This window comes from Mercenaria mercenaria, chromosome 1 (assembly GCF_021730395.1).
Source record: "Mercenaria mercenaria strain notata chromosome 1, MADL_Memer_1, whole genome shotgun sequence".
In the NCBI taxonomy this organism is placed as follows: domain Eukaryota; kingdom Metazoa; phylum Mollusca; class Bivalvia; order Venerida; family Veneridae; genus Mercenaria; species Mercenaria mercenaria.
The window spans coordinates 55,590,609-55,652,500 of record NC_069361.1 but is presented as its reverse complement, the minus strand read 5'-3'; the positions used below and the strand labels follow the sequence as shown (position 1 = coordinate 55,652,500).

At 36.3% G+C, this 61,892-nt stretch overlaps 1 protein-coding gene across 1 annotated transcript; it reads left to right on the top strand.

Moving 5' to 3' along the window:
- The first annotated feature begins 25,796 nt into the window (after positions 1 to 25,796).
- Positions 25,797 to 59,773, top strand: LOC123536882 (uncharacterized). Its single transcript, XM_045320377.2, has 10 exons — positions 25,797 to 26,015; positions 30,589 to 30,671; positions 31,742 to 31,838; positions 33,636 to 34,004; positions 34,688 to 34,889; positions 39,220 to 39,466; positions 47,377 to 47,468; positions 49,134 to 49,263; positions 53,548 to 53,647; positions 55,946 to 59,773. The coding sequence occupies exons 1-10, from the start codon at positions 25,887 to 25,889 to the stop codon at positions 58,481 to 58,483; spliced, it is 3,987 nt and encodes a 1,328-aa protein (XP_045176312.2). The 5' UTR covers positions 25,797 to 25,886; the 3' UTR covers positions 58,484 to 59,773.
- The last annotated feature ends 2,119 nt before the right edge of the window (positions 59,774 to 61,892 follow it).

The following is a 61,892-nucleotide window of genomic DNA, read 5'->3' as shown; positions in this document are numbered from 1 at the left end:
TATTACACTGTCTGCAAGATTTTAACAGATTTCGAGGTTCCCAATAGGAAATTTATGCAATGCTTTAGTGGAGAACACCGTCGCATAGAAATATACCAATACTGTAATAGCTATTATTATGGTTTTAATTCATCATATTGCATTATGATCTCTGATACTGATAATTAATAGATAACAAGTCCCTGAGGCTAAGATTATTCAGGTCTATAATAAATGAGTCTGTAATTAACACTTGGCTTATTCAGGTCTATATTAATTTACTATATGCTGGCTTATTCAGGTCAATGATATACATAAGATCTGTAATTCAGGAATATCCTTTTCAGGTCAGTGATATAGATCTGTAATTGAGCATGACTTATTCATGTCAACGATAACAATTCGTAATTCAGGTAATTAACATGTACTATTCAGGCCAATGATAAAGATCTGTAATGCAGCTCAATGATACAGATCTGTAATTAAAAGGCCAATGATAAATATCTGTAATGCAGCTCAATGATGCAGATTTGTAATTAAATATAAATCATTAAAGCCAATGATAAAGATCTGTAATGCAGCTCAATGATACAGATCTGTAATTAAATATAAATCATTAAAAACAATGATAAAGATCTGTAATGCAGCTCAATGATACAGATCTGTAATTAAATATACGGTAAATCATTAAAGCCAATAATAAAGACCTGTAATGCAGCTCAATGATACAGATCTGTAATTAAATATAAATCATTAAAGCAAATGATCTGTAATTAAATACTGTGAAATCATTAATATTCGTGGGGGATTAATTTTCGTGGATTTCGAGGTTGAGTCAATCCACGAAATCTAATCCCAACGAACAAGTAAAATTCCCATTCATTTTGTGTTCAAAACTTGAAATCCACGAATTCATATCCCCATGAAATTGCTGTTTTGACCAAAACAACGAAATTTCATGCCCACGAAATTAAATGATTTTACAGTATAAATCATTAAAGCAAATGATAAAGATCTGTAATGCAGCTCAATGATATAAATCTGTAATTAAATATAATTCATTAAGGCCAATGATATAGATCTGTTACCAAATGTAAGGATTATAAGCAATGCTTATTCAGGTCGGGTTTATGGCCTATCTATGTCAGTGTAATAGATCTGCATTTAGGTATAATATTGCATATTCTGGTCTATGAATTAGGCATGATTTATTCAGGTCAATGATAAAGATCTGTTAAACTGAGGCCTGGCTTATTCCGACAATGATATAAGATATAAATCTTTAATTAGGCATAGCTTATTCAGTCAATGAAACAGATAAATCTTTAATCAGGCATGGCTTATTCAGTCAATGAAACAGATAAATCTTTAATTAGGCATGGCTTATTCAGTCAATGATAAAGATAAATCTTTAATCAGGCATGGCTTATTCAGTCAATGAAATAGATAAATCTTTAATCAGGCATGACTTATTCAGTCAGTGAAATAGATAAATCTTTAATCAACCATGGCTTATTCAGTCAATGAAATAGATAAATCTTTAATCAGGCATGGTTTATTCAGTCAATGAAATAGATAAATCTTTAATCAGGCATGGCTCATTCAGTCAATGATATTAGTCCTGGCTCATTCAGGTCAATGATACAGATAAATCTTTAATTAGACCTGGCTATCCAGTCAATGATAAATCTATAATTAGGCCTGACTTTTTCAGTCAATGATATAGATAAATCTTTAATCAGGCATGGCTTATTTGGTCAGTGATATAGATAAATCTTTAATCAGGCATGGCTTATTCAGTCAATGATATACATAAAGCTAAATTAATCAGGCATGGTTTATTCAGTCAATGATATTGATAAATCTATAATTAGCCATGACTTATTCAGTCAATGATATAGATAAATCTTTAATCAGGCATGACTTATTCAGTCAATGATATAGATAAATCTTTAATATGGCATGGCTCTTTCAGTCTAACAGTCCAATCCACCCCTTGTCCTTTGATATTTTTGCAAAGTCACAAACTGAAATTGTCAGGTAAATGGCTTCCATGAATTGTAACAAATTTTTTACCTGCTAAATCAAATTGATTCTTTACCCTATAAGTGGGTAAAATGGGAAAATATAGCATGAATAAATTCCTACAGAAATCCTTGTTTAGTTCCCTCTAATGCAAAGGGAAAGGCTCATAAACGGTGATAATGAAACCTATTAGTATCCATATAAGCTAAACAATAATAATAAATATGACCTCAGCTGTTAATACTGGGAACAAACATGATAGTAACTACTGATAATGAATATGACCTGCTCACAGTTGTTGGAAGACTTGTGATGATAATGAATATTTTATTAACTGCATACCACTATATAGTGGTTATCTCTAGGGATTTTTAGCAGGCAATTCTAAAGAGGCCCTGGCCTTTCAAACTGGGAATTTGCATGCGATAATTGCTAGGGGTGGGTATTATATTATTATATTAAGAAACAAGAGCTCCGCAAAGCATGGGGGAGGGGGAACAGGGTGTGTGTGTGTACAGTGGTGGTGACAGGATATTAAAGGGAAAGAAAGTAAATGATTTGTTTTTCTTCCTTTTTTTTCTTTGGCTTATGTGTGTGGGGGGGGTGGTGGGGAGGAGGGGGGTGTAATGTAGATTGTTGCAGTCAACACATCATCTCATCACTCACCACCTAACTATATTCTAAGTTTCATGTCAAAACATTTAATATCTTTTAAGTTACTGGTATGCACTGACCAAGTTTGATGAAGATCCATCCACTGGTTCATGAGAACTTGCTTTAAGGAGTTTCTATCTTTAGCTCTAGTTGCCCATTAAAGGGGCAAAGTGCCTCCATCTGAACAAATTTTGGAGAGGACCTTCTAATGATGTTACAGACCAAGTTTGATGAAGACCCATCAAGCAGTGTGTGAGAAGAAATTGTTTAAAAGAGTTTCATGTTTAGACCTTGTGCCCCCCCCCCCCCCCCACACCCCACAATTGGGAGAGGACATTATGCTACAGACCAATTCAGTTTGATGAAAATCTATCAAAGGGGTTCATAAGAAGAAGTTGTTTAAAGGTTTATCTAATTTGAGCTCTAGTGGCCCCCTGAAAGGACCAAATGCCCTCATTTGAATACTACTGAGACAGCTAGGACCTTGCCAGGATGCTACTAACCAATTTTTGTCTATATTCTGACTGTTTCAGAGAAGATGCTTAATATGTCAACTGTGGAGGATAAATTCCGGACCATCCAGCTACACTAATAACTTTCCCTGAACCTTTGGTGCAGGTGAGCTTAAATGGTTACAAGGAAAGATGTGTGCATCACATTTTAATCAGATGGCCTGTAGCCAAACAGATAAAAGAAACCAAGTAAAAGAAACATGCATTATCTGAAAAAAAAAAGTCAAAATAATTCTTTTCTGTCTAGGTACAAACAGTGGAAACTAATTAATGAACACACTTATATGCTGTGAAGAAATCCAGGAAATTTCTAATCAAGTTAAGGACTGGACATCAGGTCAGTGACCAAGTCTTGAACTTCTGGAACCATTAGGTACTATTGGTTATTGAACTGTAATCCAAGAATGAAAATAATTTTATGGTTGTCTAAAGAGAATACTCATTTTGTCAGAGATCTGAGCTTAGAAAATTATTTAGTGATTAATGATAGGTTTAACCCCATACCAGTTTTGTAACAGCTGTCAGATAACCTTCCTATTCAAATGTTCCATTCCAGGGTGGTCAATAAGTTTGTCCTACATTAAAAACCTGGACATAGTGGTCACCTGCCTATAGTGGTCACTTTCAGTCAGTCTGTCCATTTGATGACCATTATAGCAAGACTGTTTTTTTTTCATTTTAAAGCTGTTTACTTCAAATATCATTAGGTATATTGCCGTAGAATCCCATACCTACAGTAACCCAATTGTTATCCACAAGTAACCAACAATTTCCTCACATAAACCAGCAGCGGAGAACAATAAAGTATTGACAAAATGTCTTCTTAACTCAAATCATCATGAAGTCGTGTTCATTGCCATTGATAATTTTAACGTCCTCTGAAATTTTTTAGCCTCTCTAAAGTTTGTTTGTTCAATATGGTGTAAATGACATTTTTAACAGCATTTTAGCATTGGTGCATGGTCATTTAACATAACCACAAAACACTGAAACAAGTGTTACTGAATTCTGTATTGGTATTTGTCCTCCACAAGTCTAACTGACAACTTCTGCACAATATCATGTCTCTTGAGGAAGAAAATAAAATGACTTCTGACACATCTCTTCTATCAAATCATCATAGAGAACATTAGTTACACTGTGCCCTGAAGACAAAACATAACCTTGTTCATAGTTTACTGTTCTACCTACTACATAAACTGGGCAAGGACCCAGTCAGTATTCATCACATTTAAAATCTGGACTTAGCGGACAATCCAGGGCTGAGTGCATAACACTGTGCCCCAAGGACAAAACATAAAATTTGTTCATAATTTATTGCTCCACCTACTACACAAACTCAGCAAGGACCTGGTGAGTATCCATCTTGTTTAAAGTCTGAGAAATAGACTTTAAGTTTAGTAAGAGAGGAATATCTAGGGCTGAGTGCGACATTGTTGTAACTGTACATATGAGCCGTGCCATGGGAAAACCAACATAGTGGGTGTGCGACCAGCATGGATCCAGACCAGCCTGCGCATCCGCGCAGTCTGGTCAGGATCCATACTGTTCGCTAATGATCTCTCTAATTCCAATAGACAATGAAAGTGAACAGCATGGATCCTGACCAGACTGCGCGGATGCGCAGGCTGGTCTGGATCCATGCTGGTCACAAAGCCACTATGTTGGTTTTCCCATGGCACGGCTCATATGTAAAGAACAAAATACAACAGCTTCGCACTCAGTCCTAGAAATACTGAATATGGGCTTCCGTGGCCAAGTGGTTAAGGTCGCTGACTTCAAATCACTTGCCCCTCATCGATGTGGGTTCGAGCCTCACTTGGGGCGTTGAATTCTTCATGTGAGGAAGCCATCCAGCTGGCTTACGGAAGGTCAGTGGTTCTACCCAGGTGCCCGCTTGTGATGAAATAATGCACGGAGAGGCACCTGGGGTCTTCCTCCACTATTAAAGCTGGAAAGTCGCCATATGACCTATCATGTGTCGGTGCGACGTTAAATCAAAAAAAAAAAAAAAAAAAAAAAAATACTGAATACGCCATAACTTTGTTCATAGCAAATTTGTACAGATAAAATTTTACTTAACTGTTTGTAGCTGCTGATTACTTGCGCAAAGTTCTTTTACAATATGTTCATACAGGGTGGGGGTGGGGGTTGAAAATACCATTTTTTTAAGTTTCTTTACATATTACAGGTGTGTGAGAACGAGGCTGAAAATGTTTAGATTATTAAAAAGTTATTAATGAGACTGCATTGCCATAAATTATTAATAGCAACCGCGAAATTTTAATCATGCCAAAAACTTAATGCAGAGTTGAAAAAAAGAGAGAAAAACCTTACCGAACTTACTAAAAGTAACAAAAAAAAAACACTTATAACATTGTTATTCAGCGCGATTACTTTGAAGTTTTACTTGCATAATAGAACGTTTTCCTCTATATTTCATTCATTCATGTTTCTCCGACTGTCATTGGACAAGCTTTACAGACATGTTATCAAGGCCTCGTCTTCTAATTGCATGCTAATTTGTTTGTTTAATATAACCTTGGCGTATTTTTGTCTTGACATATTTCACATCTTTTTCTTTGTGTCAAATTAAAATCTTCAAATGGTGACATTTGTTGTTATAAGAATATTCAAGCTAATTTCTATTTTGTGTAAAATGTTATGTATTCATACTTTAAACAAATTAACATGATTGTCGAAACATTGTAAAATTGTAGTAGCTTCACTCGAGATATCATTAGATTTTATCTGGACTTGTAACCTATCATGGCCTCCCTGTTTAAATCTCGCACATCAAATAACATAATTATTAATTCATTTAAATCTTCTCACCTTTTTTTTTTTTTATAAGCTTTATATAAGTTTTGTAATTTGCAGCATTCCCAATGACATATGACTGTGGTCAAATTCAGAATTGTGACCACTGGACACGGATGCCCTCACATTATTAACTGTGCCATCCTCTAAATAGCAAAGTTTTTAGGAAAGATCAACTTTGAAGCAAATTGTATTCAGATAAGGTTGTGCATCTGAGAAACTTTAAATCCATTTCTTCAAAACGTGTATGAGGAGTTGAACATACCAAATTTCTTCACTATGGTCAATTTTGTGAAAAGAAAGGGCCACAATTCTAGAAAAAATAGCCACAGAAAAAGTCCAATATTTATAGTCATCTTCACATGAAGGTCCTTCATCTTAAAATAGTCATAGAAAATATTCCTTCCTTTATGGTCATCTGCACATCTAGATTGTTCATCTTTGAAAATTTGAAGCAAATCAGACTAATAGTGTGGGAGGAGTAATGGACACGGAAGATTTCAGGATGGATGGACATATGTACGGATGGATGAACCTACAGAAGCAATTCTATATGCCCCCCCACCCCACATAAATGTGTGGGGACATAAAAACTGAATTTGTTTTCTGATTACTATGGTTCATACTAAAGAAACTTTGTTTAAATCCCAATGGAAACTGGCAGGTACATGTACCTGAAAATGCTTTCTGACTGGTCAGTTAGAAGAAGTATAAATACACAGAATCGCAACTGGGGATAATCTCACATAGGCACCTATCACCGTGTTAACCGGCGTTATCTTACTGAAGGCTTCAAAGGTCTGCTGACTTGATCACTCGTGATCAAATCAACAGATGCTAATTAAAGTATTTCACTGGCGATACAGCCGTCACATAATCAACTGAATCGGGTCCAATTTTCAAACTTCTCAGACTTCCAATCATAAATTCATTTCTTCCCCGAGTAGAAAATACTATCAAAATTTAAAAAAAACACCATTAACATTATAAACAAATGATCTGATAGTAAGATTTTCACAACACAAATTTTTATCCTTCTGCTCTCTGTTTCATAAACAGGTAACGGCTGACCGAATCGGGTCCAATTTTCAAACGACCACTTTTGATTTCCCAGACTTCCAATCATAATTTCATTCCTTCCCCATGTAGAAAATACTAACAACATTAAAAAAACATCATTATCATTATAAACAAACGATCTGATAGAAAGTTTTCCACGACACAAATTTTCATCCTTCTGCTGTCTGTTTCATACACCAGTAAAACGAGATTTCATTCAGTTCCCACGTGATGTTGGCGAGATATGCTCTATATGCCTTTCAAGTTGCGAATCTAGTTATTTTTATAGCTCTTTGGTTAGAATTCATGAAGTCATGTTAACGTATCAGGTCCACAAATAAGCAAGTTATATATAACAGTGCTATTGAAATATATCAAATATTAATGCCTGGTAAGCTCATATAAATTTGTTATCATTTAAAAGTCCATCTACTGATAAAGAAAATATAAATTACATTCATGACAAAAATATGCTATAGAATTTATATTCTTTTACATTTTAGTTTTCAATGATGAGATTAATCATTTTGCAATCAAAACACATGACTGTAGTGATTTGTATATATCATTATGGTCATCTTATTTACTAATTCTTGTTTAGCAGACACATAGGATCACAAGGCATGGAAAATGTTACAGATCTATTTGTGGATCGGATACCTTGACATCATGATGATTATCAATTTACTAACTATAAACAAGAACTCTTCAAGTTGTCCTCTTTATATTTGTTTTTGCATTACTAACAAATCCCCTATCCAACTATCTAAACATGTACTGTTTATAATATTTCAACATTAACCTGAGATAATTTGTTTCACAAAAGTTCTTAAACTGATCATTCAGCACTGGACGAATAGTTACTTAGTTGAAACTCATTATATTGAATTTCAAGGGATCAAGCATTCTACTGCAGATTATTGAAATTCGACTTAAAATGATATTTGAGCCGTGCCATGGGAAAACCAACAAAGTGGCTTTGCGACCAGCATGGATCCAGACCAGCCTGCGCATCCGCGCAGTCTGGTCAGGATCCATGCTGTTCGCTTTTAAAGCCTACTGGAATTGGAGAAACTGTTAGCGAACAGCATGGATCCTGACCAGACTGCACGGATGCGCAGGCTGCTCTGGATCCATGCTGGTCGCAAAGCCACTATGTTGGTTTTCTCATGGCATGGCTCATTTATGATATTTTGTGCATGAGCTTTTGGGGTGGAAAATGTCTTCCAGATAGTCTGAGTTTTGAGAGAAACTAGTCTGAGATATCCAGTTTCCTGCATCTTTCAGCCATGTTTATTATAATCAGGCCTAAAAAAAAAATATTGTTTTTTTTTCCGGTTTCCCAACCTACCCTAAATTTTTGACCCAACCCTTAATGTTCTTATAGCCTTTGAGAACTTTTTTTCAAACTTTTTAACAAAAAGTTGAAAAACTGCACTTTTTATGCCTTAAACATGGTCAGTAATGTTATAAATCAACTAACTTAGTCTGATGCTCTAAAGGCATTATAAACCCCTTAATTTGAATTCATTTTTTGACACAAAAATAATTTCCAAAAAGTCCCACATAATAAAACAAGAGCTATCGCTATTGGTGACAAATGCCCCCGAAACGTGCCCAAGAATGCTACAGTTGTCTGCGCAAAAAAATCACACATCATTTCGTAACCTTGACCTTGACCCGAGCTACCTGGGTCATAAGTGTGACACACCTTCTCAATATGGTTAACATTTGTGTCAAATTATTTTAAAATCCCTTGATAAATAGCAGAGTTACGGATCAGACAAGAAACACCTTTGACTTCTAAGTGTGACCTTGACCTTGGAGCTAGGGGTCTGGGTCTTGCACAATTTTAAAATCCCTTCATCAATGGCAGAATTATGGACCAGACAAGAAACAGATCCTGTTAACCTTTAACCTCTAAGTGTGGCCTTGACATTAGAGCTAGGGCTATGGATCTTGCGCAAGACACATCTTCTCACAATGGGGAACATTTATGCCAAGTAATTTCAAAAAATCGTTTCATCAATGGCAGAGTTATGGACCGGATACGAAACAGACCCTGTTAACCTTTGACTTCTAAGTGTGCCCTTGACCTTGGAGCTAGGGGTCTGGGTCTTGTGCATAACATGTCGTCTCATTATGGTAAACATTTATGCCAAATTATTTCAAAATATCTTTATGGATTGCAGAGTTATAGACCGGACGCGCAACAGAACCTGTTAACCTTTTTTTTATAAACTTTTTTTTTTCGTCATAAACTTTCTCATATGTTATTTGTTATAATAATAATAATATAATAATAAGACTCTGTGAAAAGGTCCCCAAACTTAAATGCAAAAAAAAAAAGACTTACTCAGTGCTATATCCTGTTACTGAGATGCATAAATAGGTGTTCCACATTAAAACACACACAGCATGGCTTAAGTCCTGAAAGATAAAATAACTGTGAAGATAAATACTGTGAAGAATAATACAAGTAGCAAACATTCTTTTCATTGCAGTTATTGCTGTGTGAATTTAATATCTTATAACACATAATCATGCAATATAGGAAGTATTCTAATGATAAAATATGACCTACTGTATCTTTAAAACTGATGATTGAAACTCACACTTTAAAAATACCAAATTTTCTATCAGCTATGTGTTCTTCTATACAAAACTGGATGTAATAAAGGGAAGTAATAAATATTGAAAGTAAGAAGTTGCTCACTGACCTCGTAAACCTGAGGGAGGCACTAAAATTGATGCTTTTGACAAAATTTGGTGAACACGTATCAAGCAGCTGATACCCTTTAGCCTGATGGCAGCAAGTGACTTAACCTTTGCAACAAGTGCAGACCAAGATCAGCCTGCACCTCCACTAAAGGTTTACAATTTATTAATTTTAGCTCTGAAATCCTTTAAATACCATTGCCCAAACTTGAAGAAGATGCATGCAAAAAATTTTCTGCCTAAGTTTGGTGAAATTTTAAAAGGAAACGTCCTTCAACAGTTTTTTCCTATTTTTAGCTCTGGCAGCCCTTAAACTTCAACAAAACGGAACCATATGGACAAAGTTTTGGGATGTCCATGCAAAGTCTGGTTAACATCCATGAAAAGGTTCATAAGTAACAGTTGTTTAAAGCAAAAATATTGAGAATGGATGCTGGAGCATGATCCACCTATATATGAGCCGCGCCATGAGAAAACCAACATAGTGCATTTGCGACTAGTAGGGATCCAGACCAGCCTGCACATCCGTGCAGTCTGTTCAGGATCTATGCTGTTCACTTTCAAAGCCTATTGCAATTAGACAAACTGTTAGGGAACAGCATGGATCCTGACCAGACTGTGTGGATGCGCATGCTGGTCTGAATCCATCCTGGTCGCAAATGCACTATGTTGGTTTTCTCATGGTGCGGCTCATATATAGATCTGTGATTGTAACCTTCATCACTGGAATTCTAATTTCTATTAATAAAACTCCAGAAGTTTATCTTTTTAGGAAAAAAAACCCTATATCTAAAATAAACATTTTATATATATTACTGTAACAGGATATTTTTTTGTAAAGATAGCCTTCTACAGTCTTACTGAAACCATCCATTTTTGATTGATAAATCATTGTCTCCTGTCTGCAAATACCATTTTTAGTATTCCTGTTGAATACTGGACTTCATATGGGGCTGTCTAAAGCTCCAGTAACCGGACCTCTGGGCTCTTGTCAGGTTACCAAACTCCTATAGTCACTGTCTCAACAGTCTCCTCCCCTATCATGTCTAGATCCTCCCATGATAATTACAAATTATGACATAAGAGTTGCCAGAAAGTATTGCCAAAAAAAGACAGTGATATTATGGAACAAATACACACATTAAATGTAGGTCAAGTTTAGTCAAGGAAATATTAATTCCCCATGGACCATTGCACATGAGGTTTAATAAGGCTAAAAAAATGTGTGGTTCAGGTAACATTGGTAAAAGAATAGGGTAGGTAGTTAGACTTTTCCCCCCAGACGCAAGTGGTTACAGTGGTCACAATTGTGTGATATATGCACATTTAAAACATATCAGCAATATATGCAATTTTTAATGACATTTTGTTAGTACATACATATTGCACCAGGATGGTCTAGTGGTCAAGACAAAATCACTTATGACTGAAACCAAGGTTCAAATTAATCCTTGTCCTGGGAAAAACGCTTCATACTGCAATGCCACTAAATTTGCATTTGTCATGCGGTTTAAATATTAAACCAGAGGCAGAGTTCTGCATGGAATTCAATTATTTCAGCAATTCTGAAAGGGGACTATTCAAGGAACATTCCTATGAAGTTTGATCAAATGGGGATAATAAGCCAGCTACTCGCTAGGTGGCGCTAGTAAAATAAGGGGTAAACAATGCTGACCCAGATTCTTATCTCACTACACTTTGCAATGGATTCTGAGAAGAAATCAAAATATTTTGGATGGAAAGTTATACAATTACAGAGAAAATTAATAAAAAGAGGGGCATCAATCAAAGGCAGAAAGGAAGATTTGTTAACAAGGTATGTTTTTATGTTGTTATAATTAAATAATTCTCAGAAAAATAGTATTAATCCATTTAAACCTTAAACCAGTACATGTAGGCCATGGTGTATATTGCAAGTTTTATTGATGCTATCTTTATTGCATCTCATTATTTGTAGATTTAGTGTTGCTTATACAAAGCAATAATACTGGAGAGTAGCCCTTTGGATAACATTTTACAGGTTAATAACTTATGCTAGCACTATATCTTGTTTGAGGAATTTATGGTGTCTATCTTTTTCGTACTTTCAGACTTGAAGCGTATGACAGAAATCAAGACTTCAGGGATGAACATATATTCTCCTACCAGAACCTCTGGATTCAGACTGGCCCACTGACGGGTTTCATCAAATGCAAGCAGACCATAAGAAAACCGGGGTGGCGCTGTTTATCAAATCGGTCTTTTAAAAAACGTTTCAAAATGAAATTTTGTAAAAAATTTAGTTGCTTACTGAAGTACAACGTAAGTGAAATGAAATAACCGTGGCCAACCTACGTGATCTTTTGGTACTAGTACATGGGGGAAATTCGATCTCAGCGTTCACATAACGGACACATTCGGTCCGCGGCAGAGTATTCTTAAAATACTGAAGCTGTTTAGCAGAGAATATATGTCGTGTAATTCACTTTGACGCATTGTATTTTACAGAATTCCGTCAAAGAATGAGGAAACATCACAAAGTATCTGCCGTGTATACGGTACCGAAGTCACGTGCGTTGGCTTTTAGACTAGTTACGTGCGCGGTGTCAATGCCTCGGCAATTTTATCCTTGCAAGTATTTTCTCGGAAAAACATCAAAATTTAAACAAAGTAACGATCACTCATAACACTGAATAACTGTCTTCATTGTATGGTAACTCGCGGTGACCGGTAACTCATATTTAATGAATGACATGCTTATTTCTTTACTCTATTACGTTTTACAAAATGTGTAATATTGAGAATGCGGTGGGTGGGGTAGTGCCGATATCAGGGTTTTCTTTTCGGACCGATTGAGTTACCAAAATTTCCGGAGCCCTATTAGGATCCACTTCCCTAAATTAGGAAGCAATATGAAAAAACAGCAGTTAAGAAATTTGAAAAGCAAACGGGATATAGTGTCAACAACTGTGGTTATTCATATGTAGAGAAAGACCATATCTGGCTGCAACACCCGACAGAGTGATCAATGAACAAACAATAATTGAGGTTAAACGTCCATATGCTGGGAAAGAAGAAATGATCCAACCTGGGAAATTGTTTCCATACTTGGAGTATACGGACGGAGAAATGGAGCTAAAGAAAACTTCAAACTACTATTATCAGATACAGGGACAGATGTATATAAGTAAAAGCGAGAACTGTTCTACAAAAAGTATCTGCGGAAATAAATAGCTGATCATCTGTGAAATAACATTGATGATGATATATGTAGACATTTACAGTACAATATGATGTTCATTCTATGATAAATAATTGTATGTAGTTGAAATAAATATATAACAGCCCAGCATTAATAGTTCATATTTCTTAGTATTTCTGCGCAAAACAATAATAGTTATGCAAGTTTACCAACAATACACCTGCGGAAATTAGCTATGTTGAAGCACACAAATGTAATCCTTGACTCAAGATTAAGTTTTGTTTTTGGCAAGTCAGATCTTAATATTTTGAAACAATAGCATGTTTACTAGGTTGCCACAGTTTTGTCTTATTCCCAGGATCTGCTATTTTACTGCTACTCTCCATCAATCCTTTTAAATGTTGTTCTTTTGGAAAATGAATTCCTTCATAACCCTTACATTGTGGTACACAACAATACTGAACCATAATCAAATTCAATCCTTTAAATAAATGTGTTTAAGTAATTCATTTGACTATTTTCTAAGATTTTATTTTGTTCTGGGTCAAATATCTAGGAAATTGCAAATTAATTAGTGTTTAAGGTCAAATACCTAGGAAATTACAAATTAATTAGTGTTTATTATGCAGAATCTCTACTACATTCTACAGTAAATCTAAGGTCAGGCAAGATGATGTTTACCCTTTATTTCTCCAGCGCCCTCTGTGGAGATAACCAGAGTTAACTCTGTTCTTATTATCCCCATTGGCCAAGTGATTAGGGGAAGAACATTGCTATCAAAAATTGAAATAAATGCATAAATGCAATAAAATTCAATGCTTGGGGCGGTGAGGGGGTAAAGCTATTGGTAAATATATTGGTAAAAATATGTCGCAGAAATTTTGCAAATGCCACAAATTTTTGTATGAACTGTGATTGTAGAAGGAAACAGTAGTCAAGCTGTTGAGATAGCTCTTTAGCGACGTGGTTGAGTGTTCGACTGCCATACGAGAGGATCTGGGTTCAATGCCAGGCAAGGTCATTGGATTATTCCTCTCAAATTACTACAATGGACGATGAGGATAATTCGATGTATGGGTGTAGGCCACCGGAGGTGGGGGGGGGGGGGGCGGTAACAGGCTAGAAAAAATTGCAAGGATGTGCAGTTGATGCCTGGCTAGAAATTGCAAAGATGGTGCTGTTATGCCTGGCTCAAAATTGTCAGAGAGGGGAGGTGTGTAGTAGTTTACAATAATATATGCCATTTTCAACAGCCTTACTGTTGAGCTAGCTCTTGAGTTCCGAGTGTCATGCAAGAGATCCTGGGTTCAATCCCGGGCAAGGTCAAAAGGTTTATTCCTCTCAAATTTCTACAAACATTTTTTTGCTACCCAAAAATCAGATTCATTTTTTAGATTGAAAAATTAGATTCATTTTTTAGATGGGCAAAGCAGATAAAACCATCTGGTTTCCAACCTGCCAAATGTTTATGCACCTTGCCAAATAATTCCCTGATGATGGACGTATTAATTATGGCTTTCATAAGCCGTTTTTAAGGCCCACGTATTTTTCCACCGCCAGGGCAAAAACAGTGGCAGCTGCCATATTGATTGATCAATATAGGTACTTAGGTAGATGCTTTCTTCAAAGCGTTTCAGTTCGTACTCGATATTTTTCGTTCCAAGCTAATTCATAACCACGAAAAAAATTTCATTCCAAAGATAGATAAAAAGTCCTAGGGTCAGCGTTAAAAAACAGGGTCAGTCGCTGGTTACAGTGCTTTAGGGTATAGCGGATTTTAGGGTATAGAGGATAGATTGGTAAATTTTATATTTAGACTTGAATTATTGTATAACTTTTCATATCATTCTTTTACTGGCATGCAAAGAGACATTCTGACATACATTTTAAATATTTGCTTGTTGTGTTATTTTTCATATGTCATCAAATGTAAAATAAAGCTATCCCCTATAGACTAAATCAGTGCATATGTAAAAAACGTCAGTGAATGAAAGGTATTTGACATAAATTTAAAAAGCTGAATGTTTTTGAAAAGAGAATACATTATTATTCTGATTTATAGTAAAGAAATCTTTCTGCCTGATATACTGAAAAAAAACTTACTATTTTCATTTCTTTGAATTGGAATGGAGGAAAAATTAGTAAGCTATCCGCTATACCCTAAAGCACTGTACCTGAACGACGCATATTTTTTTTAGCCTAAAGTAAAATAACATACAACCTATTAAAATTAATGAACTCTTATATATGCATGTAGCTTTAAACTTTTCTTATTTTTGCAATACTGTCTCTGGATTCAGAATTTTACACCTGCTACAAACCTTCAGCAGTGCAGTCTTTCAGTTTCATATGACAGAATTTTGACATCTTTCTACTACCGCGAAAAGGAAACTGCAGTTTACATACACACGTAATATACAATTTACATTTCTAAGTGTGCAATTAGCATGCTTTTGATAAATTATCAGCTTTATTATGCATAATTACCAGATTAATTTAGTCCAATTTATCTAAAAATTTTGGTCTCAGGGGAGGTAAGCATTTTGTTTACATGAACCGGTGTTTATATAAATTATACCAAGATCAATTTCGTTTGCGAGGCCCTGAATAGGTGCAAATAAATAAAGAAAAAATATTTCTCCTGGCTCTTCGGTATGAAAGAGACAAATCTAGTTACGTTTGAAAAGAAAACAAAAGTTTCTTAGTAAATGTAAAACAGGACAATGATTCAAAGTGGTCTATACATGTACAGCGTTGACAATATCGCAGGAGTAGGAGGACATGGAGAAGGTAGACTACTCTGTCGATCGGGCTTCTGGAGTCCCCGGCGGAGCCATGCAGTCCAGGAACCGGGGCTGTACCGTCGATGCCACACACCGTCAGAGGTATGGCACTTATAAGATAATGAAATAAGTCATGCCGATAAGCCGGACAGGTCTGGTATCTGTTACAACACAGTGTCAAATTTTTTTGCTTCTAGTCTATTGATTTTTTTTTCACACTAATTTCAGTCAAATTAAAACAAAATGTGTTGAGATCTGTTACAGAATAATTTTTAACCTACCTTAGGAGGCTTTAAATAAACTAATTTTATCTGATGTTTTTATTTCTCACTTTCGGTAATTCTAAACTAAACCAGCCTGTCAAATGTGTAAAATTTGACCAGCTGTAAATAAGCATTTTTATAGAGTTGCGAAAATGTTATTCTTCATACATTCTTCATTTCCTCGTGCTTTAAATGAAAGTCGTATCATTGCAGGAAAAAACAAGTTGTTACATTACATACAGCAGAATTTCAAGTTCTTTCAGTCTAAAATCTTTGCTAAAATCACTTCTGTCTGACTACAAAACCAGAGTCGTGAGTTCGAGGCACCTCTCACTGAACTAAAAATTACTAACATTGGAATGAGAGGTCCGTATATGGCACGCTACTGAACAAGGAAAGTTTCTGGTACTGGAGCGCCTACTGTACCTTACAGGCTTACACTCGCACCAATGGCTTCCAGCTCTTGTGTCATGGTTGATATGAACATGGAAAGAAGTACATAAAGTTAGCAAATGCTCCATTCATTCATGGTTTCGCTTATTTTATTTATTTCATTCCTGAAGTAGTGTATTCATGGTAGTAGCCTTTTCAAAGCCAGAGCCGTTTGAGCTGATCGAAGTTGTCGCGGAAAAAACAGTGAAAACCAAAAGGCCTTTCTATAATAAAAAAAGAAACAAATACTAGATTATAATAGCCATTTAACTACTATTTTTCCAATGTGTGTTTTAGAGTGAGGATCACTAAATTCTATAATATGTTTTTTCAAGAGATCTGCACGAGCAGAAACTTGAATGGACGTTTTCGCCCGAAATTTCGAAGACTTTAGTGTAGTTCGCTTTATTTAGGACACAATAAGAAAAAAATCACGCAGCTAATACATGTGATAAAAACAGCAAAACCTGATGTTTTGGACAACTATTTATGAAAATTGGTCTGACACGGTCGTGCATCAAACGATTTATTTAAGAAATAATTTATAGCAAAACAGTGCTTTATCACTATTTATACACGACCGTGCGTAATAATTTCACGAGGGCGCGATATTTAGCGCCATGTACGCATCAAGAAATAGAGCTTTCAAATTTCATGAAATATTTGACCTGGTAACATATTTTAAACGAAATATCAAATTGCACAAATGTGTTGATTAATGTACACACATACTAAGTTAGTTATTCGCTTTACTGAATAATTTGCAATTATTTTCGCCCGAAATGAACTCTACCGCAAGACCAAAGAGCTATAAAAATATACTTCTTTGGCAAGACGTATTACCATTTCCGGTCCTGGCGTGTTTTAACAAAGACCTACTATTGGCGCCATGCTTGCGCTAAGAAACAGTAACTGTTCCATCATATTTGATAAAAAAATTTACAATAAAGAACATATAAGAATCGAAATAATTTATAGCAAAACAGTGCTTTATCACAATTTATACACTCGAGCTGTTATACGTCGTCCGAAATTTTTTTCAATTATTACGCCCGAGGTATAACCGCCCGTCGTGTATATATATAAATAGTGATAAAGCACTGTTTTGCTATAAATTATTTCTTAATTAAAACGTACAGCTGTGTAGTGATAACGCATGTTTTTTCCGTGTTATAACGTCTTCAGAATCCCTCGGTTATCATACGAAATGAGCATGCGCTAACACTATCCTAGCATAAAACGCGTAAAAACTAATAAATGAATATGGTATATTTTACACTATCAAAACATTAGCGGTCACCAATGTGCTACAATGGCTAAAAGTCTTACTGGCTGTATATTCTTTCCTTTTCGAGTGATAAATGCATTTTCTCTTGACAGGAGCTTCGGACAGCAACCTGTTTCACTTCTTCACCTCCATGAAACATTCATTGTTACCTGCGGCCTAGCACATGGGGACTAGGTGATTTCACGTGACTTTTTACCGATATGCGATTGGCTTATCGCATTTATGGAGCGCCGTTTTTGCAATTAAGCTGGCACTCTGTATGATATATAGAGAAATGTTTGTGACCTGAATTCCTCATTCATTATTTCATATAATCTATTCAAACTTTCAGCAATGATCAATATTGATACCTAGTTGTGCATAAGGGTTTTTGTGTTAATTGCTCTTCAATTTCCTGGAGTATGGTCCTGTGTTGTCAACGGCATGAATCACATTTGAGAAAGCTATCGTGAAGTATTTCAATATATATAGTCAAGGAATGTGACCATATGTTATACATGAAAGGGAAATATATTTATTTTTGCTTAAAACAATAACTTTCAGAATTAAGAAATACATATTTCATAGATCTACTTGTAAATCATGTAGAATGGAGTAATATTTCCTACATTAAAGCGTAATGGTATAATAAAAAGAACAAGTACGTTATTCACCCATAAGTTACTTTTTAGGCTGAGTGATCACACATACATCCATAACAATTTCTGGTCTGTCTAACTTCTGGCCGCAGGAAATCTTTCGACTTGTACGTATCTAGATTCAGCAATAATTTAGAACCATGATGATTAGGAAGCACATGTGCGGCTAGGAATATATGGAAAATGTATTCCTGTACACGTCCGGAGAAACTTGAAATTGTATTTGGCAAATCGTGAATTTACAAGCAATTTAAGGCACAGCTCAGTTTTGTATTAAAAGGTAGGGCTTGAGTAAGTAGGGGGCAAATAAAAATGTACAGCCCGCTCTGCAGTGTGTGCACATGTGCAATTATCCTGTGTCCGGATTCGAACTATAGTGTTTCTCCAAATGCACCACTTGTGTTTTACTAGAACTGCCGACCGTTTTATTCAGAGTATGATTTCAGTACAACCAACTTGCAAAACGTAAGTCAATTTGTATCCACAATATATTGTTAAAGGCACTGGCCTCCAGATCGTACGACAACAACCAAAAAAATAGGTATCAAGAAATTAATGGTACATTTCTTAAGAATGCTTTGATACTTAATTACTGACAGACTATATGTTATTGAAACACTGGAGAATTATTTGTTTTCATTAGTTTTTACAATTAAAATCGAAAAGCGTTTGTAACGTAAAAGCATAGCAAAAGTTCCTTCTAGGGCAACATCTATATAAACTTACAGTGATCATCTTGTAAAATTTTGGTTGCAATATCTGTTTTAATTATTGGTCATCAGTGTGTGGAACCCCAGGATTGGACAAAAGGACAAGACCATTCTACCTTACTGACATTCCGTATCCCCCGTTTAAGCGTCCCCGGGTGCGGTACATCAGTTTGCACCAAGGGGGCGTTTATTTCTGTACCAAAATACAAAAAAAAAAAAACACTAAAATTTTGAAAAAGAACTTTGTTGTTTTCTACTGCCCTTAAAATGTCAAGTCCGCTATTTCCAACATAAGTTGTTAAATCCAACAAAGTAAATCCTTTGCCACTTTCAGTTGAGTAAATTGAGTAAATACTGCAATTAAGAAAACACTGGCTGTACACATTGACCCGATTTAAACTCGGTCCATCTCCGCATGTTGCACACCATGCGTGGGTCGCAGTGGGGTTTGTTTTCACATATTGACCATGCATTCGAAGGTAACGACGTATGTTAACCTTTGTGACAAATAAGATGTTTGGCATGTTTCAACAAAGCCATTTTTCCATCCTCGGGTTTAGTTATATGTAACCCGCGAAGCGTGTTGAGCCAGAGAGTCGCCTCAATGTCGTCACATAATGAATCTACTGGAACAAAATAAGATCTTGACAGAGCTACAACATGGTTTTCACAGTGGGCATTCATGTGAAGTCAATTGATAATAACAATGCATGATATTATGAAAAATTTTGATTCTAACATATAGACTGACATGGCAATTTTGGACTTCAGTAAAGCTTTCGATACTGTGCCTCACCGTAAATTACTTTACAAACTCAAGAATTATGGTATAGATGGAAAAAATTAACAACTGGATACAATCTTTTCTAATGAACAGATTACAACAAGTAGTAGTTGAAGGTGAATTCTCAACTCCATGTTCCGTGGACTCGGGTGTGCCACAAGGCACTGTGTTAGGGCCCCTGATCTTCTTGTGCCCCATAAATGATCTGCCAAGTTGTGTCAGATCCACCGTTAGACTATTTGCAGATGACTGTTTATTGTATGGCAAAATTGAAAGTATCCAAGATCAAGTACAACTGCAAGAAGATCTGAAAGCCTTAGAGATCTGGGCTAAAAAGTGGGAAATGCGCTTTAGTGTCTCAAAATGTTACATTATGTCCATCCATCGAAGCAAGACGTCATTTACTTTTAATTATTCATTGGACGGACAATCACATCTTGGAACATGTGAAAGAAAAACCCTTATCTTGGAGTAACAATCACTGATAATTTGAAATGGGATACACACATCAATAAAATATGTATCAGAGTAAACTCAACTATTGGATTTATACGAAGGAATTTGAAAAACTGTGACAAACAATTCAAGGAAACAGCTTATATCTCACTTGTAAGATCAGTGCTGGACTATTCATCAACAGTATGGGATCCATATTTCTCAAAAGATATAACGCGCATAGAAAACATTCAACGTCGTGCAGCACGTTTTGTTCATAATGACTATCGCCGTAAATGTAGTGTTTCCAAAATGATGGACCTACTTGGCTGAAAACCGCTCAAAGAACGAAGACGGGAACAAAGACTCACCCTCCTCTTAAAGATCGTCAACGACCTGGTAGCTATCCCCGCCGATCACTACATCGAGTTAAACCAACGCACATCATGTAATAAACATCAGAAGCAGATTAAGATCAAAGGAGTGCCAGAAACAGACATATTTAAATATTCATTCTTTCAGCGCACATTTATTGACTGGAACAACTTGTCAGAAAGTGCAGTGAATTGTGACTCTATAACCAGTTTCAAAGAGACAATGTCTTGTGACTAAAAGATTTAAGCGCAAACACATTCATGGAATTTTTTTGCTCAGAGACTGAGTTCCTTTCCAGTGTCAGACAGATACAGAATTCTTGCCTACCTAGCGGGGAAAGTAAACATTTATCCGAGCACGCGCCGGGGGATGTCACATAGTACTGGTACCCTTGTGACGTCATAAACTTTATAAAAATGTTAGGAAATACCCAAACCTATTTGTCTCCACGATCTATTTTGAACATGTTAGGCAAGAAAAATTATCTAACATGTCTGCCTGTGTAAGACAGCTGTTTTCGCTACCCTCGGGACAGCATGGATAAAAAACCTCGCTAACGCTCGGTTTTTCATTCCACACTGTCCCTCGGGTAGGGAAAACCCCGTCTTACACAGACAGGCATGTAAGATCCTTATATTAATAATTTTAACGTCAGAGGTTATTTCTTACGTCACGGGGTTTGATTGGCCAGCTTGTAATGACAACAGCTTTCGGAGGTCAGTTGCTCATTCAAGTGTGACTTACAAATTCTAAGTGTTCCTCAAGAGAAGGAACAATTGTAAATATCCATATTTACCTGTCACATTCCTTCGTGGCGGTATTAGTACAGACAGCGGAAAAGTTTATATTGCCGCGGAATTCGATTTCCGACGCGGGCATTTTTTTTTGGTTTGACATTTTTAAGATAATTTATGTATAAGTTAGATAATACATAAAAGTGTGTTACCGGCTGGTATCATCATGCGTGGGGGAATCTCAGGGAACGTAATTTGGGTAGCAAACAGTTTGCTATCAAATTACCTTCCCTGAGAATCTCCCAAGCATGATGATACTCTCCGGTAACACACGCGTATGTATTGTCTAACTGATTTATTGCATGATTGAAAACAGTAAAATGAACACATTTTTTAAATATTTTAATTTAAAATATTTAAAAATATTTCCCCTCTTGAGCCTCCCTTAGAAACATTTCAATGACATGATAAACCCCCAACTGCTATATAAAAGCAAGAAGGTGGCTACGGAAATGTTTTTATAGAAATTATGCATGCTTCACATCAGAGATTCCTATTTCAAAATTTTAAATAAACTGCTGAAAAAAAATGTTATAAAAAGTGCATAAAAACACATAGAAACATACTTTATCAATTGGTGTAATTATTTTTATGCCCCCGAAGGGAGGCATGTAGTTTTTGAACCGTCTGTCGGTCTGTCGGTCTGTCAGTCAGTCTGTCCGCAATTTTCGTGTCCGGTCCACATCTTTGTCATCGATGGATGGATTTTCAAATAACTTGGCATGAATGTGTACCACAGTAAGACGACGTGCCGCGCGCAAGACCCAGGCCCGTAGCTCAAAGGTCAAGGTCACACTTAGACATTAAAGGATAGTGCATTGATGGGCGTGTCCGGTCCATATCTTTGTCATCGATGGATGGATTTTCAAATAACTTGGCATGAATGTGTACCACAGTAAGACGACGTGTCGTGCGCAAGACCCAGGTCCGTAGCTCAAAGGTCAAGGTCACACTTAGACGTTAAAGGATAGTGCATTGATGGGCGTGTCCGGTCCATATCTTTGTCATCGATGGATGGATTTTCAAATAACTTGGCATGAATGTGTACCACAGTAAGACGACGTGTCTCGCGCAAGACCCAGGTCCGTAGCTCAAAGGTCAAGGTCACACTTAGACGTTAAAGGATAGTGTATTGATGGGCGTGTCCGGTCCATATCTTTGTCATCGATGGATGGATTTTCAAATAACTTGGCATGAATGTGTACCACATTAAGACGACGTGTCTCGCGCAAGACCCAGGTCCGTAGCTCAAAGGTCAAGGTCACACTTAGACATTAAAGGTCATTTTTCATGATAGTGCATTGATGGGCGTGTCCGGTCCATATCATTGTCATTCATGCATGGATTTTCAAATGACTACGCATGAATGTGTGACACAGTAAGACGACGTGTCGCGCGCAAGACCCAGCTCCGTAGGTCAAAGGTCCTAAACTCTAACATCGGCCATAACTATTCATTCAAAGTGCCATCGGGGGCATGTGTCATCCTATGGAGACAGCTCTTGTTTAAAACAAAAAGTTGTGAAATAGAGTTTCAAAAATAATTCAAGCTAAGTGCTAATATTTTGAATTTGCCGGGAGGCCCTAATGAGGTCATGAACCCTGGAGAAATAGAGAACGTTAACACTTCCCACCTGGCTAATTTTATCAACAAAAGTTATGTATCAATGGAATTAACACCTAGAGTGTATTGTAAACCTTTGCCAGAAACAGAATTTGAATTTTTAAACAGAACAGAATATCATAATCATTTTTGCCGTTATATTTTTATGTTACTTAAAAAATCAAGTTTTAAATCAAGATGCAAAGAACTTAACTACAGAAATACAGTAATAAATTATTTCAAATAGCTGATCATTTTCAATAACTTACCACAGCAACACTTGCTTATTTGTGTGTATTGCTCTACATCCCAGAAAGAGAAAACTGTGGGCGACACCTGTGTGCAACGGAATTTAGAGCACGGCTAACCGTGGCGATACCAGAATTTAGAAAACACAAAACTTCAAAGGAAAATGCCGCAGTCATGCAATAAATTTAATGTTCATAATGTGACCGAACTTCAATTTTAGAGAAAGGTCATTTTAGCCAAAATCGAGAGATCAGTGCCTTTAATTTGAATGCAGAACTAATACTTTCAATTATTCGTTAGTTTAAACTTTAATCATATTTCATTGTATAAATATACATATTCTATTCACACACATACAACAAGCATACATAAATGCATCAATTTAAATATACAGAAGGTTTGGCTTGAAGTTATTACAGCATAAATCGGGGACCCTCCCGTTCCAAGTATAGCAAAAATGTTCTGCCTGTTAAATAATATACCATACAAAATAGCTGTATACTGATTACTTCGTTGATGAGACCTGGAACAACTGATACGTATTAGACCTTCCTGATGAGACCTATTTCAAATTTATATCGAACGACTATTTAGTCAAACCAAAGAGCTATAATAATAAATATTTTATACTTCTTTAGTCAAACATTCAAATATGTACCGTTTTTAAGTATTTTATCATATCATTTTTTTCTAACGGTTATTTCTAACACACAACTGCCTGAATATCAACGTTAGATGCATAAATGAAATTTCTCAGTTAATGGTCCACCGTCGATACAATAATCAGAAACTATTTGTCGCTCTTTAAACAAAATAAAATTACCGGGCCTCAATTCTATCACGATTTGCATGAAGAATATCTTATACTAACACCGCTTTGACGCGGTAGGCCTAAAGTGCGAAAATAAGGTTATTTTCGCGAAAATAAGATTTTTTTTTACGAAAATAAGCCATATATTTTTTATTTCTTTATTTTTTTGTAATTCTTGTTTTAGTTTCTTAAAGACTATATTAGTATATGCTTCCATGCGAAAAATGAGCGATTTTAGTCTAATAATAAAGAAATAATCATCATTTATATGCAAACCGCGCTGTTTTTACTTACGAAAATAACCGTAATAAATACGAAAATAAGGCATATATTTTATATCAGTTCTTTTATCTAAATTCTTTTTTTTAGTTTCTTAAATACTATATTAGAACATTCCTACATACGAAAAATGAGTGATTTTTTATCAAATAATAAAGAAATAATCATCATTTATATGCTAACAGTGCTGATTTTACTTACGAAAATAATCCGTACTAAATGCGAAAATAATTATTTCCTAATTGTTGGACTAAAATCACTTAATTTTGCTTTATAAGCGTCTAATGATAGTATCTTTATAACGATATAAATTAAAGTTCATTTGGTCATTTGGATAATAAGTAAATAAATTTCGAACTTCATCACATAAACTCCGCATTGAAACAGGAAGGTATGAAAACGTATTAAGAGAAGATAGAGTATGCACTTTTTGCAATATGAGAAAAGTTGAAAGTGAATATCATTTCCTACTTGTCTGTCCATTTTATGGTGAAATAAGAAGAAAAGGTTTAAAACCATATTTTTGTCATTGGTCAAACACTAAAAAATTCGAAAGTCTTATGTCTTCAACTTCTAGTAAAATCTTAAATGATTTAGCAAAATTCATTTACCTGGCAATGGAAAGGAGAAACTCATAATATATTTGATTTACAGTATAGGTATATATAGGATGTATATACCCCTGAACACAGGTTTAATTGTTTGATATTAAAGTGAAAAATATTATATAAGTTTTGTGATAACATTGCGACAAATTGTTTGACTTATTAGTTTATTATCTCCTCTGAAAATAATTATGTACTCTCTGTGTTCCATATTATATTGTGTTTGTATTTGCTATAGGCATTGTATTTACATGCTTTATGCAATAAAATTGAATTGATTGAATTTATTGAAATAAAATCCAGTATAGCTTATTTTCGCACATAAAAAGTTATTTTCGCAAGCGATTTTGACACATGTTGATTAAAATCGCTAATTATTTCCTAATTATTGGCTTAAAATCACTTAATATTGCTTTATAAGTGTCCAATGATCGTATCTATATAATGATATAAATTAAAGTTAATTTAGATGATAAATAAATAAAATATAGCTTATTTTCGCAGATAAAAAGTTATTTTCGCAAGCAATTTTGATGCATGATAATTAAAAATCGCTAATTATTTCCTAACTGTTGGACTAAAATCGTTTAGTTTTGTTTTGTAAGTGTCAAATGATCGTCTCTATATAATGATATAAAATAAATTTTAATTAGATATATAATAAAAAATATATGGCTCATTTTCGTAAAAAAATCTTATTTTCGCGAAAATAACCTTATTTTCGCACTTTAGGCCTACCCCTTTGACGGAAGTGACGCATATGTCAAGTGTATTGACCAATCAAAATAAACGGAGCCGTATTTGAAGCAACAAAGTTGTGGCGGAGCAATTAGCAGAAAATAATGTGATCGCAATACGTATAAACAACTGATTCTCATTTGAAATCAGAAATGAAACACATCAGTTGTGTAGATAACTTCTGTAACTTACAAGCTCTAATTCGCCATGAGCTCCGAGAGCTTGGAGTCAAAGTCCCTAAAGCTAAAAAGTCTAAACGTGGTGGTCCAAAAAGCCAGCAGGTGATTATCTAAAATCTGTCTCAAAACGAATAACTATATAATCCAATTAAAAGTCATCGTCGCACATGAGCAAGATTTCTAACAGAATCATTGCATGAAGAATAAACTTGAGGTTCTTGATGGGGGAAGCCACAACTGCTCCCCCCACCCTGCTGTCCCAATCCAGTTTACCAGTTACTAAATGACTAATGCAGGCATTATTGTCTTGTTCTTTGTTTAAGGTTTTCAAGTGAAATGATTGGATTATACAGTTTTGCACAATTATTCATGTACATTATATAGTCGTGTAACTGGTCTTACTCTTATGTTGTGAAGTTATAATAATAATTTCTTGTTTGGCATCAGATTGTGTTGTAGGGACAGCCGAGGCCATCTGCAAGATGGTCGTGCTGATTATTTTTGTTATTTCCATGAACATGCCTCGGAAGTTATGCTGTTTAACTGTATGACTAAACAAACTGTATATAAAATTAGGTGAACTTTTCTAAAGTTTTTAGCTCAACTATTCGAAGAATAGGGGAGCTATCCTACTCGCCCCAGCGTCGGCATTAGCGTGAGCGTCACACAAAGATTGGATGCATGTGGTAATCAAATGCTGAAAGCACCTGCATGACCCGGAACACTTATCTATTCGATTAAATTTTTGGAACTAATATTTCGAACAAACCATGAAAAAATGGCAGTTCGCGAAACACATTTGATAAAGAAAAAATGCGAGGAAATACCGTAGAAAACCGGTATGTTGGTTGCGTATCGCGTTGCAATACAGTTTTGGCAACATATTGCAATATACCGGTATACTGGTTTATCGTGACACCCCTAGTAACTATGTATTGTAATTATTTCACGGTTGCTGTTTTGTTGTAATATCTAATTAATACAGAGCTCGAGATCAGCTGCGTATTTGCGTATTTACGCAATTAAAATTGCAGAAAACTCAATTGAATTCATACAGTGTGCGTACTGAAATGCAGTTAAAATTCCTAATACCCAATTCGTAAAAAATCACTTGCGTATCGCTTTTTTGTTATTACTAGAACGGGTATGAGACTTTGACGCTAGACAACTGACTGGTTATACGTTACCGCAGAACAAGTGGCTTTTAGAAAAATCATAGGACCATTCAGTCGGCTGATCGGTGTTATTTGGACACTTTGTAAACATTTTTTTATGCCGGTAAAATGTAAAAGAGGTGTCAGAAAAAATATTGTTGCAGCACAAACAAACAAATTAGTGGGATATTTTGCTGTTCAACAATGACAGTTATCTGTTTGTGACGATGTAGTGTCACAGATACTGGACGACATCTTATGGGAGAACGCATGTAGTGGTGAACACATCGTTTGTGATATTGTGGATGAAGTGATCTTCGACTGTATTAAAAGTGAAAAAAAAAAACCAGTATGGAACAAAAGTAGATCTATCTCAGAAAACATTAAATGATGGAGAAAAAATATCTTTGGTACTATGAATTGAAACACACATGTTAACATTGCTTACAGGCATTTAAAAGCAATTTTAAAAAGACTACTGTTTTAATTAATAACATTTTGTTACAATTTTAAATACATTTTTAGCTCGACTATTCGAAGAATAGGGGAGCTATCCTACTCGCCTCGGCGTCGGCGTGAGCGTAGCGTCACACAAATGTTAAAGTTTGCGTACCACCCCAAATATTTTCAAAGTCCATTGAGATATTGCTTTCATATTTTGCATACTTGTTTACGATCATGACCCCAGTCTGTAAAAAGGAGGAGGCAACTCTATCAAACATTGTGACTGAATTATGGCCCCTTTTCGACTTAGAATATGCTTATTGTAATGTTATAGTTTTACTCATTGCTTATATTATACTATCAAGCACTGAGAATAGTCGAGCGCACTGTCCACTGACAGTTTTTGTTGTATTTACCATTGAAGGGTGCCATTAAAGTACTTTTATGTGGTAAGTCAATCCTAGTTAATGATGTATACCATGTATACTGTAAGCGTTCACAACTTAATTTAAGCCACAAGAAAAAAATACTCAATTGTTTGTGCGAGATTGATGAAATACCCAGTTAGTTTTAGCAAATACCCAATTACTTCTGAAAAGGCTGGGTAATAAAATTATTCTTTAATACCCAATTCAGGTTTCCAATACCCAATTCAGACAAAAAGTGATGGGTAAATACCCAATTGCACCAAAAGCTTATCTGGAGCTCTGTTAATATCTATTGATTTTATATCTTAACCTTTAGTCTACTGGCGGCAAGTGTTTTGCCTTTGCAGCCAGTGCAAAGCTGGCGGCAAGTGTTTTGCCTTTGCGGCCAGTGCAAATCAAGTGCAGGCTGATCATCTTGAGCCCTGTTCGCTATTCAGTCAGTAAATATTTAGTGAACACCCCTTTGCATTATAAGGTTACTGGTACTTTAGAAATTTAGCAGGGTAAAGGTTAAACAATGAAGTTTCTATTATGTCCCCCTTCGAAGAAGGAGGGGTATATTGTTTTGCAGATGTCGGTATGTAGACCAATCTGTTTCCGGATGATAACTCAAGAAAGCTTGGGCCTAGGATCATGAAAGTTGATAGGGAGGTTGGTCATAACCAGCAGATGACCCCTATTGATTTTGAGATCAGTAGATCAAAGGTCAAGCCTCAAGGTCACAGTGACCCAGAACAGATAAACGGTTTCCGGATGATAATTCAAGAACTCTTGGGCCTAGGATCATGAAAGTTGATCGGGAGGTTAGTCATGACCAGCAGATGACCCCTATTGATTTTGAGGTCAGTAGGTCGAAGGTCAAGGTCACAGTGACCCGGAACAGTTGAATGATTTCCAGATGATAACTCAAGAACGCTTGGGCCTAGGATCACGAAAGTTGAAAGGGAGGTTTATCATGACCAGCAGATGACCCCTATAGATTTTGAGGTCAGTAGTTCAAAGGTCAAGCTCACAGTGACCCAGAACAGTTAAACCGTTTCTTGACGATAACTTGAGAATGCTTTGGCCTAGGATCGTGAATATTTATTTATTTATTTATTTATTTGGGTTTAACGGCGCACCAACACTGAGCAATGCTTAGGTGAGTTATTATGACCGCTCGATGTCCGTCGTCTGTCTGTCGGTCAACATTTAGCTTGTGTATGCGATAGAGGGTGTATTTTTCAGTTGATCTTCATGAAATTTGGTCAGAATGATTGCCTCGATGAATTCTAGGTTGAGTTTGAATATGAGTTATCTGGGGTCAAAAAGTAGGTCACTAGGTCAAATTGAAGAAAAACCTTGTGTATGCGATAGAGGCTGTATATTTCAATTGATCTTCATGAAATTAAGTCAGAATGATTGCCTTGATGAAATCTAGGTCGAGTTCGAATATGGGTCATCTGTGGTCAAAAACTAGGTCACTAGGTCATATCAAAGAAATAACTTATTAAAACTTAAGAGACCATATTTTTGGTCCAATCCGCGCAGTCTTGTCAAGATCCATGCTGGTCGCTAATGGTTTCTCTAATTACAATAGGCTTTGAAAGCAAACAGCATGGATGCTGACCGGACTGCGCGGATGCGCAGGCTGGTCTGCATCCATGCTGGTTGCAAATGCACTATGTTGGTTTTCTCATGGCCCGGCTCACTTGTTGACTTTTCAGGATGTTTTTTATGCCCCCGAAGGGAGGCATATTAGTTTTCAACTGTCCGTCCGTTCGTTAGTTAGTTCGTCACAACGTTAACTTTTTGCATGAAGGCACTTTACTCGCGAACCACTGCACCCAGGACCTTCAAACTTCACATGCTGATAGTACTTATTGAGTACACCACCCCAACTGACTTTGGGTCACCAGGTCAAAGGTCAAGGTCACAGGGGCCAACGTTAACTTTTTGCATGAAGGCACTTTACTCTCGAACCACTTCACCCAGGACCTTCAAACTTCATGTGCTGATAGTACTTATCGAGTACACCACCCCTACTGACTTTGGGGTCACCAGGTCAAAGGTCAAGGTCACAGGGGCCAACGTTAACTTTTTGCATGAAGGCACTTTACTCGCGAACCACTGCACCCAGGACCTTCAAACTTCACATACTGATAGTACTTATTGAGTACACCACCCCTACTGACTTTGGGGTCACCAGGTCAAAGGTCAAGGTAACGGGCCAACGTTAACCTTTTGCATGAAGGCACTTTACTCGCGAACCACTGCACCCAGGACCTTCAAACTTCACATGCTGATAGTACTTATTGAGTACACCACTCCTACTGACTTTTGGGTCACCAGGTCAAAGGTCAAGGTCACAGGGGCCAATGTTAACTTTTTGCATGAAGGCACTTTACATGCGAACCACTTCACCCAGGACCTTCAAACTTCACATGCTGATAGTACTTATTGAGTACACCACTCCTACTGACTTTGGGGTCACCAGGTCAAAGGTCAAGGTGCTGTGGGGGCATTTGTCACCATTAGTGACAGCTCTTGTTTCTCTTTATTTCATAATCTTTTATTTATTGCGTGTTAAGACTTTTAAACACTGCATAACAGATCTATTACATCTATAAGTGTTTTCATAGATGAAAATCCTTTTCCTTATATTTTCAGGAAGCAAATAAAGGACAGATATTTGGAAATTACCTGGCTCATGTGCATTGTGTACATGTTCCAAACTGTGGCTATGTTGCTAAGTGAGTACAGATCATTATATGTGTTACAGTTATATAGAATGATAAAGAGAATGTTTAGGGAAACTTTAGAAGTAGATTTTTAGCTCATCTGATTTTTTGGAAAAAAATGATGAGTTATTGTCATCACTTGATCGGTGTCGGCGTTACCTGGTTAAGTTTTATGTTTAGGTCAGCTTTTCTCCTAAACTATCAAAGGTATTGCTTTGAAACTTGCAACACTTGTTCACCATCAATAGCTGACCCTGTACAGCAGGAAACATAACTCCATCCTGCTTTTTGCAAGAATTATGGCCCCTTTTGGACTTAGAAAATCATGGGTAGGACAATTTTTCTATTATACAAAAAAATCAGATGAGCATCAGCACCCACAAGGTGGTGCTCTTGTTGTATATAAAATAATGTTGGAATGTGCGAAATCATGCATCAGATAAGGGTGGCTAAAGTGGCCAAATGATTAAGGTTACTGGCTTAGAATCACGTCTTGCCCATGGCCTCACCATGAAGGGGTTGAGTTTCAACAGGAATTTGCTACTTTAATGTAATATGCAGCCTACTGGAAAGCTTATAAATGGTTGTGCCGAACACCAAGGCACATGCTCATGACAGTGACTCATTGACTGATAGTGTTCATAGATGCAACAGTGAACTGTAACCTTCCTCATTAGAGCTGTCTGTATGGCGTAAATGATGGGGATGTTTATTGGCTTCTTCCCTGGTCTCAGAAAATTTATTTCAGATCGTGCAGTTTTTTCTCCAAAAAGTGACTACATCAGATTTTTTAATCCTCCTTTGCCCAAATACCAAGTTATCCCCTCCCCCTACCCAAAATACACTCGCAAATCAAAGCCTAGGCCTTTTTCCCTTATAGTGAAAAAAAATTACCTGCATTTACTTTATAAGATCCTATAGTGTGTAAATACCTAAAAACATACGCCACTAAATACTGGTGGGAAGAGTGTCAGAAAAGTTATAGTTTATGGTACAATGCGGTAGACACTGGTACTACGATTATAAATTTAGTATATTTCAATAATCTTGAATGATTCAGAAAGAATATTTTGATTCTTCAGGTTCCTTGTAGATGCTGCAGAAATTATAGTGGAGAACATTGACAATGAAGGTGTGTTTAGAAAGTCAGGGGCTGTCAGCCGACAGAAGGAAATCAAGGTATGGTATATTATACATAATAGCAGGATTGAGAATCAGAGAACCAAAGGTTTTAACTGGACCCAGACATATTCATAATTGTTTTATATGTTCCAACAGTCAATTGAAAACTTTACAATCATACTTATTCTAGAGGCCTAGTAGAGGATTGTATTTCGTGGTGGATTTAGCTCACAAAATTAAATCCCTACAAACAGAAAAAGTCATTTGCAGTGCTAGCCCTGGCCATCATAAATTAATAGCCACATTTTTTTCCGGGAAAAAATTAATAGACTGATTTGGCACGAGCGTAATTCGCATGCGCTTTCACATTTCAATGAAGCTAGGCTAAGATTCTCCCTAAGCTAATATAAGGGAGAAGTGACAAGATTTTAGGGAAAATGTAAAATAGTTTAATGCCATGACATGCAAGTTGAAAAAGGAACTAAATATGCTTAATATAATGTTACAAATTTTATTATTTCCTGTCTTTGTTTAAGTCTATTGATTTAAAGTAAATAACAAATTCACTCAAAATGTCAGTGGTTCTGTTTGTTTTCTTTTCCTTGTTAACCTTGTGAATTTAATGTGATTAAACTGCAAATTAAAGTGTTGTTTTTTTTTCACTCTTGCAATGATTGCCCAAACCAAGAAAACCCTTTGAATACAAATACAATTTAAAAAAAAAGTTAATTCCATATCAGCAAAAAAAATCAACTCCCAGTGCTTAATGCACTCAAAGTCACAGTCACTTTAAATAACAGGTGTTATGCTGGTTCTGAACTAAATTAAACATGTCAATAGCAGTGACATCACTATGACATCACATGGAATACACGTCTTCTTTGATCTGCTGGTGTCTTCTTTGATCTGTTGATGTCGGCACACATTAAAAAAAAAACAGTTGTCAAACAAGTTAAACCCAGTTTCTTATGGCAGGTGTCAAAAATTTGGGCAATTTAAGTTACGTTATTTAAGTCACAGAAAGTGTCAGTGATAATATTGTTTTTAAAGTCTTGGTTTTGAAAACTACAAGTAAAATTAAGTGGATTTAAGGAAATTACTGAGCCAGTCAAGGTAAGATCTTTCTTAAGGTCAAAAAAAAGAATGTGTAAGCTAAAATCCCTACTGTTAATTAGTGCTTGCCCGTGGAAAAACGGAATGCAAAAACGCACTTGTCCGCCGTCTGAAAGTCTCCAGTCGGACATAGGAATTCCACATCTGAAGGAATTATGTTTAATTAATTTGTTTGTTTGGTAATTAATGGCGATTAAATGATCAAGGATAAAGTGATGATAATTGTTGCTTTAAACTTCCATACATGCGGATCAATTAGTGAAGTATACCTCGTTGGCGATAAACAAATGTGTCACCGTTTAGAAGGGGTAATTATGCCTGTGGGCAAATACACTTCCTGCTACCGACTTCGCACGTTTTTGTCGATAAAACTACGTATGTTCCAACAGTTTACCATGTTTACGGACATATTTTTGCAATATTTTTTTTGTAGCATTTTTATAAATTAATCGCCATTTTCTATCGCCAAGAATTGCGTTTTAATCGACACTTTAATAAAATAATCGCCATTTGGCGATAATGTCGATTGGCAGCGCGAGCACTGCATTTGTATTTCCACTATAGAATTTGAGATCCACAAAGTTTTGTCCTGGAAAATGACAAAATTTTATGCCTGCAAAATGTAATGGTTCCATAGTACAGTTTATTCTTGTCAAAGACGGAAATGTGCATTGACTGAGACTGTCTTTATGTATAGAAACGCTGGGGTCACATTGAAGATGTTTTCTTGTATGCTTTCAGCAACAGTTAGAGAATGGTAAAGGATTTGTTGGAGCCAACGTGCATGATGTAACAGCCCTGGTGAAGCAGTTTTTCCGAGAACTTCCGGAACCTCTGTTCACAAGCACGTACCATGACACATTTGTGCGATGTCACCAGATTGAGGACCAGGAAATCTCTACTCGTGCAATACTATTACTATGTTTGTTACTGCCAGCGGAACATATAAGTACGCTGCAGTTCATCATGAGATTGTTAGCAAAGGTTACACAACATGCGGATAGTAATAAAATGGACAGTACAAATCTGGCTGTAGTTATAGCCCCAAATATAATGCATGTGAACAGCAAAACTGAAACAATGAAATCATGCGAGGAAAAACTACTTCAGGTATTTATACCATATTTTTAGTTATGTCTTGTAAAATCTACTTTATTTGATATATTCTGGTCTCTGCATTACAAATTTACATAAATGTATTTAAGAAACAGTGTGTTTTAAACAATGTTGAAGCAGTTCTTTTGCTCTTTCAAATGCTTTCCCTGGTACTTTCAATTAAAAATTAGCTTGACAGATTTTGGTTTTTTGCTTTGTTAACTGCAAACGTTTGATTGATTGTAGAATCTTTTGGCACAGACATAGATAAAAATTTCATTTAGGGTCCTCTACTAGTAATTGACGGCTCCCTCCATTTCAGTCAGAGGAGAAGACAGATGACTTACAAAGTATTAACCTTTAGCCTGCTAAATTCCTAAAATGGACTGGTCCATCATTCAGTTTGGGCAGTACCATTTAGTATTTGAAGGGGTGTTCACTGAAAATTTACCGACTGAATAGCGAACAGTGCAGACCATGATTAGTCTGCACTGGTCGCAAAGGCAGAATAACTCGCCGCCAGCAGGCTAAAGGTTAATCACCTCTCGGGGGGTGGGGGGGGGGGGGGGGGGGTTGCAGAGAACATTTGCTTTGCCTGGGGCCCGAACATCTTAATTTATAATATTGTGCCTGCTTTATCTAATGAAAATAGCTTAGTACTTCCAGTTGATAAGGTCAGACTGACTTATCTCATGTAGGTTCAGACATCTGTGGTAGAGTTATTGATTCAGCATGCAGAGGAGTTGGGTATGATAGATGAGGAGATGGCAGAGAAGACGGCATTTATGTCAGAAGTTTTCAGTACCGATGACGAGCTAGATGCTAGTGAAGATAATCTTGAAGATACAAAAGAGAACAGAAAGAAAGAGAAAAAGAGGAAGAGAAGTGGGTCTTTTCAAGGTAGGATTAAGAGTTTGTTTCTGGAGCCTGAATCTTATTTGTTGAGTCTCCGGAGAATAGTGAGATAGTAATTATTAAAGGTGCCATAATGTAGTGTTGTTACACAGTTGCACAGTCCAGCCCCAGTTTGACTATTCACTGAGCAGCTGACACCTCAAGCCTTCTAATCTTCATCTCTGTTTTATTCTTAGTAATATGTATATGTAAATCTTTTTAACATCACACCTAAATGAGCTTGCACATGTATCTTTAAAACGTCAGTACCAGACAAGCATCTCCCAGTTATACTCCAGTCAGGGGTGTAACTTTTTTAAGTTATCACATTTTATAACCCATTTGAGTTATTGTGTTTACTTTCATAACTTGTTTCAGTTATCATAAAATATTACAAAGCCCTCCTGTATCAATTCCTCCTTTTGAATGTGACTAATGCAATCATTTCCTGAATCCTTGGCCTTTTATCTTTCCAGCTATGCAGTAAAAAAATTTACGCAAGACTGATAAAGTCTTACGCAAATGGTTTTAAAGCTATAAAACTCTTAACATCCCATTATGCTCATCAGGTCATGATCAGACTAAAAGAGAATTTGATTTGTGAGAACAGCAAAAAGGCTTTTTAGCTCGACTATTCATAGAATAGTGAGCTATTGCACTCGCCCATGCGTCGGCGTCCGCGTCGGCGTCCGCGTCCGTGTCCCGATTTTGGTTAAGGTTTTGTATGTAAGCTGGTATCTCAGTAACCACTTGTGGGAATGGATTGAAACTTCACACACTTATTCACTGTGACAAACTGACTTACATTGCACAGGTTCCATAACTCTATTTTGCTTTTTTACAAAATTATGCCCCTTTTTCGACTTAGAAATTTTTGGTTAAGGTTTTGTATGTAAGCTGGTAACTCAGTAACCACTTGTGGGAATGGATTGAAACTTCACACACTTATTCACTGTGATGAACTGATCTACATTGCACAGGTTTCATAACTCTATTTTGCTTTTTTACAAAATTATGCCCCTTTTTCGACTTAGAAATTTTTGGTTAAGGTTTTGTATGTAAGCTGGTATCTCAGTACTTACTAATGGGAATGGATTGAAACTTCACATACTTGTTCACTATCATGATCTGACATGCACTAAGCAAGTCCCATAACTCTACTCTCTTTTTTTTTTTATAAAATTATGCCCCTTTTTCGACTTAGCAGTTTTTGGTTAAATTTTTGTATGTAATCTGATATCTCAGTATCCACTAATTGGAATGGATTGAAACTTCACACACTTGTTCACTGTCATGATCTAACATGCACTGTGAAGGTCCCATAACTCTACTTGGCATTTTTAGCTCATCTGATTTTTTGAAAAAAAATGATGAGTTATTGTCATCACTTGAGCGGTTGTCGGCGTCGGCGTCGGCGTTGCCTGGTTAAGTTTTATGTTTAGGTCACCTTTTCTCTTAAACTATCAAAGCTATTGCTTTGAAACTTGGAATACTTGTTCACCATCATAAGCTGACCCTGTATAGCAAGAAACATAACTCCATCTTGCTTTTTGCAAGATTTATGGCCCCTTTTGTACTTAGAAAATATCAGATTTCTTGGTTAAGTTTTATGTTTAGGTCAACTTTTCTTCTAAACTATCAAAGCTATTGCTTTGAAACTTGGAATACTTGTTCACCATCATAAGCAGACCCTGTACATCAAGAAACATAACTCCATCTTGCTTTTTGCAAGATTTATTGCCCCTTTTGGACTTAGAAAATCAGTTTTCTTGGTTAAGTTTTATGTTTAGGTCAGCTTTTATCCTAAACTATCGAAGCTATTGCTTTATAACTTGCAACACTTGTTCACCATCATAAGTTGACCCTGTACAGCAAGAAACATAACTCCATCCTGCTTTTTGCAAGATTTATGGCCCCTTTTGGACTTAGAAAATATCAGATTTCTTGGTTAAGTTTTATGTTTAGGTCAACTTTTTCTCTTAAACTATCAAAGCTATTGCTTTGAAACTTGCAACACTTGTTCACCATCATAAGCTGACCCTGTACAGCAAGCAACATAACTCCATCCTGCTTTTTGCAATAATTATTGCCCTTTTTGGACTTAGAAAATAATTTTCTTGGTTGAGTATTATGTTTAAGTCAATTTTTCTCATAAACTATCAAAGCTATTGCTTTAAAACTTGCAACAGTTTTTCACCATCATAAGTGGACACTGAACATCAAGAAACATAATTCTAACCTGCTTTTTGCAAGAATGATGGCCCTTTTTAGACTTAGAAAATCATGGGTAGGACAATATTTCTATTACACAAAAAAAATCAGATGAGCGTCAGCACCTGCAAGGCGGTGCTCTTGTTACAAAATTATGCCCCTTTGACTTAGCAGTTTTTTGTTAAGTTTTTGTATGTAAGCTGGTATCTCAGTATCCACAAATTGGAAAGGATTGAAACTTCACACACTTGTTCACTGTCATGATATGACATGCAGTACAGAGGTTCAATACCTCTACTTTGCATTTTACAAAATTATGCCCCTTTTTCAACTTTTGTATTCATTCAGTTGACAAGGCTGTTGAATAGTCGAGCGTTGCTGTCCTCCGACAGCTCTTGTTTTTTTAATAACTTACCTGGGTTATCTATATTTTATAACTAATACAGGTTATAAAATGCTTGAAAAAGTAACTGAAATAGGTTACATAACTTAAAACAGTTACATCCCTGACTGTACTCCTTAATGATTGTTGGGCAGTACACTTAGATGTAGATGTTAATTTGATGTAAATGCCTTTGGAATGACCGTTGACTGGGCATGTTCACTGAGCTCATTCTCAGTTTCTTTAAAGCTGAATCCTGAATTTAGTATCATTGATATATATTTATTTTTAGCTCAATTGAGCCATAGGCTCATGGTGAGCTTTTGTGACCGCTCAGTGTCCGTCGTGCATTGTGCATCCGTCAACATTTTCTTAAAAAATCTTCTTCTTGAAAACCACTGGGCAGAATTACACCAAACTTCACAGGATTGATCCTTAGGTGGTCCCCTTTCAAAATTGTTCAAAGAAATTAATTTCCATGCAGAACTCTGGTTGCCATGGCAAGCGAAAGGAAAAACTTTAAAAATCTTCTTGTCCAAAACTGCAAGGCGTAGAGCCTTGATATTTGGCATGTGACATCATCTTATGGTCCTCTATCAAGATTATCCAAATAGTGCCCCTGGGGTGAAAAGAGGCCCCGCCCTGGGGTCACAAGTTTTACATAGACTTATAGGAAAACACTAAAAATCTTCTTGTCTAAAACCACATGACCTAGACCTTTGATATTTTGTTTGTAGAATTGCCTTGTGGTCCTCTACCAAAATTGTTCAAGTTATGCCCCTGGGGTGAAAAGAGGCCCTGCCCTGGGGGGTCTCAAGTTTTACATAGACTTATATTGGAAAAACACTTTAAAAATCTTCTTGCCTGAAACTACAAGGCCTAGGCATTTGATATTTGATATGTTGCCTTTCGTTGTGTTTCTCTACCAAAACTGTTCAAATTATGTCCCTGGGGTGAAATGAGGCCCTGCCCTGGGGGTACCAAGTTTAACATAGACTTATATAGGGGAAAAATAATCTTGTCTGGAAGTTCAAGGCCTAGGTCTTTGATATTTGGTTTGTAGCATTGCCTGGTGGATCTGTAACAAGTTTGTCCAAATTATGCCCCTGGGGTGAAAAGAGGCCCCGCTCCGGGGTACACTTGTTATAATTATGGGTTATATTGGAAAAAATACTTCAAAAATTATCAGATCGTATTTCCTAGACTGTTTAATTATAATTACCTGATGACCCCAAGCGATTAGGGATCACTTGACTGTGACCTTGACCTACTGACCTACTTTCTTGTTTTTTAAGATACAGCTTTGAAATTTGGATGATGTGTATAGTTTTGCACACTGATCTTAAAACTGACTTTCAGTTACCATGAATGTGACCTACTGACCTACCTTCTTAATATTTTAGCATCTGTTTGCCATTTGAAACATGTGACTCATATTAATCAGATAAGCGATCCAGGGTCATCATGACCCTCTTGTTTTTTAATAAGAAGTTTATAAAAATGATTTTAAAATAAGAATCTGTGAAGGTATGAAAATCTCAAAAAGTAACCTTTAGCATGAATAGGTGAGGTGCAAGAACACCACTGGAAACACTGAACTATGCTCAATAGTATGCAGAGATTGTTGCTCTGGAGATGTAAATTTCTATAAATTTTTAGTTATTTAGGAAAGTCCTTTTTCCAGAAATATTTTTGCTCTATGAGGTGACATTAACTTTGTAGTGTACAAACATTTTCATTCAGGGTTTGTAAGCAGTATAGCCCAGAGTATCACCAAATGGAGGAAGAGTACTGATGGTAAAACTAACACCAGCGGTCTCAGTCAGGGCAGTAATGTGAGCCATGTGAGTGTCGGAAACACCAGGTCACACCCCGTACAGACAGATGAGGGTCAGGTATATCAATTTACTGCTACTGAGGCTACCCCTGTTGTGAGAAGGAAAAAAGCAGGGCCCGTCACAGAGGGAAAGGCTTTTTCGGCCTCAAAGAAGTAAGTTTTGAATATATATTGTCAGACTTATTCAAAGTTGATTCAAAGTACAGTTGTACACAATAATAGAGAGGTTGAGATATCCTTGTTGTATTACTTGTCGTGTGATAAAATTGTTCTATACTTTGTGTTGCAATTTTAGTACATCATACTATATGCTGTTAATGTAAGTAACATAATGTAGAAATAATAGAATTTATTAATGTTATATAAAGTTAAGGCATAATTTCTGTTGAAATTTCAGTGTTCAAAATTCATTGTCTCAAAATGCTTATTACTTGAAACATAGGATAAAAATCATACACATTTACATGCTTATCTGTACATGTGTGTACATCGTATTAATTTCATTTTGATCTTTTAAGACTAGGTTCTCCAGTTATTGCTTGGTGAATATCCTGTCATCTCTTAAAGGTAAATGCCACAGTTGCCTATATGTATTTAAGGAAAACATTTCCTACGGGCAAAATTTCTTTAAACTTTGTGTACTGACTGAGAATCAAGTTTAAAACGGAAATATGTATTAAAATCATAGGTACCCAGGCTTGATCTTGAATTATCTGCCCTTGAAAATCAGAAAATACTAAAAAATCCAATTTTCAAGGGCAGATAATTCAAGATCAAGGCAAGAGAACTGTGCATTTTTAGCTCACCTGTCACGTAGTGACAGGGTGAACTTTTGTGATCGCCCTTTGTCCGTCGTCCGTCTGTTCACAATTTCTTTGTTAACACGATAGAGACCACATTTTGTATTTGATTTTTTATCAAACTTGCACACAACTTGCTTGGGCATAATATCTCGGTTACTTTCGAAAACTGGCCAGATCCCATCATGAGTTTTAGAGTTATGGCCCCTTAAAGGGCCAAAATTTGCCATTTTTGGCTTGTGAACATGATAGAAACCACAGATTTCAATCAACTTTAATAAAACTTGCACACAACTTGTATGGCATAATATCTTGGTTCCTTTTGAAAACTGGCCTGATCCCATCATGGGTTCCAGAGCTATGGCTTTTGCAGCCATATAGAGACTTCATTTATGGTTTGATTTGATACAAACTTGCAAAATCTCTTCAACAACAATAAATCTTGGATTCCATGATGAATCCGTCAGAACCAATCATAGGTTCCGGAGTTATTTTATATCTGATTACCTCCCCTGATTTTAATCAAAATGGATTTATATCAATAAGTACTTATAGGACTCATTTAAAATTTCATTATTGTCATTAGTTGGACTGAGACAATCAGGGTAGATAACTATGGACTAATTTTATGTCAAATTACCTCCCTTTATTTCAAATTTAAATGAGTATATCTGCATAACTAGTAAAGATACTGATCTGAAATTTCATTTATGCCATCAGATTGACTTGGACAATCAGTGAAGATACATATTGACTGAATGTATGACAAATTACCTCCCTTTACCTTTTTATGTAAATGAATATACCTAGCAGCTTCTAATGAGATTGGTTTGAAAGGTTATTTATTTTTTCCATGGTAAGAAATAGTCGTGTTAGATAACTCTTGATTGAATATTTATCGATATGAATACTTTTCTAATATATTGTTGTAAAAGCTTGTACTCTGTATCTTCTACATGCAGATACCAATGCATGATTACCTCCCCTGATTTTTATAAAAATGGATTCATCTCAGTAAGTATTTAAAGGACTCATTTGAAATTTCATTATTGTCATTAGTTGGAATGAGACAATCAGTGTAGATAATATGAACTAATTTCATATCAAATTACCTCCCTTTGTTTCAAATTAAAATGGGTGTATCTCAGTAACCAATGAAGATACTGATTTGAAATGTCATTTATGCCATCAGATGGACTCAGACAATCAGGGTAGATAACTTTTGACTGAATTTATGACAAATTACATCCCTTTATTTTATGTAAATGAATATACCTCAGCAGCATCTAATGAAATTGGTTTTAAATGTATTTTAAGTCTTCCAGGGTAAGAAATAGTCATGCTAGTACAAAAATGCAGCATTTGAGCCTAGGACCCTCAAACTTGATATGGAGATTGACCCTGACTAGTATGTGACCCATCTATAGGTCAAAAGGGACAGTTACAAGAAATTTTTTATCCTGATATTTAATGTGTATGCCCATGTGATCTATGTCAAAACTTGATCTTATCATTAAGAGCAATGGTACTCAGGTGAGCGATATAGGGCCATCATGGCCCACTTGTTATTTTTATCCCCCAGGCATCTACTGATGCAGGAGGCATATAGTGATTGTCCTGTCTGTTCGTTCGTTTGTTCGTTCGTCCGTCCGTCCGTCCGTACGAGGTTAACCAAATGGGACCATTTCGTCTAGCATCAATACCCCTTACTAGAATGACTTGATACTAATGCAGATGTAACTTGTGACCATTCCTCATCTTCAGACATCACCTGACCTCAGTTTGACCTTGACCTCATTTTGGACTAAGGTTGCTTTATATGGGCAATCTCTTGGTTAACCAAATGGGACCGTTTCGTCTAGCATCAATACTGCTTACAAGAATGAATTGATACTAATACAGATGTAACCTGTGACCATTCCTCATCTTCAAACATCACCTGACCTCAGTTTGACCTTGACCTTGACCTCATATTGGACTTAGGTTGCTTTATATGGGCCATCTCTTGGTTAACCAAATGGGACCGTTTTGTCAAGCATCAATACCACTTACAAGAATGAATTGATACTAATACAGATGTAACCTGTGACCATTCCTCATCTTCAAACATCACCTGACCTCAGTTTGACCTTGACCTCGTTTTGGACTAAGGTTGCTTACATCGACAAGGATGCCACTGGGGGCATCAAGCATTTATTGACGCAGCTCCTTGTTAGTCCCCTACTGGTTGAAAACCAGTTTCGGGGACTATAGGAATGCACTTTTCCGTCATTCCATCCGTCCGTCCGCAATTTTGTGTCCGGTCCATAACTCTGTCATCCATGAAGGGATTTTAATATTACTTGGCACAAATGTTCCCCATGATGAGACGACGTGTCATGCACAAAACCCGAACCCCTAGCTCAAAGGTCAAGGTCACAATTGGAGGTCAAAGGTCAACAGGGCTTTTTTCCTGTCCGGTCCACAACTCTCCCATCCTTGAAGGGATTTTAGTATTACTTGGCACAAATGTTCCCCATGATGAGGTGATGTGTCATGCGCAAATCCCGGACCCCTAGCTCAAAGGTCAAGGTCACAATTGGAGGTCAAAGGTCAACAGGGCTTTTTTCCTGTCTGGTTCATAACTCTCCCATCCATGAAGAGATTTTAATATTACTTGGCACAAATGTTCCCCATGAGGAGACGACGTGTCATGCGCAAAACCTGGACCCCTAGCTTAAAGGTCAAGGTCACAATTGGAGGTCAAAGGTCAACAAGGCTTGTTTCCTGTCCGGTCCATTACTCTCCCATCTATGAAGGGATTTTAATATTACTTGGCACAAATGTACCTCATAATAAGACGATGTGTCATGCACAACTTTCAGATCCCTAGCTCAAAGGTCAATGTCACACTTAGCAGTCAAATGTTAACATAGCATGAACAGGGTCTGTTTCGTGTCCGGTCGATAACTCTGACATTCATTAAGGAATTTTAATATCACTTAGCACAAGTGTTCCCCATGATGAGACGACATGTCATGCGCAAATCCCAGACCCCTAGCTCAAAGGTCAAGGTCACAGTTGGGGGTCAAAGGTCAACAGAGTTTTTTTTCCTGTCCCGTCCATAACTCTGCCATCCATGAAGGGATTTTAATATTACTTGGCACAAATGTTCCCCATGATGAGACAACATGTCATGCGCAAAGCCCAGACCCTTAGCTCAAAGGTCAAGGTCACAATTGGAGGTCAAAGGTCACTAAGGTTTTTTCCCTGTCTGATCCAGAATTCAGTCATCCATCAAGGGATTACAATATTACTTGGCATAAATGTTTCCCATGATGAGACGACGTGTCATGCGCAACACCCAGTACCCTAGCTTAAAGGTCAAGGTCACACTTTGAGATCAAAGGTCAAGAGAATTTTTTTCCTGTCCGGTCTATAACTTTGTCATGCAAAGCAGGATTTAGATATCAGTTGGCACAAATATTCCCCTGGATGAGACAACATGTCATGCGCAAGAACCAGGTCCCTAGGTCTAAGGTCAAGGTCATATTTAGAGGTCAAAGGTCAAATTCAAGAATGACTTTGTACGGAATATTTCTTCTTCATGCATGGAGGGATTTTGATGTAACTTGGACCAAATGTTCACCACCATGAGGCATCCTTGTTTTTAGAATTACGTCCCTTTGTTGTTACTATAAATAGATTTTATTGTAACTTTCTTATTACTGGCGTTAGAGAAAAATCGAGACCACTTTTCTGTGGTACAGCATGCATGTTTCATCCAATTTTTAGGTGTTTTTTGACCTATCTCTACCTGGTAAAGAGTTACTTGTGGACTTATATTATATAGATTTTTTTTTTTTTTTTTTTTTTTTTTTTTTTTTTTTTTTAAAGATTAATTTCCCTTTGTTGTTACTATAAATAACTTACATGATAACATTTTTATAATCAACCAAAAAAATTTAATATGAAAACAACTGTAGGTTTTTATATATATAAATTTTAATCCAAGTGTTTTGTTATAACATATTGTATATATAGCAGGGGTTCCATTTGACCCGGGACCCCGGGTCCGGACCCGGGAGATTTTCAAAAGACGTTCAAACGACCCGGCAGAATACTTGCCTGTGCGTCCTTCGGGACCCGGGGCATTTTCCTTTGATAATCCTTTCTCTTATCATTAATTTCCAGCAGTAAAACTATTTCCACGATAGACACGTGTATTCAAAATAAACACTCGCGGTCATGCCCTCCTGCCTTTCTGCCTATGATCTCTGCTAAATCCCGCCTTTTCTTCTGTAGACATGCTTCGCTGATTTTTTTATCAGCAAGTTACGTCACGGCGAGTGCATAGGTAACAAGAATCAATGAAGTGTTGAAATTAATTGATAAAGCGAATCACGTGTACTGTCAAAAAGGCGCCAATTATTAAATTATCGTAAGCAGCTGATTACCGAGCATGTGAAAAGTGCCCTGCAAGGTTTTTTCATGCCAACTTTAAATCAGACCATTGTTTAGTGATCATATCGTAATTTCAACAAGAAACTTCACAAATTTTGATGAATTTGAAAGCAAAAATGAGTTTAGAATGTCCGTTCACGGGTCTAATTACACCCGATGTCATATGCATATTTCCAAAATTCCTTAATAAAAACTGACTTTCAATGCAGTTTTTAATGACAAGTAGCATCATTTTTTGAGGAACTTTCGCTGATTTATCTTAGTTTGACAAGTAAACAGAGCAAAAAGTACTTTCGATGACATTCTGAAAGTGTACCAGTATCTGGATAGTACATTTTGGATACATTTTTATTTTTTTTATAGAGTGTTCTAGCACTTTTCTGTTATTAAAAATGAAATGAAATATTGAAAAAAACCCTAATCAAAATAATATTAATTTTGATAAATATTAGTTTACAATATGAGACTATAATAATTATTATGACCTGAAACTGACATTTTTATCATGCTGTAACATGATCTTGGGTTTATTGTTTTCTTAGGTAAAGATCTACGTATTACTGTATAAAAAATATAGTCAATTATACGGACATGTTGGGACTCCTGTATTTTGGAAAAGGACCCTTCAAAATTTGGGCCCAAGGGTCCTGGGACTCTTGGGTTTTCGGGTCTAGTGGAACCCCTGTATATAGTACAATATTGTTTATACATCATTGACAGATATCAGTTCATTATGTTATATTGCAGTAGAGAAAATTAGGTGCCTTCCAGTAGGGGACTTTGTATTGCATGGCAATACTTCATTCACTTGTTATTTCTGTTTCAGACTTCATTTGCAGTCAGTACACAAAGTTTAAAGAAATTTGGTCCATGGGAAAGACCAGGACTTTGCGGTATCATTTTGTCATGTTCATAGTTTGCAACAGCCTCTACATTGACATGGGAAAAAAATTTTCTCACAGAAAGAATTTCTTCTTTAAACTTTTTTAACTGATAGTCAGTGATAGAGAATCAAATCAAAAACAGAAATACGAAATAAAACAAACCCAGTGCTAGCCCTGGCCATCATAAATTAATAGCCACATTTTTTTCCGGGAAAAAATTAATAGACTGATTTGGCACGAGCGTAATTCGCATGCGCTTTCACATTTCAATGAAGCTAGGCTAAGATTCTCCCTAAGCTAATATAAGGGAGAAGTGACAAGATTTTAGGGAAAATGTAAAATAGTTTAATGCCATGACATGCAAGTTGAAAAAGGAACTAAATATGCTTAATATAATGTTACAAATTTTATTATTTCCTGTCTTTGTTTAAGTCTATTGATTTAAAGTAAATAACAAATTCACTCAAAATGTCAGTGGTTCTGTTTGTTTTCTTTTCCTTGTTAACCTTGTGAATTTAATGTGATTAAACTGCAAATTAAAGTGTTGTTTTTTTTTCACTCTTGCAATGATTGCCCAAACCAAGAAAACCCTTTGAATACAAATACAATTTAAAAAAAAAGTTAATTCCATATCAGCAAAAAAAATCAACTCCCAGTGCTTAATGCACTCAAAGTCACAGTCACTTTAAATAACAGGTGTTATGCTGGTTCTGAACTAAATTAAACATGTCAATAGCAGTGACATCACTATGACATCACATGGAATACACGTCTTCTTTGATCTGCTGGTGTCTTCTTTGATCTGTTGATGTCGGCACACATTAAAAAAAAAACAGTTGTCAAACAAGTTAAACCCAGTTTCTTATGGCAGGTGTCAAAAATTTGGGCAATTTAAGTTACGTTATTTAAGTCACAGAAAGTGTCAGTGATAATATTGTTTTTAAAGTCTTGGTTTTGAAAACTACAAGTAAAATTAAGTGGATTTAAGGAAATTACTGAGCCAGTCAAGGTAAGATCTTTCTTAAGGTCAAAAAAAAGAATGTGTAAGCTAAAATCCCTACTGTTAATTAGTGCTTGCCCGTGGAAAAACGGAATGCAAAAACGCACTTGTCCGCCGTCTGAAAGTCTCCAGTCGGACATAGGAATTCCACATCTGAAGGAATTATGTTTAATTAATTTGTTTGTTTGGTAATTAATGGCGATTAAATGATCAAGGATAAAGTGATGATAATTGTTGCTTTAAACTTCCATACATGCGGATCAATTAGTGAAGTATACCTCGTTGGCGATAAACAAATGTGTCACCGTTTAGAAGGGGTAATTATGCCTGTGGGCAAATACACTTCCTGCTACCGACTTCGCACGTTTTTGTCGATAAAACTACGTATGTTCCAACAGTTTACCATGTTTACGGACATATTTTTGCAATATTTTTTTTGTAGCATTTTTATAAATTAATCGCCATTTTCTATCGCCAAGAATTGCGTTTTAATCGACACTTTAATAAAATAATCGCCATTTGGCGATAATGTCGATTGGCAGCGCGAGCACTGAAACCATAGGAACCCAGCCTTGGTCATGAATTATCTGCCCTTGAAAGGCGGAAAATACTGAAAAAATCTACTTTCAAGGGCAGATAATTTAATTCAAGATTGAGCCTCGGTACCTATGATTTTTGATACATATTTCCGTTTTAAACTTGATTCTCAGTCGGTACACAAAGTTTAAAGAAATTCTGCCCGTAGGAAAAATTTTGCCCTAAATACATATATGCAACTGTGACATTTACCCTTAAGCTGACGTGTATTTCTTTAAAATTCAGAAAATGTAATACTTTTCATTCAGCCTTTTAGATATTGTGCAAAACAATTATACTTAATTTATAAATAGGGTTTGGTACTTGAAATCAGGATGTTGAATCTTTACATACTTTTAGGAAAGCTATATTGAACCAACTCCCGCAGCAGTCGGCACTAGCCAGTACACCATTCACTCCAGCATCAGGGGTGAAGAGGATGGACATAAATAGTAAGATCCTATTGTATATAATATCTGTAATAGAAGTACTGTGAAATCACTTGTTGGCGAAGAATTCAGTTAATTGTTTGGACCAAAACATCTATTACCTGTTTGTGGCTTTTGAATATAGAATTGTTTTTATATATATTTTTAGCTCACCTGTCACAAAGTGACAAGGTGAGCTTTTGTGATCGCGCGGTGTCCGTCGTCCGTCCGTGCGTCCATCCGTAAACTTTTGCTTGTGACCCCTCTAGAGGTCACATTTTTCATGGGATCTTTATGAAAGTTGGTCAGAATGTTCATCTTGATGATATCTAGGTCAAGTTCGAAACTGGGTCACCTGCCATCAAAAACAAGGTCAGTAGGTCTAAAAATAGAAAAACCTTGTGACCTCTCTAGAGGCCATAAATTTCACAAGATCTTCATGAAAATTGGTCAGAATGTTCACCTAGATGATATCTAGGTCAAGTTCGAAACTGGGTCACGTGCCTTCAAAAACTAGGTCAGTAGGTCTAAAAATAGAAAAACCTTGTGACCTCTCTAGCGGCCATATATTTCGTAAGATCTTCATGAAAATTGGTCAGAATGTTCACCTTGATGATATCTAGGTCAAGTTCGAAAGTGGGTCACATGCCATAAAAAACTAGGTCAGTAGGTCAAATAATAGAAAAACCTTGTGACCTCTTTAAAGGCCATATTTTTCATGGGATCTGTATGAAAGTTGGTCTGAATGTTCGTCTTGATGATATCTAGGTCAAGTTCGGAACTGGGTCAACTGTGGTCAAAAACTAGGTCAGTAGGTCTAAAATTATTAAAATCTTTTGACCTCTCTAGAGGCCATATTTTTCAATGGATCTTCATGAAAATTGATCTGAATGTTCACCTTGATGATATCTAGGTCAATTTCAAAACTGGGTCACGTGCGGTCAAAAACTAGGCCAGTAGGTATAAAAATAGAAAAACCTTGTGACCTCCCTAGAGGCCATATTTTTCATGAGATCTTCATGAAAATTAATGAGAATGTTCACCTTGATGATATCTAAGTAAAGTTCAAAACAGGGTCACGTGCCTTCGAAAACTAGGTCAATAGGTCAAATAATAGAAAAACCTTGTGACCTCTCTAGAGACCATATTTTTCAATGGATTTTCATGAAAATTGGTCAGAATTTTTATCTTGATAATATCTAGGTCAGGTTCAAAACTGGGTCAGTCACATGAGCTCAAAAACTAGGTCACTGTGTCAAATAATAGAAAAAACGACGTCACACTCAAAACTGGGTCATGTGGGAAGAGGTGAGCGATTCAGGACCATCATGGTCCTCTTGTTTTATTAAATGTTGATTGTTGCAACCACACAATCCTCGAAAATTTCCCCCACCCCACACATACACACCATAAGAATTCTGTGATCTTCATTTGTAATCCCTTGACCATCGTTAGTGAATTCAAGCCCATTTTGCTATGAGAAAGTCATCCATTTACCTTGTGGACATTCGGTGTTTCTACCAAGGAAACTTCTTCAGTACTCTTTAAAAGCTAGAAAGTCACTATAAGACCTAAACTAAGTTGCTTTAATTGTTAACTTACCAGTTTAATAATTATATTTGATAGTAAATTACTCTGTAAACTTGTGATAATTATCTCTTGAATAATCAGAAAATGTTTGTAATGCAGGCATAAAGCGAGGTTTACATGATACCCCCAGTATGCCACCGCGGCCGTACCAGACACCGAGGCACAGTATGAAAACACCAAGGAAAAAGCTGACACTTTTCAGTCCTGCCAGTACCACAAAGAAAAAGAGGTATTCTTACACATACATATTCATTCTCCAAGAATGCGTCTAGGATTGATTTTCATTTTTAGCTCACCTGTCACAAAGTGACAAGGTGAGCTTTTGTGATCGCGCGGTGTCCGTCGTCCGTGCGTGCGTGCGTCCGTCCGTAAACTTTTGCTTGTGACCACTCTAGAGGTCGCATTTTTCATGGGATCTTTATGAAAGTTGGTCAGAATGTTCATCTTGATGATATCTAGGTCAAGTTCGAAACTGGGTCACGTGCCTTCAAAAACTAGGTCAGTAGGTCTAAAAATAGAAAAACCTTGTGACCTCTCTAGAGGCCATATATTTCACAAGATCTTCATGAAAATTGGTCAGAATGTTCACCTTGATGATATCTAGGTCAGGTTCGAAACTGGGTCACGTGCCTTCAAAAACTAGGTCAGTAGGTCTAAAAATAGAAAAACCTTGTGACCTCTCTAGAGGCCATATATTTCACAAGATCTTCATGAAAGTTGGTCAGAACGTTCATCTTGATGATATCTAGGTCAAGTTCGAAAGTGGGTCACGTGCCATCAAAAACTAGGTCAGTAGGTCAAATAATAGAAAAACCTTGTGACCTCTCTAAAGGCCACATTTTTCATGGGATCTGTATGAAAGTTGGTCAGAATGTTCATCTTGATGATACCTAGGTCTAGTTCGAAACTGGGTCACGTGCAGTCAAAAACTAGGTCAGTAGGTCTAAAAATAGAAAAACCTTGTGACCTCTCTAGAGGCCATATATTTCATGAGATCTTCATGAAAATTGGTCAGAATGTTCACCTTGATGATATCTAGGTCAAGTTCGAAAGTGGGTCACGTGCCATCAAAAACTAGGTCAGTAGGTCAAAAAATAGAAAAGCCTTGTGACCTCTCTAGAGGCCATATTTTCCATGGGATCTGTATGAAAGTTGGTCTGAATGTTCATCTTGATGATATCTAGGTCAATTTTGAAAGTGGGTCACGTGCCATCAAAAACTAGGTCAGTAGGTCAAATAATAGAAAAACCTTGTGACCTCTCTAAAGGCCATATTTTTCATGGGATCTGTATGAAAGTTGGTCTGAATGTTCATCTTGATGATATCTAGGTCAAGTTCGAAACAGGGTCATGTGCGGTCAAAAACTAGGTCAGTAGGTCTAAAAATAGAAAAACCTTGTGACCTCTCTAGAGGCCATACTTATGAATGGATCTCCATAAAAATTGGTCAGAATGTTCACCTTGATGATATCTAGGTCAAGTTTGAAACTGGGTCACGTGCCTTAAAAAACTAGGTCAGTAGGTCAAATAATAAAAAAAAACCTTGTGACCTCTCTAGAGGCCATACTTTTCATGGGATCTGTATGAAAGTTGGTCTGAATGTTCATCTTGATGATATCTAGGTAAGTTTCGAAACTGGGTCACGTGCGGTCAAAAACTAGGCCAGTAGGTATAAACATAGAAAAACCTTGTGACCTCTCTAGAGGCCATACTTTTCATGGGATCTGTATGAAAGTTGGTCTGAATGTTCACCTTGATGATATCTAGGTAAGTTTCGAAACTGGGTCACATGCGGTCAAAAACTAGGCCAGTAGGTATAAAAATAGAAAAACCTTGTGACCTCTCTAGAGGCCATATTTTTCATGAGATCTTCATGAAAATTAGTGAGAATGTTCACCTTGATGATATCTAGATAAAATTCAAAACAGGGTCACGTACCTTCGAAAACTAGGCCAATAGGTCAAATAATAGAAAAACCTTGTGACCTCTCTTGAGACCATAGTTTTCAATGGATCTTCTTGAAAATTGGTCAGAATTTTTATCTTGATAATATCTAGGTCAAGTTCAAAACTGGGTCACATGAGATCAAAAACTAGGTCACTATGTCAAATAATAGAAAAAACGACTTCATACTCAAAACTGGGTCATGTGGGAAGAGGTGAGCGATTCAGGACCATCATGGTCCTCTTGTTTGAATCTCGTATCTTGTATTTGTTTATCTGGAATATTTGGTTCAAGGTGTACAGAATTCTGTCTGAAAGATGCAAGGTCACATTGAAAAGAATTAGAGCCTTCAGTTTTCACTAATCGGAACTTAACAACTGTGCGCAGTCATCATGACTTGTATGAAATCAAATACAAATACTGGTACATTTGACCACAAGAAAGTAAAATAGCCAATATAAATAAATGCGTAAAAAAAATTCATTAAAAAATATAGATAAACAACTGCATGAAGGTATCTTGAAGTACCTTAGTTTAAATCTTCAATGTTCAATGTAACCTATCTGTTTGTAAATTGCGTGTAATTTGAAAACATTCAAATTCTGTCCTTTCTTTTTGAAGTACTAACATATTTTTTGCATTTAACATCATTTGACAATTTTGTACTCTTAAAATTTGTGTTTACTAACTTCAGTAAATAAAGGGCTGAAGCTGGGATTAATTTCGTGATTGTTTGGGAAACAGCCAAAACTATTGTCCCACAGTATGGTATGGGCATTTAGATTTTCTTATCCCATTGGGGCGAGAGTTTCAAAATTTCCTGCTACCTCAAGAAAACAAGTTTTGACCGTTCTCAAAACAGTCGTGAAAAATATTTTAAAGTATCTATCTGAGTTCTGTTCTAATTTTAAACAAATTTTTGGAATCCTGTAGCATAAAAGTGTTTTTTTGATAATCTAGACATCTAAAAAGCTTCAAACAGTTTGGTTGATGAAATGTTTTGACAGCTGATTTACAAACAATACTGTGAAATCATTAATATTCGTGGGGGACTAAATTTTGTGGATTACGTGGTTGAGTCAATCCATGAAATTTAATCCCAGCGAACAAGTAAAATTCCCCTTCATTTTTGTTCAAAAATTGAAATCCATGAATTCATATTCCAACGAAATTGTGGTTTTGACCAAAACCACGAAATTTCATGCCCAGGAAATTAAATGATTTTACAGTACTTTTAAGGAGAAGTGGAAAAATTCCAGTGCCTGCTTTGCTGCAGATTGTCTGATATTTCTTCTTATTTCTGTTCTATTTTAGGGCTATGTTTTCATTGTGCTCAGTAGGTTATTTTAACAAATATTAATCTTAGTTGTATACTACAAAATACATAAAGGTCCATATCATATATTATCCTCTCAGACTTAAAATTCTCATATATATAGCTTGGTTTAGAACTGTATTGTAGATATAACAGCTTTTTACTCATTAAATGTAGCTACCTCTCTGCAGTGCAACTTGTAAAATTTCAGTGACAGATACAGTGACATCATTGATTTTCGTGGGCAACTAATTTTTGTGGGTTTCATGGTTGCATCAAATTAAACCCAGAACAAGAAAAGTTCCCATTGTTTAATCCTGATAAATGGAAATCCACAAGTTCATTTACAAGCAAAACAGCCAGTTTGGGCAGTACCATGAAGTTCTTTACCCATGAAATTAAGTGATGTCACAATGTCCAAGTTAAATGGCACCTCCACTGTAGCGCACCAGGTTAACTGGTAGTGCAAGAGACAAAGTGAACTGTGGGATTGTTACTTCCATCCCCTTGTAAGGAGAAGCAGATTTTGACAGAAGACAATATGTCTGAAGTCCTTGTCCTCACTTGAGGAAGTTGTCCCAATTTTATGAGAACAAGTCTGTACTGATACAAAATCCAGGAACACTGGTTATGTTTACTAACTAATATCCCATAACTGATATACATTTGAAAGGTTTGTTTAATAAACCCATGTGTAATAGCCAGGTGCTGTAAACTTTGTTCCATCAATGACATTCAAAATGTCTATGACTAGAAAATGTTCACTATTTTACCTTGTAGATACATTAACTTTTATGGCCCAAAACAGTCAAATTAAAACCAAACTGTGCGCATAAACCGAGAATGTGACTGTGCACATGTATCAAAACTGAACATTAATCCAAATTGTCAACATAAATCAAAACTGTGAACATATACCAGTAATTGTTAAATAAAGTATTATGATGAGTGGAGTTAATGGTGGGGAAATATGCAAAGATATACCAATTGGCAGTGTTGTAGTTGCCTGTTAGGTTGGTGTTGGTTTATAAAATTTTTATACTCTTATATATTCACATCTGTTCATGATCAGGCATTCTCCTTACAAGTTCAGCTTGAAAATGAGGGGAAAGAAATTTTAATAATTTGAACTCATTTTGTTTGGTCACAATCGGATAAAAGTAAAAAAAAAAATCTACCATATGTTCATTTGATAAGGAGAAAGTCTGATTGCTATTGTTTCATCATGTATCATTCATTGTTCATTCATCACCAGGTATTCATCAACAACGAACCTATCGTTAAACTCGGCCGGTAAGAAAGCAGGAAAATCTAAAGGAATATTTCGCCGACTGAGTGGGAGCAAAGGGGATCAGGTAGTGTATTCAGTCATTGTTGTGAATATATACTCCATATAAATTGAATAAAACGAGGTTAGGGGCCTGCCAAGCTTAGTGATTAAAGTTGCTGATTTTGAATGCCTTGCCCATCACCACTGTAGGTTAGAATCCTTGCTTGGGCTGTAGAATTCTTCCATGTGAGGAAGCCATCTAGCTGGGTTACAGAGGGTTTGTGGCTTTACCCAGGTGCTTGCTTGTGTCTGAAATAATAGAAATGTACCAGAATGGGCACATAGGGTCTCTTCCAATGCTGCAAAGTCATTATATAACCTATAACTGTGTTGGTGTTACTCTAAACCCAACAAAAACAAAAGGAACTAGTGCACTATGTTGCTGCCATTTAATCTGCTGTGTGTTCAAAACTCTCTTAGGGTGTAGATTTCTTCCATGTGGAAAAGACATCCAGCTGCCTTACAGAATGACTGTGGTTCTATCCCAGTGTCCACTATTGCCTGAAAAAGTCTCAACGGGCTGCCTAGGGTCTTCAGTGAATGGTGAAGTGCCATTTGACCTAAAATTGTGTTTGTTGTGACTTTAAACTGAATAAGTATGAAAGTGGTTTAACATAGCTCTGGCCAACTGTTGATGGTCTTGACATTGTTGCATTTTTTCATATAATTATGAAAATGTCATGGTCAGTGATACTGTTCATTTCCAAAGAAATATAGATATAATTAAAATAAAGTTTAATAAGAATCTTTAAAAATATCAGTGTTGATGCAAATTTTTTAGGCTGACATTTTGATATTTAAGTATCCATTCCATGCACACTGTATTGGCATAATTATATAATACTGTAGATGCATTCTTTTAGCTTTATAAATATATAATGCTTGCTTGATACTTGGGCTGGGTACCGGTATATTTATAAAGCATTTAAAGTATTTTACTACAGTGAAACACCACTCTGGAGCCCAGATTTAATTGAGCACAAGGGATCATCCCAGCAAGTCTATGGCAGTTTTCCTTAAATTTTCTATTTTTAGTTCGACTTTTTGAAGAAAAAATAGAGCTGTTGCACTCACGTCGCCGTTGCTGTTGGTTAAAGGTTTTGATAAAGTGAAATATCTCTGTTTCTATCAAAGCTATTGACTTGAAACTTAGAATAGTCATGTACTATCACATTCTACAGTCTACACCAGGAGAAACAATCCTCATAACTCTGTCTTGAATTTTGACGGAGTTATGTCCCTTTTTAACTTATTAAAGTTTTTGATAAAGTCAAATATCTCAGTTTCTATCAATGCTTTTGATTTGAAACTTAAAATAGTTTGTAAATATCAAAGTCTACACCAGGAGAAACAATCCCCATAATTCTGGTTTGAATTTTGACAGAGTTATGCCCCTTTTTAACTTCGGATTTTTTTGGTTGAAGTTTTATAAAGGTTTGGCGAAGCTCTAATTCAGAGTCAAGCATTGAGAAAAGTCGAGCGTGCTGTCTTACGGACAGCTCTTGTTAGATTGCTCAAAACCATGAATACTGGTAACTCTTAGCATTTCACTCATTCCACTGTAACCACAAGCCATTGGTGTTTTGCTGTACTATAAAACTATATCTTGGTTATCTGTATGTTTTAAATTACTTCTACCTTTTACTAATGCATGCTAAAATACTTTAATATTCTTGCTGTTTTGAAACTTGAACTAATAAAGTAAAATCTACATGTACAATCTGTCCATATTTTTATATAAATTATTATTATTACGTTACACATAAATAAATTACATTTTGCATGCCGGCTAGCTTTAGCAATGTTAATTTTTTGCGGCCATGATGGTGCACCAATTATTCACCAAACAAAATTAAATTACTATTTTAAGTCACCTTTTCCCTCCCTAGTCTTCCGTGGGGAAATGTTAATTAATTTATTTAATTGTGGCGGTCAGCTGAACGAAATAGAGAACATTAACTGTCGAATCACTATTCAACTTTTGAATTTATTTTTATTATTTATTATTCAAAGGAAATTATAACATAGAATATGTAATATTTAAATGAGCCGCGCCATGAGAAAACATAGTGGCTTTGCGACCAGCACGGATCCAGACCAGCCTGCGCATCCGCGCAGTCTGGTCAGGATCCTTGCTGTTCGCTTTCAAAACCTATAGCAGTTAGGGAAACCATTAGCGAACAGCATGGATCCTGACCAGACTGCGCAAATGCGCAGGCTGGTCTGGATCCATGCTGGTCGCAAAGCCACTAAGTTGGTTTTCCCATGGCACGGCTCAAATGAAACGAGGACTAGTGTCATTGTATTATTTGTATGTTTTCAGGCGTTCCCAGCACAGAAAGCTGTCAATCGTCAGCAGATCGGTCACCGTTTAGCCACAAGTCCCTCTTCAACAACCAGTGCAACATCAGTTCAGAGTACAAGTTCTTGTAACCAACAATCCAGCAAAAACATCACCGATGATTCCCCAATTGCAGCCATTGCTCAAAACTCATTTTCTGCTTCAATGTGTGAACAGTCTATTATTTCTACATATGATGATGAAAGTAGGTCGCTTAATGAAGGTTTCATTATGAATGAAGAAAAGGAGGGCGACATTACTCGGATCATGTCAGAACCAGCTATTGCCGGTTCTCATGAAGCAGGGGAGTATGTAATGTTAGATGACATGATAATGGCACAAGAAAGCGTTTCTGATTCTACTTTCCTCAGTTCCAGAAGTAATGAGACGCCAAGGGGTCACAGCAGGTCTTTTTCTGTGGATAGTACTTTAGATGGAAGTACAAGAAAATCCAGCCTCAGACGAGGCGGACCAAATTCTATAAAAGTTGGACTTCTGCAAGGAGATCAAAGTGAAGTAAGCAAATTGCGGAGAAGTTTTGGACTTGATAAATCAGATATAGGTTATCCTATACCTGTAAGTGTTGCTAATGTTGACGATGAAGACCAATATGTACAACTAGATAATAGTTTCGATTTGTTAAATACACGACCAAAACAAGACACTGTGGAAAATCAAAATGATAACGTTGAAGAGACTGATAATAGTTCACCTGGATCAGTGTCAAGGTGTAAGTCAACAGTTAGTTCAACGAGTTTGGCTTCAAATGGAGGCAAAAATGTACAAGATGGGTACGAATGTGATGATGAATCAGAGGCTGGATTCTCTTCGATACCTAGTGAGACTGCTGTTTTTGAATCTAAAATGATACTACACAAGGACATGGATGACCAAGATTATAAAGGAGAAGGTAATGTTTCAGAGGAAATCAGGAAGACATTGGCACAGCAGAAGCAGGAAAGTAAAGATAGTTTGCTGAGTGAAGCATCATCCACCATGTCGCCGATCATGTCCTTCAAAGAGCGAGAACTAACAAGATCAATTTCTGCAGACAGTGGGAAGGGATCAATGTGTGAAGAACCCAGAGAGGAGAGCGGTAATGTCACACTAGATTCCATCTCAAGCTCTGTAATAGACAAAGACAGTCCGGTTATAAAGTTAGAATCAAAGGAAATATCAGATCAGCTGGACAGTGAGGTTAAGATGGAAGTAGATATGACAGATGCCACAGGCACTGATGATACACATTTAGGGCAAGATTTGAATGCTAGTGGCGAAAATATCTCAAAACAAACTTTAATTCACCAGAAATCTGTTTCATCTCAAGATCTTAAAAGAGAAGAGAAAACACCAACTAGAGTCTCCAGATCCAAGAGCTTGCTTGAAACCAGTATATCACAGAGGAAAAACAATGCTAAACCCAATCTGCAGATCTCTGCAGAAACTCACAAACTACTTGCTAGAGCTGGTTACATTAAAGAACAAAAGGATGAAAATCCAAAGCCAGACTTCGATGATTTCATAGTACCAGGTTCTTTTCCTTTCATTAAACAGGCCGAGACATTGAATCCAAGGAGAGAAAGCATCATTGCCTTACAGAAAAATAATGCTGGTAAAGTGAAGAGTAACGTGCAGCAATTTGACCGTATTACTGGAAGTGCAGTGAAATCAGAAATAGAATCCAGACATGCATCCCCGTTCAGATTTCCCAATTCAACTTCACGTAAACGAGGCACAGCACGTCTAAGAATACCACCTGTGTTTAACAAGTCAGATCTAGAAACTAGCGTAAATTCAGATCACTTTAATACATCTAAGGATAAAATATCAGCTGGGACTGCCTTATTGCCGATTTCTACTCAGCTAATCAAACCATCAGACCCCGATTTTAATTTGAATGATGTTGCCGAAAGTAAAAAAAGTGGACTTAAACGCAAACCAAGTATTTATCATGCTGAAAAGGGAGGGATTGTTCCTCCTTTAAATAAGTCAAGAAATATCAGTGGAAGTCTAGATATAACAACAGAATCAATTGAAGATACAGCATCAGGTTTTGGAAATGACATTTCTTGTGATAAATTAGACGATACAGTTTTTATGGAAAGCTTAAAAGGGAAATCTGGATTTCTGGGAGGAGTAAGTCTAGATCTTGACCAGTCATTACAAGACACTATAAATGATGTATGTACTCCGCGCTGTGAAAGGGTTCAGCGTACTTCAGATAAAGAAAACAGTGAACAAACTTCGGTGAAGAAAATGCCCGAATTGAAACCATCAATTTTAACAACACCTGTAACACTAGATTCTATGACATTTAGAACGGCTTCTAATAAAACACCAGTTGATATAATTAAATCGGTTAAATCACCAAGGTCGCCCATCAAACCTCTGAAAAGGCTTGGATCTTCGCCACATTCGCCAAGAAGTAAAGTAATGCGGTCTCCTAAACTTGTTAAAAGTAACAGACGTTCCTTGTTGTCAACAATACCACAACAGAATGAAGATTTTGAAAATCTTTAAAGCAGGTTTAATAAATAGAAGATTTACAGTGTATGAAACACTAAAAAGATCACTTAAATTGCTTTCGAACCTTGTTATAAATAACACTTTTTTATAAGATGTCAAAAAAACAATAATGGCCAGTACGTTTGAAATTTTTAATATAAGATTAAGACATTAAGTAACGGAAACTTTTACGACAAACTGGTCATTTTGTGGATAAATCAAAGGTTTATAAGTCTGAAAGTCATGCAAAATACTAAGACATACTTTCACATTTTGTTGGTCATATATTGAAACTTGTGCATGTATTGTTATTGTCTGTCATATGGAGCAGGCTGGTGTTGCAGATGGCATTTGTTTGGCAATATCCCATATACAAATACATATTGTTATTGCCATGAATGAAATGAAAATTTACAGTACTAGTCTTGTGGTGTTATGTAGTAGGTAAGGCTACTGTCATTTTCGTCTGTATTTAGGAGATTTTAACAAGATTTTATTGAGGAGTTGTGTATGTTTTGATTTGTATACTTGTAAGAACTCAAAGAGAAGATTATAGATGTTAAAAATTCATTTTTATTTTTTAAGAATTTTTTGTTTCATCTGAATAATGCCATCTTTTGATGTTTTGCTTATTCCACTTAGAAGTAAAGAAATGCATGTTTTCAGAAACTTATTCTGTGAATAGATATCAGAATTTTGCATGTAAAAAGGTCTAACAGATAGTCACTACTTGACATACTGAATTCACAGTCAAGAATATAGAGGTTATAAGACATTGAGTTTGGAGACCAGTCTTGGAATTCATTCGTTCTATTGTCAGTTTAAAAATTTTGTTTTGAAAAAAACATGAAATGCCAGTGACGAGACAATGGAAAGAATATAACGATTTTATTATCTCGACCTCAGTAGCACATGTCCTTCCATAGTATATTTCATTAGGGCTTTGCGGCCGAGAGGGAACCAGAACAGGGCACATCTATACTGTTCATCCACACATACATACTGTTTATCCACACATCCATACTGTTTATCCACACATACATACTGATTATTAGTTTCAGCACTTATTCTCGTATGCAAAGGCGCTGTTTTGGAGGTTATCACATTTTGTTGAAGAATGAAAAGTAGAGTTAATATGTCTTTCATGTGAGCAAATGGATGAAATAGGGAAGCATTATTTCATGCCTCATGTGTGGCGCCAATTATGGTAGGTTGACCTCGTCTGCTTGTAACCATCCATTAAAAGCGTTAAAATACAGGAAGTAACTGATCCTGCAGAATGATTTGAGCCGTGCCATGGGAAAACCAACATAGTGGCTTTGCGACCAGCATGGATCCAGACCAGCCTGCGCATCTGCACATCTGGTCAGGATCCATGCTGTTCGCTTTCAAAGCCTATTATAATTAGAGAAATGGTTAGTGAACAGGATGGATCCTGACCAGACTGCGCGGATGCGCAGGCTGGTCTGGATCCATGCTGGTCACAAAGCCACTATGTTGGTTTTCTCATGGCACGGCTCATTTAGTAGTGTCTAGACATCTAGTGAGATATTCTATGCCCTTAATATTTGATACAGTTTGTGTGAATTTAATTGTAACATTGTTCTGTTATATCATTTTGATTCTATAATGTCTTCTATTTGAAATAGCAGATCAGATATGGAAGCACTCGTTATCAGCACCTGTATGGTGCCAAATTATGTGTCGAAATGATGTCAAATTTCCGTGTTTTAACGGATGTGCAAGGATTTTTCATATTAGAATTTGAATTGATGTACCATTGATTGTTGTTGTAAACTTACTTTCATATGTTTTTGAAAAGGTGCTTCATGTTTTGGTGTGGCAAATACACCTGTGTATAGATTGTAAATAGAGCTAAACTCTTATTTTATCTTTCTCTCCTTTCTTCATATTTAGTGTAGTTTATGTATTTGTATTTATCGTGTTTTAAGTGTACGGATTGTTACGTCATTTTTATTTTTATCTGCGAGACAGATGTTGTATGAGAGAGAACCTATAAGTTATATGATGGAATATTTTATTTGATTGACTTTGACAGAATGTTTTATCTTCACTGCTTGAAACAATCATGACATGCTGAACGCACTGATCTCTTGGAGCTACAAAATCCTATTTCATTTATCACATGTTGTATTGTAACTACAGACCATACATTTATATGAATCTTATTTTAAAGCTTTTCATTCACATAATTTAAAAAGTAAATTATTCATGTATATTTTTTACTTTGAGAAATAAAGAAAAAATGAGAAATCACTTATTAAAGGGACACGCCTCCGGATGAATACATTAATTTCAATTTTTTTTATAAAAATAGCAATGTTATGTAAAATGCCAAATCGTATAGTAATATTTTTTTAAGTAGTTTTTTTACAAGCATCATGTATGATGTATAGTGCAGCTACATTCTGTTACAAATCACATTTCTGTTGCGTAAGAAGCACTCTTAGCCTTTAGCCTGCTGGTGGCAGATGATTCTCCCTTTGCAACCAGTGTAGACCAAGTGGATGTGCAGGCTGATTATGGTCTGCACTGTTAAATTTTCAGTGAACACCCCTTCCAATAATAAATGATATTGCCCAAATTGAATGATGGACCAGTCCATTTTAGAAATGTAGCAGGCTAAAGGTTAAAGCTTTCCTGCATAATAGCATAGATCTATTATGGTATTTAACAGACTACCAGATTGTTTTTGTCAACATTTCTACACCTTTTCCTCAGAAACTATTGGTCACAATCTCACTAGAATCTGACCAGATTTTGTCTGTATCATCCTGACATTGACCTCTCAAGTTTTTTAAGTTGTTCTTGGCCAATAGAGATAGAAACTTGATAAAACCTTCTCATGAACCATTTGATGGATCTTCATCGAACTTGGTCAACAGCATCCTTGTATGGACCTCTCTAGTTTATTCAAATGGTTCAGCTTGGACCCTTTTATGGGCTGCCACAGCTTAAAATAGGGAAAAAAAACTTTAAATCACTTCGAGCGTTTTTCATACAAAACAGATTTGTTGTATTTGATGGTACAATATGTCATGATACATGTACATATACAAGGTCAGAAGATCAAAGTCAGGTTAGCGTCTTTAGGATATTCATGGCCCTCTTGTCATAAATAAATGCTGAACAGTTTTACCATTAAAAGTGTCATTCCTTTTCAGATATTGCACATGGGCACACTATTTGCTTCGTAAAATTGCACATATACTCTGAGAATTGGACAGTGAAGCTAAAAAAAATATTTTTTTCACTTTTGAACATGGATGTTCTTTTGTTTACTTAGGTATTTAAAAACAAAGAAAACCATGAGCCGTGCCATGAGAAAACCAACATAATGGGTTTGCGACCAGCATGGATCCAGACCAGCCTGCGCATCCGCACAGTCTGGTCAGGATCCATG

Bases quoted from the DNA above. Each gene is read 5' to 3' on its own strand.
- LOC123536882 (XM_045320377.2), top strand. From the start codon at position 25,887: ATGAAACACATCAGTTGTGTAGATAACTTCTGTAACTTACAAGCTCTA. The intron at 30,672-31,741 runs GTGAGTACAGAT...TTGATTCTTCAG, and splicing joins AACTGTGGCTATGTTGCTAA to GTTCCTTGTAGATGCTGCAG. The intron at 53,648-55,945 runs GTAGTGTATTCA...GTATGTTTTCAG, and splicing joins GTGGGAGCAAAGGGGATCAG to GCGTTCCCAGCACAGAAAGC.